This window comes from Loxodonta africana, chromosome 22, assembly GCF_030014295.1.
Source record: "Loxodonta africana isolate mLoxAfr1 chromosome 22, mLoxAfr1.hap2, whole genome shotgun sequence".
In the NCBI taxonomy this organism is placed as follows: domain Eukaryota; kingdom Metazoa; phylum Chordata; class Mammalia; order Proboscidea; family Elephantidae; genus Loxodonta; species Loxodonta africana.
The window spans coordinates 49,748,925-49,821,013 of NC_087363.1; positions in this window are offsets into that span (position 1 = coordinate 49,748,925).

A 72,089-nucleotide genomic window follows, 5' to 3' on the forward strand; every position below is an offset into this window, starting at 1 on the left:
TTGCTGCCATCGAGTCTGTCGGACTCAAGCAACCCTATGTACAACAAAATGAAACACTGCCCAGTCCTGCCCCATCCTCATAACTGTTGTTACGCTTGAACCCATTGTTGCAGTCCATCTCGTTGAGGGTCTTCTCTTTTACTGAGCCTGTACTTTACCAAGCATGATGTCCTTCTCCAGGGACTGGTCCCTCCTGATAACATGTCCAAAGTATGTGAGACAAAGTCTCACCATTCTTGCTTCTAAGGAGCATTCTGGCTGTAGTTCTTCCAAGTTCTTTCATTTGGCAGTCCATGGTATATTCAATATTCTTCACCAACACCACAATTCAAAGGCTTCCATTCTTTGGTCTTCCTTGTTTATTGTCCAGCTTTTGCATACATATAACTGGATAACATAAGGCCTGCATATTTAGTCTACACACTATTATTCTTAGTCGTTCCCTTAAAGTGAGTATCTTTTCTTTCTCTATTCTTTTTCTCCCCATAAACTAACCTACTCATGTACGTATATTTATATGTGTGTGCATTCTAGCTGTAATATTTTTCAAAAATCGTCATTATTACAAGTATTACTTCCACAGTTATTATTTGCATATGCTCTAAGACCTCAGATTCAAGCATCCCCTTTCTATTCTGTTGGCTTTTTTTTCCCCTCAGCTCACCATCATCACATCTATTAAGTTGGTCTTTATTTTTCTAACCAGCAGGCCCAAGTTTAAAGCAAGTGAATGCTTAAGCTGAAGCATACAAAATAAATTGATAGAAAGGCTGAAACTCTATCTCGTCAACTGACCAACATTGAAATGTCCCATAATTATGTTGCTGTTACTTCTTACAAGATGCTTTGTAATCCTCTCATCAAATTGTGCATTTAAACTATTATCCATGAACAAAACTATAGCTTAGATTGATATTTCCATTCCATGTAATGCACATAATTGAAACTGTAGGCCAGCAGCCATGAATTACGTTGCATCCCGTTGAACTGACAGTACAGTTCATGATGGGGTATGGCAGAGACACTTTGATAGCACCTTGTCAAGATTTCTTTCCTGGTTCTTCTCTCCTGTGAGGCGAGAGACCAGCTAAGGCTGATGTTTCCCAAGAAGACTGGTGCGATAGCATGGTGTCTTATTTACTGAGAAAAGTCACAGGCAGTATGACGTATTTGCCAGAGTGGAATACAGCAGAAACTTCCTGAATTCTCCATCAGTAGCGCCCAAGGTAACACGAGGAAATAAATAAAACTATCCATAGCCAATCAGGACAAAACAGACCATAAACTATTTCTTACTGGAAAATAGATAAGTTTATGTCTATAAAATTCTACTTCATGTTCCAGAAAGAAAGATTTTGTATAATAGAGAAGAAAAGGTATTCGTGATAGCACAGTACCTAGCTCACGGTGGGAGATATACATAATAACATAGGAATAATAATAAATGCTAGCCGTTACTTGATCTGATATTGAGATGTCTTTTTTTCTCTATCATCCACAGAACCAGCACAGCGTTTACGGAATTCAGTGTATTCTCTGCAAAAGGGGAGGGACTCTGGTATTTTGTCAAGATGACAATGCAACAATGGGATGGAGAATTCCACTTCCAGTTATTAATTATCCAGCATATTTCACGTAACTAATCAACTTTGCATGGAATGGTAAGATAAAGAAATTTTGATTTGCTTTGTCTTTACGAAGCCAGGAGCATTGGCATGATTAGGCAGGTTATTAATTAGTTTTAATGCTATAAATACCCTGGGCACAATTTTGAGGTTTGTACCACCTGTAATTATACTCATAGAATTCTGGAGGCAAGAGGAATCTTAAAGGTAACTTAGTATGACAAATTTGTTTTGCAAAAAATAATCAAAGCCCAGAAAAGTCAAGTGACTTTTCCAAGGTCACACAGGCAGGTAGTGCATCCACTTCGGGATCCCAATGCTTTCTTTCATTCTGTAGACAATTAATCAGTACTTTACACCTAGAGGCAAAAAGTTTGCCCTGACGGCTCTTGTCTTTAGCCTCCTTTTGGGTTGTATCCCATGCCTTCCAGCTAGTATCGTCTTGAGAGGTAAGCCGAGAAAGGCTCATAATAGTGATTGCAGTACTCTTTCAGATTCCACAAATATCATATTTCATCATCAGCATAGTCCTATGATCGCCATATTGCAGGTGACAAAGCTTAAGCTATAGGATCTGGGATCTTGAATTCTTGTAGTAATCAAGGAAGACTTCACAGAACAGGTGGCATTTGAGATGGAGTTTGAAAGATAAGAATTTTACCCACTGGACTAGAATAAAACGGGGAGACATTCCGGGTAGAGGGACCAGCATGAGCAAAAACAAACGGTGTACAGGAGTGTTCATTAACGAACTCTTTCTCATGCCTTGATTTAATGTATTAAATACTGCCTGGGAGGTACCGAGTGATAAAAGTACTTTGTTTGGTTGCGGAATTTGAAGAGCTTATCAAATGGTCAAATGGTTAATAAGCAAGAATTGTGTACATTTTGCGGTTACAACTTTAACTAATAGGCAGAAGGGGAATTTGAATTTTATCTTCCAGTGTCCATAAAACAGCTTAGTGGTGCAGTAATTATTAGCATAATCATTAAAAAACAGTTCAGTTAAGTTTAAGAAAACCCAAACACATGAATACATGGTGTCTTCATCAAAGCGGCTCCAGTCCAGATAAAGCAAACATCTTAAATTGACTTTGATGGTTTGAAATAAAATCCTTGGAGCACCAATTACAGCAGTCTCTGAGAAGTAATTATTATCAGCCTCCACTGCTTTTCACCATGAGTTCTAATTTAATTACATCTTCTCTATTTAAAGCGTAGTGGTATACTGTAAGGTATGGCAATAAGAAAAAGGAGTCTGTTTTTTTAAAAAACTTTTTTATACTGGAGGTAATTAGTCTTGATCAGAACGGCTTCCAAGAGGGACACAGGATTATGAACTTGTTAATTTCAAGTGGTCATTGCAGCAAAGAAATTTTAATCTTCGGACTTGGGGAATTATGATTCCTGGCTGAAATAGATCTGAGTGGAAAAAGACAGAGCTTTATCACCTTCAGCATCCATGCTGCCGGGGCTGCTCAGCGCCTTACAGCCAGCATTTTCAGCCAGGTTCCCTTATTCCAAGCTAAATCAAGTTTACAGATTTGTTCAATCAATTGTGAATATTTAACAATTGTACTTGGCTTCAACTCCTATTGATGACACAGCTATTTGCACCACTTGTGAGTTGTCTTCACATCTATAATGCTGAGGAACAGAAGTGGATGTGTGTTTTCCTGGCAGACAATCAAACCATATTGACTTTTTACAGAAAAGCCTTTTCCTGTCATTTGCACAGCTCATCGCTTATCTGGCAGCGCTAAAATTCCTCTTGTTTCTAAATTCTCCATCTCCCTGGATGTTGGGGAAGAATCATTGCATTTTCGGGATGCACAGAGCCTTGTCGGTCATTGTAGTTGTTGTTAGTTGCTATCTTGTTCGTTCTGACTCATATCATCCCCATGTATGCAGAGTAGAACTGTACTCCATAGAGCTTTCAAAGCTGTGACCTTTCAGAAGCAGTTTGCCAGACCTGTCTTCCAAGGCTTCTCTGGGTGAGTTTGAACTGCCAAACTTTCAGCTAGTAGTAGAGCACTTAACAGTTTCACTACCCAGGGATTCCTCTTCGGTCATGGACCTACGATTTATTTTAGAGACAAGGAAATTGAGGGTGCAGCCATTAAGTGGATTCCTCAAGGTCATCAAGATACCAGTCAGAGTAAGACAAGACTCCAGGTCTCCTACTCTGCAATTCCACTGAGGCAGGGAATGTCCTATGGCAATGGAGACCAAATGATTCTGAAATCAGCATTTGATGTTGAACTGTGGAATGAAGGTCAGTCTCCACCCCTACCCCACTTCTATTTTTTTTTTTTTTTCACTTTGGTTAGTCATCACTTCTCAGAATCTTTATAACAGTGTTTCAAATGTGTTGCTTGAAAATTTCCATAAGAAAAAGTTTTAATTACACATTCCTGGATCCTATGCCAGACCAATGGTCAGAATACATAACAAACACTAAAGTTTAAGAATATTTCACTGCTCCCATAGCTCTCAATCTGGGTGGAAGTATTTAAGGACAATATAAAAATTACAAGGAATCTTTTCTAAACCACACATACCTAGCCTAGCAGTTACCTCTCATCACCAACCATCGTGATATACTTAAGGGAAAGAGGAGTGGCAAATGTAATCAAAAAGATTCCCCCCTCATGGTTCAGAAAATAATATTTGAATCATTATTCCCTGTCCTTGAGCATAGAGTATGTGACCCAGCTGGAGCTGGACTCATGAGGACTCACAAGCATGCGTCATCTGGGCCCTGAGGTATAAAGACAATAGCTAGGATAATCTTGGAAAATACCTTTAAGGGAACCTTTCACATAAACCATTCAAACAGAACACAAGAGACTTTCCACTCTTATCTTCTTCTATGAGCATTTAGTGGATAGAAAACTTGTCAGACCAGTGAAGACCCTCCTCACTGTCGCTACTGAAACCTGTGCTGTGACCCTAATACTTCACAACATGTTTCACCTTTTGAAAACTAGTGACTGAGAGCTTCATATAACACCATGATACTCTAAATAACTTTTTTTTGCCTGTCTTCTCCTTTCTGCACACTTTTGTTCATGACTCTGTTTTGTTTCATCTGGCCACCTTATGACCCCAACGTAAGGATTAGAGCCCAGATGTCCAGCACGTATCTCTTTAGCCTCATGAGGAAATTTCTGAAATGTATCTCTTTAGTCTGATAAGGAGGAGGTTCTTGTAATTTTCTTGTAATGTATAACTCATCTGGCCATCTGTGGGCTACATGCCTAAAGACTCTGTGTAAATAATGATATATAAGCTTTAATGTGAAACTGTCTTTTGGGACTCCACGAAAACAGCCAATGTTGCTGTTGGACTTCTTGTTGGTGTCACTTCCTAATAAATTTTCTCTCTTTCTGAGTTGGAGTATGTTTCGTTAGCTCAACTGCTGCGGGGCATGGACACTAATCAAGCAACATGTGCTATGATTATTAAGAAAGACCATTCAAAATGTAGGATCACAGTTTCTAGCCAACCTGTGAAAAAGTGAAGGGCTCAGTGGTTTTACCCATTTGTAATGTTAGTATATATTGATGGTTCTATAACATTCCTTGGACTCAAGCAGACATGGCTCTGGCAGCATGGTTGTCTGTTTCCAACTTTTGCTTCTTTGAATATATGCTGAATAAAACTTTCATTGTGCTGTTAAAAAAAAAAAAAAATTCCTCGCTCCCCATATGAGAACCATGGCTCTATCAGTAAAGATTCATCAGATTATAAGACAAGGTCATGGAAGCTCCATAGACACAACCAAACTCCCTGAGAGACCGAATTGCTGGGCTGAGGGCTGTGGGGAACCGTGGTCTTGCAGAACATCTAGTTCATTGGCATAACATAGTTTATAAAGAAAATGTGCTACTTTCTACTTTGGTGAGAAGCGTCTGGGGTCTTAAAATTCTGTGAGCGGCCATCTAAGATACAATGTTTATCTCACCATTTTGAGAGCAAGGGAGAATGAAGAAAACTAAAGATACAAGGGAAAGATTAGTCCAAAGGACTAACAGACCACATCTACCACGGCTTCCACCAGACTGAGTCCAGTACAACTAGATGGTACCCTGCTACCACCTCTGACTGCTCTGACAGGGGTCACAATAGAGGGTCCCAGACAGAGCTGTAGAAAAATGTAAAACAAAGTTCTAACTCATAAAAAAAGATCAGACTTATTGGTCTGACAGAGAAAAGAAACCCTGAGAGTATGGCCACCAGACACCCTTTTAGCTCAGCAATGAAGTCACTCCCGAAGTTCACCCTTCAGCCAAAGGTTAGACAGGCTTATAAAATAAAACAAGACTAAAGGGGCACATCAGCCCAGGGGCAGGAGGGAACAGGAAAGCTGGTAAAAGGGAACCCAAGGTCAAGAAGTGAGAGTGTTGACATGTCGTGGGGTTGTTAACCAGTGTCATAAAATAATATGTGTACTATTTAATGAGAAACTAGTTTGTTCTATAAACCTTCATCTAAAGTACAATAAAAAAAAGATTCATCAGATTAAATATTCCACATGTAGAATAAATGGGTTCTATGTACCTATTTCTAGGGGAGCCTTGGTGGCACTGTGGTTAAGGGCAATGGCTGCTAACCAAAAGTTTGGCAGTTTGAATCCACTAGCTGCTCCTTGGAAACCCTATGGGGCAGTTCTACTCTGTTCTGTAGGGTCACTATAAGTTGGAATTGACGCAACTGCAATGGGGATATATTTATTTCTAGCTGCAGATATAATAGGACAATTAAAAACAAAGATAAAAGAACAAAAGCAATGTTCATTAAGGTCAGGGGAAAAGGACTGTACAGAAAACCGAAGTTAGTAAAAGTTGCTAAACAAAGCACATAGTTCATTTCTGTGATCCAATACAATACACAGCAGTGCTTTCATAATCTAATAGCAGTACGAAGTGTCAGATTTTTTCTAAGCATGAAATTCTGAGCAAATTTAATGAGGTGACATTGATGAGCTCTGTTTTTGTAGCAATGTCTGTCCTCATAGTTTTTAGAAAGGAGTAGAAAGATGATGGGCTACTCTACATGGGTTGAAGGCATAGGCCAAGGCAGTAGGATCATGGCCCCTGCATATCCCTTGTTCTCATTTCCTTGTGCATCACTGGGAAGCGAGAGCAGCAAAGGCAGAAAAGGACATTTTGGAGGGGTGATACGGCATACCTAGAGTTTGCCTCCATCATGCCATTAAGGTTTCTCCAGGGCAAGCAGTTGCCAGGCACAGGGAATTTGGCAGCCACCACATTAGTCTCAAAGCTAATGACTCCTATAAGGATCCAGTCAGGACAGCTTTGCATTAGATGCAGTGCAATTCACCCACGCCACAATCCCACAAACATGGTCTTAAAGACACAAGCATCCCACCAGTTGTGCGTACGCTTGAGAGAATGCTGAGAGGATTCAAGTTTTAGTTTACTGCGGGAGCTTTCTGCAGCACCCCTTAAATTACCATCTCAAATGTGTCAGCGTAAAAACTGAGCTGCTATTTCCTTCAGCTGAAAATTGGAGGACTTGTGTGGGGTTCTGTCAAAATATTTATGACAACATTTCCTGAGGCTTTAAAAAAAAAAAAAAAGGACTTATCTCTAGGTCAGTAACTCTCCAGAGAGCCATAAAGCTATATACACGTATGTATACATACATACTTTTTTTTTTTAAGTGAAGGAGAAAAATTGTTAAAAACAAAACCACCATACTTGGCCCACAGGTTTTATCTACCTCCTTTTATATGGTGTAATGGAACTGTAGGAGGCCCTGTGTAGCATAAATGGTTAAGCACTTGGCTACTAACCAAAAGGTTGGTGGTTTGAATCCACCCAGAGGAGCCTTGGAAGAAAGGCCTGGCAATCTAATAGTTTTACTCTGACACACACGTGGTCATCACGAGTTGAAGTCAACTCAACGACAATCGGTTTGGGTTTTTTGTTGTTGTTAATGAAATTTTAAAATAGAGTAAGGTTGTTATACTTCCCAAAGGAAGAGGCTATCAAAAGTAATGCAAATAGTCCATTTTAGCCATGTTTTATAGAACAACAAGTAGATTAGGACTTAAATAATTTTACCCTTTCCATAGTGAGGTTTTTGTGTGTTTTTAAATTTTGTTTTTAAACCTTGGGCCTGTCACACCAACAGGTAATACTAGACAGATTCTCCCACAGGGAGGAGGTGGCCTCAGAAGTAGTGTTGTTTGAGCTGCCATGTGCTCTGGAAAAAAGAGATGTCACTCCCTGGCCGGGGGGATTTCACTCTGGACCGTGACTCATATTGCTAATTTCTTGTGTGCTTGATTCTCAGGCCATGCCTGAAATAATCCAATTCAAGGGGAAACTCCTGAGAGATTATTTCTCTTTTTCGAAAATTTGACACTCACATTAAAAGAATGAAGCTAGAAGTATCCATGCCTTTTCTTTCTTTACTTTTTAATCGATCTTAACAAAGACTTTCCTTCTCTGCTGTTTCCATCTCAGCCGGGGAAGACTGAGATCATAGGTCAGTCTCTACTTGTAACACTGAAGATTTTGCCTGTTTCAGAGCTTCTGTTCCACAGGTCTTCTGAGCTTCCATATACTAAAGACTCCTCTTTTCTTGGGTCCTACATCCCTGTTCCCTTCAACCATTTATTCTGTGAAGTGATTTCGGGTCCTTTTGTGGAGAAATGAGTGCTCACCTATGTTCTTCTCCCCTATGGTGCCCAGATCTGAGGACAATATTCTTGGCTTTGACCAGCTCCTAATATTGTCTACTTCCCCACCATTGTTCCAGCTATGAGCTCTGTACTCTTGAATAACTCACATCACCTCTCTGAGACCTCTGAGGGGAGGAGTCTGATGATCATTATCTATCCTCTGTCTTTCTCTCACTTTCCTCACACTGTGTTAAGTCATCCATGTTGTTGTTGTTGTTGGGTGCTGTTGAGTGGATTTTGACTCATAGCAACCCCCTGTGACAGAATGGAACTTCCCCATAAGATTTTCTAGGCTATAATCTTTACAGAAGCAGATTGCCAGGTCTTTCTCCCACAGAGCCGCTGGGTGGGTTTGAACTGCCAGCCTTTCAGTTAGCAGCTGAGTGCTTAACCATTGTGCCACCAGGGCTCCTTCAAAGGTATATAAATGGGAGTAAAATGTGTCCCCAAATCACACAAGAGTGTGCAGATCCTCAATGAGGTTAAAAGTTCCCATATGCTCCATAAAATCCTCCTGATGGGACCAAATCTAGAATAATTGTAGACTTGAGCCTCCCCTGGCTCCAGGAATGGTGACAAGTGGAGAGGGTAGAGCCTCCATCTAAGCACACTCCCCCACTTTCTTCACCTTACCTGACTAATAGGCCTGAAAATCCAAATGCCTACAATCATTGTGAAGTGTAAGTAAGTTCTACCTTATCCCTTCCTGAGAGCGGGTTAGGGAGAGAGAGAAAGGACAATGGAACAAGAAGAGGGCGTCCATGAGGGAGCACAAAATTAGAAGTGAGGCTCGCCCAAAAATAAACTTCATCTTTCCATCTGCCTTATGCCAGATGACCTAGTTCAACTCGTTCTTGTTAGCTGCCATTGAATAACTCTGATTCATGCTGATCTTATATATAACAGAACAAAACGATGCCCAGCCCTACACCATCTTCATGATCATTGGTATGTCTTAGTGCATTGGTGTGGCCATGTGTCAATCCATCTCTCTGGGGTTTCCCTTGTTTTTGCTGGCCTTCCACTTTACCAAACATGATGTCCTTCTCTATTGACTAGTCTTTCATGATGACGTCTGGCACTATATCAGACAATATTCTATTGTGATCCACAGAGTTTTCATTGGCTAATTTTTGAAAGCGTGTCACCAGATCTTTTTTCCTAGTTTGTCTTAGTCTGGAAGTTCCATTGAAACCTGCCTACCATGGATAGCTTACTGGCATTTGAAATACTGGTGGCATAACTTCCAGCATCATAACAACACAAAAGCCACCACAATAGGACAATTTGACAGGCAGGTGGTGGTAGTTCAAATGGGAGGCAGAAAAACTAATTGGTCCAAAGAAGTAATTGTGATAATCTCACTATACATTTTACTAAGGATTTCCAAGTTACAATGTTTAATCTTTGAAAGAATCAAACTAGTAGTCTTTTTTTTTAATTTTCAGTTTATATTAATTAGATATTTATATTAGTTCATGTGATTATTTAGATTTGATAAGATATAATTTTGGTAATTGAGTTCCGTATGTATTTTTAACTTTATTATCTGAAAGGCCAAAGTATGTAACAGACCCAGTAGTTTCCAAATTTTGTTTTAATTGATAAAGTTCTAGTTTTTCTTTTAATTATAGAAATATTGATATTTGCCAGTTCAACATTTTTTCACATGTACAACTCAGTGAAACCAATCACATCAGTTGTGTTGTGCGACCATCTTTTAAGAAGAGGCTTGGAGCCATTCACACATGTTGTTCTGTATATATTGAAAGATACACTGATCAACCCAATCTTACTTGAAAATATTAAGTTGATATCAGGATGGGAAATAATGAAATTCATTGAGTTTAGAGAAATGGGAAAAATGCTGAAACTCTCAGAAGAGAAGAGAAAATAGTATAAAAGGGATGACCTGTGAGCACCTTTCTAGCTGCCAGCATCCTAGGTCAATATTTTGCAATCCGGTGTCCCACAGAAAACTATTCCATAGGCTGTTAATAGGTATGCTGAGAAAACAAGTGTTCCAGGGTCAAACATGCTTGGGAAGCCAATAAAGTAAAACTTCTTTGTTGGAGAACTTCTTAGGGACATTAACATGCATAATAAATCTCCTAAGGGAGGATAGTAGGTATAGTTTGGGGGCATTGGTGGTTCGGTTGTAGAATTCTTGCCGTCCTGTGTTTGATTCCTGGCCAATGCACCTCATGTGCAGCCACCACCCATCTGTCAGTGGAGGGTTGGGTGTTGCTATGACGCTGAATAGGTTTCAGCAGAGCTTCCAGACTAAGATGGACCAGGAAGAAGGGCCTGGTGATCTACTTCTGCAAATCAGCCAGTGAAAACCCTATGAATCACAATGAAATGTTGGGGATAGAGCAAGACCAAGCAGTGTTTGGTTCTATTGTGCATAGGGTTGATGGTAGCCAACAACAACAATAGCATGGTATAGTTGAAGCGTTTTTGAAGTTTTTAAAGACCACCTCTTTGCTTCTTTTCACATCAGGAATCCAGGATCTGTGGATTTATAGCTGATCCTACTTCCAGATGGCTCACAAATTATCTCAAAGCACTAATCCTGAGTCCTTGCACCCTTGCTTCTCTCTGCTCTGAGGGCCTACAAGTGAAACCTGTAAATAGTGCAGGAAGAAAATAGCCAGTCACAGCTCCATTGGCTAAATCAATGCTCATATCCATTCCTATTAAAATGCAGCCTCAATCCGATTTAAGTACTTTGTGATCTCAACGAATCTTCTATTTTCAAAACAAAAAGAACAATTTGTGCTCTCGATGAGCCAGTGATATTTGGATTTGAAGCAATCATCACTGAAGCAGTCATTATGGTGAAAGAGTATTTCCACTGATTTCTAATCATTAGGTGTCTGAATTCTTCTTCCCTCTAGCTCTTCCGCATACACAGAGCAGAATGCTCAAACACAATGTTTATTAAAAGTAAATACCACAGGTTTATTAGATACATGCAGATATGATTTCCAAGGCTCCCGTGCTTTTATTCTTGGCTTCAGCAACTTGCCCAAAGTCACTCAGAGCCAGTTCTCAAAAAAATCCTGGAACTCCAAGTCTTTTGTGCCAGTGAAGGCACCATGATGATAAAATGGGTTGTTAATTGGGCAGGTGGAAAGGGAGTGATTGAGAGTTCATCATACTTTCTAGCGAGGTTGGTTGATGATCATCAATAGAGTGTTACTGAGCAAAATTGTTTCAGGCAAATCAAATGGAACAATCCTTTAAACAAGAAGAAATAGTTTGCAGGTGCAAATAAGCATGAAATAGAATTCTCTTAATGAGTTTCCATTACTAGCTAAATACATAATCAAATCAATTAGGCCCCACTCACGGCAGGGAGAAATCAATTATTCATCATAAATCTGGGGATGTGTATTGACCATCTTGGTATGTGTCTAACCTGGTATATAACGAATGAATGAATGTTTCAATTGCAACAAGAGCATGTTACCATTAGCACATAAGGCTTTCTGAGATAACAAAAAATCAGAAACAGCTGAAAAGTTTTCAAGAATTTTTTAATAAAATAAATATATCAGGGTAAAATTTAAATTAATCCTTTTTAAGAAATAGTGTTGGAATAATTGGACATCCATGTTCAAAAAAAAAAAAAAAACCTGAACTCATACTTTGTACCTATAAAATCTAACACAAAATGGATCACAGAGCCAAATGTAAAATCTAAAATTATAAAATTTGTAGGAAAAAACATAGAAAGAAAAACTTTGTGACTTTGAGTTAAGCAAAAGATTTCTTAGCCCACAAAAAGTATGACTCATACAGGGGGAAAAAAGTGATAAATTGGGTTTCATCAAAATTAAAACCTTCTCTTCAAAAGACATCATTAAGAAAATGAAAATACAGTCCATAGACTGGGAGAAAATATTTGCAAAATACATATCTGATAAAGGACTGGAATCCAGAATATATAAAGAACTCTCAAATTTTATAACAATACAACAAACAACTCAATTTGAAAAATGGGCAAAAGATTTGAACAAACACTTCACCAAAAAAGGCATATAATGGCAAAGAAACACATGAAGAGATGCCCAGCATTATTAGTCATTAAAAAGTCATTAGGGAAATACAAATTAAAACCAGAATGAGCTACTACTATACAACCATTAGAATGACTTATTTTTTTAAATGACAATATTATGTGCCCACCAGGATGTGGACTGGGGTAGGCATGGTAATGATCCCCCCAAAATGTCTACGTTCTAATCCCCAGAGCCTATGACTATGTTATGTTACCTCGCAAGGGAGAAATAAGGTTGCATATGGAATTAAGGTTGCTAATCAGCTTACTTTAAAGTAAGGAGAGTCTCCTGACTTATCAGAGTAGCCATCGTAGTCACAGGGTCCTTTAACTGCAGAAGAAGTAGGCCAGAATCAGTGTCAGAATGATTCGATGTGAGAAAGACTAGCAGCCATTGCTGGCTTTGAAGATGGATGCTTAGAAGCCTCTAGAAATAGGAAAAGGCAAGAAAACTCATTCTTCCATAGAACCTCCAGAAAGGAATGCAGTTCTGCCTTGATTTTAGCCCAGTGAGACTCATTTTGGACTTCTGACTTCCAGACAGATAATAAATGTATTACTTTAAGCCCCTAAATTTGTGGTACTTTGTTACAGCAGCCATAGAAAATGAATACAGGGACTAACTCTCCTAAATGTCTGATAGTGCAATGGTCCAGCTACTGTGGGAAACAAAATTTAGCAGTTTCTTATAAAGTGAAAGATGAATCTACAATATGACCCAGCAATCTCATTCCTAGATACTTAACCTAGATAAATAAAAATATATAACCACACAAATGCTTATTGTGACATTCTTCACAAATTTGTCAACTGGTGAATAGACAAATTAAGGTATATTCACACAATGGAATACTATTTAGCAATAAAAAGGACTCAACTACTGATACATGCAACAACATGGCTGGATTGTAAATGAATTATGCTAAGTAATTCAAAGCGAGAAGAAACAGCTGCAAACATCCATTAAGAATCGGAACCTGGAATGTACGAAGTGTGAATCTAGGAAATTTGGAAATCGTCAAAAATAAAATGGTACACATAAACATCGATATCCTAGGCATTAGTGAGCTGAAATGGACTGGTATTGGCCATTTTGAATTGGATAAACATATAGTCTACTATGCTGGGAATGACAACTTGAAGAGGAGTGGTGTCGCATTCATCATCAAAAAGAACGTTTCAAGATCTATCCCGAAGTACAACGCTGTCAGTGATAGGATAATATCCATACACCTACAAAGAAGACCAGTTAATATGACAATTGTTCAAATTTATACACCAACCACTAGGGCCAAAGATGAAGAAATAAAAGATTTTTATCAGCTGCTACAGTCTGAAATTGATCGAACATGCAATCAAGATACATTGATAATTACTGGTGATTGGAATGCCAAAGTTTGAAACAAAGAAGAAGGATCAGTAGTTGGAAAATATGGCCTTGATGATAGAAACAATGCCAGAAATCGAATGATAGAATTTTGCAAGACCAACGACTTCTTCACTGCAAATACTTTCTTTCACCAACTTAAATGGTGACTATACACATGGACCTCACCAGATGGAACACACAGAAATCAAATTGACTACATCTGTGGAAACAATGGAAAAGCTCAATATCATCAGTCAGAACAAGGCCAGGGGCTGACTGTAGAACAGACCATCAATTGCTCATACGCAAGTTCAAGCTGAAACTGAAGAAAATCAGAGCAAGTCCACGAAAGCCAAAACATGAACTTAAGTATATGCCACCTGAATTTAGAGGCCATCTGAAGAATAGATTTGACGCATTGAACACTAGTGACCGAAGACCAGATGTGTTGTGGAATGACATCAAGGACATCATCCATGAAGAAATCAAGAGGTCATTGAAAAGACAGGAAAGAAAGAAAAGACCAAGATGGATGTCAGAGAAGACTCTGAAGTTTGCTCTCAGATGTCGAGCAGCTAAAGCAAAAGGAAGAATTGATGAAGTAAAAGAACTGAACAGAAGATTTCAAAGGATGGGTCGAGAAGACAAAGTAAAGTATAATAATGACATGTGCAAAGAGCTGGAGATGGAAAACCAAAAGGGAAGAACACGCTCAGTGTTTCTCAAGCTGAAAGAAAAAATTCAAGCCTGTAGTTGCAATAGTGAAGGATTCTATGGGGAAAATAGTAAACGATGCAGGAAGCATCAAAAGAAGATGGAAGGAATACACAGAGTCATTATACCAAAAAGAATTAGTTGATGTTCAACCATTTCAAGAGGTGACATGTGATCAGGAACCAATGGTACTGAAGGAAGAAGTCCAAGCTGCTCTGAAGGCATTGGTGAAAAACAAGGCTCCAGGAATTGATGGAATATCAACTGAGATGTTTCAACAAACAGATGCAGCACTGGAGCTGCTCACTTGTCTATGCCAAGAAATATGGAAGACAGCTTCCTGGCCAACTGACTGGAAGAAATCCATATTTATGCCTGTTCCCAAGAAAGGTGATCCAACCAAATGCGGAAATTATAGAACAATATCATTAATATCATACACAAGCAAAATTTTGCTGAAGATCATTGAAAAACGGCTGCAGCAGTATATCAACAGGGAACTGCCAGAAATTCAGGCTGGTTTCAGAAGAGGACATGGAACCAGGGATATCATTGCTGATGTCAGATGGATCCTAGCTGAAAGCAGAGAATACCAGAAGGATGTTTACCTGTGTTTTATTGACTATGCAAAGGCATTCGACTGTGTGGATCATAACAAATTATGGATGACATTGCAAAGAATGGGAATTCCAGAACACTTAATTGTGCTCACGAGGAACTTTTACCTAGATCAAGAGGGAGTTGTTCAGACAGAACAAGGGGATAACAATTGGTTTAAAGTCAGGAAAGCTGTGCATCAGGGTTGTATTCTTTCACCATACCTATTCAATCTGTATGCTGAGCAAATAATCCAAGAAGCTGGACTATATGAAGAAGAACAGGGCATCAGGATTGAAGGAAGACTCATTAACAACCTATGTTATACAGATGACACAACCTTCCCTGCTGAAAGTGAAGAGGACTTGAAGCACTTACTAATGAAGGTCAAAGACCACAGCCTTCAATATGGATTGCACCTCGATATAAAGAAAACAAAAATCCTCACAACTGGACCAATGAGCAACATCATGATAAACAGAGAAAAGATTGAAGTTGTCAAGGATTTCGTTTTACTTGGATCCACAATCAATAGCCATGGAAGCAGCAGTCAAGAAATCAAAAGACGCATTGCACTGGGTAAATCTGCTGCAAAAGACCTCTTTAAAGTGTCGAAGAGCAAAGATGTCACCTTCAAGACTAAGGTGTGCCTGACCAAAGCCATGATATTTTCAATCGCATTGTGTGCATGTGAAAGCTGGACAATGAATAAGGAAGACTGAAGAAGAACTGATGCCTTTGAATTGTGGTGTTGGCGAAGAATATTGAATATACCATGGACTGCCAAAAGAACGAACAAATCTTTCTTGGACGAAGTACAACCAGAATGCCTCTTGGAAGCAAGAACTGCGAGACTGTGTCTTACATACTTTGGGCATGTTGTCAGGAGGGATCAGTCCCTGGAGAAGGACATCACACTTGGCAAAGTACAAGGTCAGCGGAAAAGAGGAAGACCCTCAATGAGGTGGATTGACACAGTGGCTGCAACAATGAACTCAAGCATAGCAACGATCGTAAGGATGGCTCAGGACCAGGCAGTGTTTCGTTCTGTTGTACATAGGGCCGCTATGAGTCGGAACAGACTTGATGGCACCTAACAACAAGTAAAGAAGCCAGATTCAAAAGTCCATACACTGTGTGATTCCACTTATATGACTTTCTAGAAAAGGTAAAATTATAGAGACAGAAAACATATCAGTGGTAGCCAGGGGGCTGGAGGAGAGAGTAGTGACTGACTGCAAAGAGGCATGAAGGAACTTTGGGGTGATACAACTATTCTGTACCTCAATTGTGGTGGTAGTTACATGTCTCAATGTGTTTGTCAAAATTCAGCTGTAGCCCTGAAGGGTGAATTTTAAAAACCAAAACCAAACCTGTTGGCATTGAGCCAACTCCAGCTCATAGCAATCCTACAGGACAGAGTACAATTGTCCCCATAGGGTTTCCAAGGCTGTAATCTTTACAAGAGTAGACTGCCACATCTTTCTCCCAAGGCTGCATTTTACTATATGCAAATTATACCTCACTAAACCTTACTTTTAAAAATAAGTAAATACATATACACATCCACGAATAAAATTCACAAGAAAGTACTGCTTGGAAGGCAAGCTGCATTTGAAGTCAAGGAATTAGAAATATTCCATCTACTGCTGACTCCTTTCTTCTGTTTAACAAGAGTCACTTTTTAGGAATATGTAATTTTAGAGTTGGAAGGAATTTTGAAAATTATCTAGTCCTTTGATTTTTCCAACCTTTTTTGAATTTCAGCATCCTTTCCCCAAACACAGTATGACTACGTAGACACCGCATGTCAGACAGTGTTGCAAGCACTTGGCATAACCTCTCTTAACCCTCACAACATCCCTGTGAGGTGAGTACCGCTAATAATAATGGTGATGATGATACTAATATGTTGTTAATAATTTTATAAGTATGGAAACTGAGGCTTTGTAACATGTCACAGCTGGCCAGTGAATGGAATGGACATTCAAACTCTGTCAATTTGAAAGTAGAACCCATTCTTATAAATAATCATCATATTACACTCCTTCTTTTCTGTGAAATTCCTACATAAAATCCATACAGAACAAATACATATGGGCCTGCTCTGGTTGCTGAATGCTTACTTATGTGTATGCTCTGGAGGTGGGAGCCTGGGCCCTATTGGTAGTTACACAAAAACCCCACACAGCATATAACTTTAACACTACTGAGCTGGTCCAATGATTCAGTTATGTAAGGAAGAATTCGAAGCCCAGAAAGGTCAAGTGACTTGCTGTAGGTCACACAACTGATTAGAGACTGAGGCAGGTCTCCTGACCCCTCATTGATGAAGGGTTCCCACCTCAACCCAATACCAACTCTCAATACAAAGCCCATTTTTAATTCAAATATCCCCTTACCCTGTCCAAGACAAAGTCTGATAGAAAAATTAACCTATTAATTTAGCTTTCCCCTCTTTGTGCTATATGTTACCATTTTAAAAATAAAGATCATTATACTTAAAGAAGGAATGTTGATCCCAAAGGTATGGGTTGTAGAAGGGTCAATAAAGGCCATAGTCACCCCCAAATACTTCTCTGGCCTCTGATATTTCCAAAATCTGGGCTTTTTCCAGCCCATGTTGACCTCTTTTTTAAAAATGGCGTTTGTTACATGTCCTGCAAGCCCAATAATCTAAATCAGATTTTATAAGGAAAAAATGAACTTAAACTGTATTTCATAAACAATACTTGCCTGCGTTTCCCACTTTATTCTCAAAGAGTCCCATATGCATGCCCTTTCACTGATAAGTACACAATGAGCCAAGCTAGAAACAAAGACCTGGCTAATTTTCTTCCAAGGAAATCCTGGGAAAATGCTACAGCAATTGATAAAGTAATGCAGACCAACTAAAAGTTCAATATAGTAAGGTGCTAAAAAAGAGGTATGTAAATCTCACTAAACATATTCTTACATTAGACAAGAGCCAATGGATTTCTACATCCTCTCATTACAGAGAACAGGGTTAAGGATTGGGGACTTTAAGAAGCTTTCGATACATCTTACCCCTGCAAAAGCAGCACTGATTTAAAAAAAAAAAAAGAACAATAAATGACATCCTTTAACATAGTCAAGTTGTGTGCACTTGACTATATGGGGAAGCTGTGGGGAGATTGGAACCCTCACCCACTACTGGTGGGATTGTTAATTGAACAACCACTATGGAAAACAGTATGTCACTTCCTCAAAAGGCTAGAAATAAAAATACTGTATGATCCAGCCATCCCACTCCTAGGTATATGTTCTAAAAATCTAATAGCAGTGACATGAATAGATAGGCACACCTATGCTCATTGCAGCACTATTCACAATAGCAAAAAGATGGAAAAAACCTAAGTGCCCATCTATGGATAAATGGATAAACGAAATGTGGTACATACACACAATGGAATACTATGCAGCCATAAAGAATAATGATGGGTCCTCAAAACATCTGATAACATGGATGAATCTGGAGGGCATTATACGGAGTGAAATAATCAACCACAAAGGATAAATATTGTACCATCACGCTTTTTTAAGAAGACAAGAATAGATGTATATACAGAGACCAACGCCTTTTGGTGGTTACCATGGATAAGAGGATGGGGGGAAGCACTGTTGAGATTGTAGACACTTGTTATTTTTGGTGATAGGAAAGGTAGCATCGAATGTGGGTGAAGTGCACACAACTTGACCGTGTTAAAGGATGTCACTAAGAAGTGCACAAGAGAAAAGGATGTCTTTGGTAAAGGATATGACAAATATGATCTTTCAACAACACTAACAACATGAAAAATATGTGTGTGGTTACACGAATATGTATATAGGCACCTAAGTATATGAATATGAATATGTGGGTATGTATGTGTACACAGAAGAATCTTTCGACACATGTACATACAGTTATGTGTGTGCATGCATATATATCCATATATATAATAAGCCACATGGAGACACAGGTGCAGATACTTCTTAGACATAACTAAATACCCCGTGAGATTGGTTTTCTGGGTTTGAAGATTTAAGACCATAGTCTCATGGGATAACTCAGGTAATTGGCACAATATAGTTCATAAAGTATAGGTTCTACATCCCAATGTGGTGAGTAGTGTCTGGGGCATTAAAAGCCTACAAGTGGTCATCTAGGATACAACTATTGTTCTCTACTCATCTGGGACAAAAGAAAAAGAAGGAAACCAAAGACTCAGTGAAGAAAGTAGTCTACAGCACTAATCCAAAACAAAACAAAAAAAAAAAAACCTGTTGCCATAGATTCTGTCTCATAGCAACTCTATAGGACAGAGTAGAACTGCCCCATAGGGTTTCCAAGGAGCTGCTGGTGGATTCAAACTGCCAACCTTTTGGTTAGCTGCCAAGCTCTTAACCACTGTGCCACCAGGACTCCCTAGTCGACACAAACTATGGTCTCATCTACCCTGAGACCAGAAGAACTACAGGGTGCCCAGCTACTACTACCTATCATTCTGATCAGGACCACAATACATAGATCCTGATAGAACAGAAGACAAATGTGGAACAGTATTCTAATTCTTAAAAAGTCTAGACTTACTGGACTGGTTGGGACTAGAGGACCCCCCGAGACTATTGCCTGAGATACGCTTTAAGCCTTAAACCAAATTTATCCCCTTATGTCACCTTTTAGCTCAACAATAGATTGGCTTATAAAATAAAGAATGCCATCCGTGAATAATGAGTTACTTTAAGAAAAATAATCTATAGAAGACCAAATGGTAAAAATTACTGTAAAGATGAGAAGGTAAGGGGGCAGGGAAACTAGAGTATTGGAAATGGTACAACCAGAATGAAATGAATGAAAATAATGACACATTGTGAAAAATACAACCAACATCACTGAATAATTTGTGTATGAATTGTTAAATTGGAACCTAATTTGCTGTATAAACTTTCACCTTAAACACAATAAAATAATAATTAAAAAAAAGAAAAGGAATAGAAGGTGGCTGCAATGTGGTCTCAGTTCATTAAAATAAGTCTAATAATATTACTTTCACTGATACCCCATAGATGTTCTGGGATATAGTCCAGGTTGGTATGTCTTTTGTTAAGCACTCACAGTATAATCATATATGCTTGCTTCCTTTATTCAATAAATAGTTTATTGAGTACCTACTATGTGTGAGATACTGTGCTCAATGTTAAATCCATTATCTCATCAAAATCTGTAACATTTCTGGCTGGTAGATATTGTGATTCTTATTTTTGTCCTTTTTTAAAAAAATCTTCATTGTGCTTTAAGTAAAAGTTTACAAATCAAGTCTGTCTCTCATACAAAAATTTATATACACGTTGCTGTATACTCCTAGTTGCTCTCCCGCTAATGAGACAGCACACTCCTTCTCTCCACCCTGTATTTCCATGTCCATTCAGCCAGCTTCTGTCCCCCTCTGCCTTCTAATCTCCCCTCTGGACAAGAGCTGCCCACGTAGTCTCATGTGTCTACTTGAGCCAAGAAGCTCACTCCTCACCACTATCATTTTCTGTCTTATAGTCCAGTCCAATCCCCGTCTGAAGAGTTGGCTTTGGAAATGGTTCCTGTCTTGGGCTAACAGAAGACCTGGGGACCATGACCTCCGGGATCCTTCTAGTCTCAGTCAGACCATTAAGTCTGGTCTTTTTACAAGAATTTAAAGTCTGCCTCCCACTGCTCTCCTGCTCCCTCAAGGAATCTCTGTTGTGTTCCCTGTCAGGGCAGACATCAATTGTACCCAGGCACCATCTAGTTCTTCTGGTCTCAAGATGATGTAGCCTCTGGTTTGTGGGGCCTTTTCTGTCTCTTGGGCTCATAACGACCTTGTGTCTTTGGTGTTCTTCATTCTTCTTTGCTCCTGGTGGGTTGAGATCAATTGATGCATCTTAGATGGCCGCTTGCTAGCGTTTAATACCCCAGACGCCACTCTTCAAAGTGGGATGCAGAATGTTTTCTTAATGCCAATTGACCTAGATGTCCTCTGAAACCATAGTCCCTAAACCCCTGCCCTTGCTACTCTGGCCTTTGAAGCGTTCTGTTTATTCAGAAAACTTCTTTGCTTTCGGTTTAGCCTAGTTATGCTGGCCTCTCCTGTACTGTGTGTTGTCTTTCCCTTCACCTAAAATAGTTCTTGTCTACTATCTAAGTAGTGAATACCCCTCTCCCTCCCATTCTCCCCACTCTTGTAACCGTCAAAGAACATTTTCTTCTCTGTTTGAACTATTTCTTGAGTTCTTAAAATAGTGGTCTCACACAATATTTGTCCTTTTGCAACTGACTAATTTCACTCAGCATAATGCCTTCCAGGTTCCTCCATGTTATGAAATGTTTCACAGATTCATCACTGTTCTTTATCGATATGTTGTATTCCATTGTATGAATATACAATAATTTATTTATCCATTCATCCGTTGATGGGCACCTTGGTTGCTTCCATCTTTTTCCTATTGTAAACAATGCTACAATGAACATGGGTGTGCATATATCTGTTCATGTAAAGGCTCTTATTTCTCTAGGATATATTCCAAGGAGTGGGATTGCTGGATCATATGGTAGTTCTATTTCTAGCTTTTTAAGGAAGTGCCAAATCGATTTCCAAAGTGGTTGTACCATTTTACATGCCCACTAGCAGTGTATAAGTGTTTCAGTCTCTCCACAACCTTTCCAACGTTTATTATTTTGTGTTTTTTGGATTAATGCCAGTGAAATCTCATTTTAGTTTTGATTTGCATTTCTCTAATGGCTTTTTTTTTTTTTTTAATGCTAATGATCGTGAGCATTTCCTCATGTATCTGTTAGCTACCTGGACATCTTCTTTAGTGAAGTCACTGTTCATATCCTTTGCTCATTTTTTAATTGGGTTGTCTTTTTGTGGTTGAGTTTTTGCAGTATCAGGTAGATTTTAGAGATCAGAAGCGATCGGAAATGTCACAGCTAAAAACTTTTTCCCAGTCTGTAGGTAATCTTTTTACTCTTTTGGTGAAGTCTTTGGATGAGCCTAGGTGTTTGATTTTTAGGAGCTCCCAGTTATCCAGTTTCTCTTCTGGTGTTTATGCATTGTTAGTAATGTTTTGTATACTGTTTATGTCGTGTATACAACATAGTCTCGTCCCTATTATTCCTTCCATGATATTTATTGTTATAGATTTTATATTTAGGTCTTTGATCCATTTTGAGTTCATTTTTGTGCATGGTGTGAGATATGAGTCTTGTTTCATTTTTTTGCACATGGACATCGAGTTATGCCAGCGCCATTTGTTAAAGAGATTGTCTTTTCCCCCATTTAACTGACTTTGGGCCTTTGTCAAGTATCAGCTGCTCATATGTGGATGGATTTATGTCTGGATTCTCAATTCTGATCCATTGGTCCATGTATCTGTTGCTGTACCAGTACCAGGCTGTTTTGACTACTGTGGTGGTATAATATTTTCTAAAATCAGGTAGTGTGGGCCTACTGTAAATGGTATTGATTTGGTGATTTCCTCTTCAATGTTCTTTTTGTTGGTGTAGAGGAATCCAACTGATTTTTGTATGTTTATCTTGTATCCCAATACTCTGCTGAACTCTTCTATTAGTTTCAGTAGTTTTCTGGGGGATTCTTTAGGGCTTTCTGTGATAAGATCTTGTCATCTGCAAATAGAGATACTTTTACTTCTTCCTTGCTAATCTGGATCGCCTTTATTTCTTTATCTAGCCTAATTGCTCTGTGTAGGACCTCCAGCACAATGTGGAATAAGAGTGGCGATAAAGGCAGCCTTGTCTAGTTCCCGTTCTCAGGGGGAATGCTTTCGGACTCTCTTCATTTAGGATGACATTGGCTGTTGGCTTTGTATAAATGCCCTTTATTATGTTGAGGAATTTTCCTTGTTCCTATTTTGCTGAGAGTTTTTATCATGAATGAGTGTTGACTTTTTCACATGTCTTTTCTGTATCAATTGATAAGATCATATGGCTCTTGTCTTTTGTTTTATTTATATGATGGATTACATTAATTGTTTTTCTAATGTTGAACCATCCCTGCATACCTGGTATGAATCCCACTTGGTCATGGTGATTTTTTTTTTTTTTTTGGATATGTTGTTGAATTCTATTGGCTAGAATTTTGTTGAGAATTTTTGTATCTGAGTTCATGAGGGGTATAGGTCTGTAATTTTCTTTTGTGTGGTGTCTTTACCTGGTTTTGGTATCAAGGATATCCTGGCTTCATAGAATGAGTTTGGGAGTATTCTGTCCTTTTCTAAGCTCTGAAATACCTTTAGTAGTAGTGGTGTTAACTCTTCTCTGAAAGCTTGGTAGAACTCTGCAGTGAAGCTGTCCAGGCCAGAGCTTTTTTTTTGTTTGGAGTTTTTTAATTACCTTTTCAATCTCTTCTTTTATTATGGGTTTATTTAGTTGTTCTACCTCTGTTTGTGTTAGTTTAGGTAGGTAGTGTGTTTCTGGAAATTCATCCATCTCTTCTAGGTTTTCAAATTCGTTACAGTACAATTTTTTGTAGTAATCTGATATGATTCTTTTCATTTCAATTGGGTCTGTTGTAATATCGCCCATCTCATTTCTTATTTGGGTTATTTGCTTCCTCTCCTGTTTTTATTTTGTCAGTTTGGCCAATGGTTTATCAATTTTGTTAATTTTTTCAAAGAACCAGCTTTTGGTCTTGTTAACTGTTTTGTTGTCCTTTTTTTTTTTTTAAGATGCTGAAGAGGTTAAATAAGTAGGTCACATGTTCACTAAGTAGTAGAATCAGAATTTAAACACAGGGCTGCCTGATTCGACATCGAAGGCTTCTTTCTGTAGATCTATCTTCAGAGGAGGTAACAATGTCAACATAGCACAATTGGACTTAGATGACCAAGAATATCTCCTTTGTCACCAAAACCTGAAACTTTCTACTCCTTAGAGCTGTCTGCTATGTATATTTGGGCTGGGTTAAAATGTAAAAGATTCATTAGTACCCAAAGAATATTAGAATCATAAAGAATCTTAGGAGTCATCTGGTCCAGCTCTTTAATTTTATGCATGCATTCTTTATTCCACACGTGTTTACTGAGAACCTGTTGTATGCTGCACAGTGTCAAGGATACCTAAATCTCCCTGCCTTCAAGGAGATTACAGTGCAGTGGTGGAGAAGGGCAAGAATATAGATGATTAGAGTCCTGGCAATGTGCAAGATTGGAGGGGGGCAGGGTGAGGATTAATGGAGCACAATGAATGGGAATTCCACGTAGATTTGTGGGATGGAGGAAAAAGTGATGTCTTTGTTGAGCCCTGGGAAAATAAAAAAAGAAATAGGAGATCGTAACTCAGAAGAGTTGTAATTAAGTCATGGGGAAGGAGAATGGAAAGGGAGGCATGGGACGGACCTGAGTATAGAAGCTGTACTGTTTGAATATCACCTCTCCCTCTTCCGAGTTCAATGGAGTTAAAAAGAGTATGGTGACATTAGACTTGTGCAGCCAGAACTCCAGGCCAGTGCATGAGAATGAGTTTCGCTAGCATCAAGGACCAAGTGAGAAGAATAAACATATACAAGGCAATACTTGGAGTGTGCTACTGTGACTTGTATAGTGCAGCCTATAATTGCTATGGGAATTCAAGGGAATAAATAGACAAATGGGCAAGGACATGTAGTTGGCTGTGATGACTATCATTTTAGGCTGCCCAATACATTTAGCCCTGTTATGTTCTGGTAGTAACAGAACCTACGTCCTTGGAACAGGGATGAATACTTGGCCCCTGCATGATGGCCAGTATTCCAATTTCCTGGACACAGCTATTGTCCCAAGTAAAATCAACTAGAGCATTTCTTTGGGAGCTGGAAAAGAGACAGTTTCTTCCCATTGACATTGTTCTACTTAGAGGAAGTAAATCTGTGTGGCCAATAGGCATTTTCCTTGTCTTGTAGAGGGAACTTATCAGCAGAATGAGTGCAACCAGAGACCAGCAGAAGTGGGATATGAAGTCTTGGGAGCGCCGATGTCTTCACCCAGTCCACGAGACTTAGGTTCCTGCAGATCTTCCTTCAGTTTCCTGAGACATCCAATGTCCCACCCAGCTGAGCAAGCCAATACATCCCATTTTGGTTGATTGGTTGGTTTTAAACCAGTTTGAGGTGGGTAACTGGTAATTACAAAAGAGCCCTGACATGAACCTGACATAAATTTAAAAAATTCACAAAAGAAGAAATCCAAATGAAAGTTCATCTACCACCCTAATAATTAAAGAAACAAAAGTAGAACAGTAATAATGTTAGTCTCCTATCAGATTAAAAAAGAGCAAGAACAAAAGGAGTCACAATGGCCAGTGCTGGTAAGGGCATAGGAAATGAGTTCTCACATACTTTTGGTGGGGGTGTACTCTGGAAAGCCAACCAATTGTATATATCAAGATGTGATATGTACATTCCTATTAATCTAAGCAATTTCTCCTCTAATACTTAGTTTTAAGGAAATAATTGTATAAACTTACAAAGATGTATGTACAAGAATAGTTATTGCCAGCTTGTTAAAACAACAACATGGGATTGATTTTTTTAAAGGCTGATATGGCGATAGAATGGAATAACATTCAGTGTTACAATGGTTACAACAGATCCTTAAGTACTGACACTAAAAAAAACCAAACCAGTTGTCGTCGAGTTGAATCCGACTCATAGCGACCCTAGGGGACAGAGTAGAACTGCCTCATAGGGTTTCCAAGGAGTGGCTGGTGAATTTGAACTGTTGACCTTTTGATTAGCAGTCAAGCTACTAACCACTGCGCCACCAGGGCTGTATGTATTGACATAGAAAAATGTATTTCATACTTACAATACATGTGTTTATTCATAAAAGAATCTGGAAGGTATAGTCATCTCATGGGGACTCAGAATAACAAAGAAAATTGTACTTCTGCTGAATTGTTTAAATATTTCACCAAATTTTTCTATTATTCAAATTTTAAAATATGTTACTTTTTTTTTTTTTAACAGAGAAGAATGTGGGAAAATGATAAGACTGGCATGGCTTTGGGAATCTTTGCATCATAGAGGAAGTACACTTGATTGGCCTTGGTGAAACCTTCCTTGAATGAAGAATAGCTACAAATTAATGAACAAGATACGGTAGCAGCCAGTCAATTTTTTATATGGTCTAAAAAATAGAAGCTAACCTGGAGCTGGGTTAAATCTGTATACTTTTTCCTATTTCTATAAGACCACCACTACTAGGAATAGACACATATACCAGGCCCCTACTACTGGAAGAGAACCTGGACCAAGTTGAAGTTGTTTGAAAGCCAAGGATTTGAATCATAATCAGTTAGATTATGGAAAACAAGGCAGCTCATGGCATTTTTTGTTTACTGAATTCAGTGATATGGGCTCCATCCTAGAGATTTCTAGAAAGCGGGCATTATTTACTGGGCTTCCAAAGAATGGCCCCAAGTTTTAAAATGAACCATTTGAAATTGTAACCACTGAACCCCTTTGATATCCAGAAATAGCAAGTGTATACGGTTTGTCTTAATACACCTTGTCTCATGCAGAAATGCATAACTACTGAATGAGAAGTGGGATATATTCAGCCTGGCTGGTTGTGTGGCCTCCCAAACATGGATGATGTAAAAAGTTGTGGCTGTACAATTTAAACCACGTACATTTGCTATCGGGATTTCAAAATCGTTAGTACAAACTCAATTACCACTTTTACTCCAGCCACAATTCTGCCCGCCACTTCCCCTGACCACCCATCTCTATCCCAGCTCCTTTTCCTCGTTTACTGGAAGAAGCTCTTAGCGTATCTTGTCATTTTTACTTCAAAGAGCTATTAAACACAGAGGCATAGCATAAAACTCATACTCTCTGAAGCTAAAGCACGCTTTGTCAAAAATGCGAGAGCGAAGCTAAATCAAACAATGACTTGTAGTTTTTAGGTGACCCAAGTTATAAACTACAAGGCTGCAAAGATAATTACAAATAATGTAAAAAAAAAAAAAAAGTAGATTCAACATAGATTATATGAAAAGGATAACAAGATTTATCAACTGGACTGATTCTTCAGCAGGTTGTAAGTCGGGTATGTTTGGAAGGCACCAAAGGAGATAACTAGATACAATATTCAGCTCAATGTGCAGCAAAAGCAATCTGTTTGAAGCAAATCAGTTTCCTGGACTCTAATGCAGGGAATGTGGAGGGTTTTATTAAATATAAAACTAAATTTTGACTTATGGCCATTGTTGATCAACTAGATATAAACGGACATTATCTTATCGTTATTGTTTTACTTCCTTGCTTTAGATGCTTTATTAAACAAACAAAAAATAGACCAAAAGAAAAAGTCAGCTCCAGTATCAGAATTATTTTTGCCTTTTCTCATAATCATGTCACTCTATACTCATTTATCTCCTGTGTTGGTGTCACAGAGAGCTCACTGCAAATATAGAACCTTATGTTACAGTGCAGATCAGACACCGGGGGAAGGCATTTTCTAATATTGACCTTTTTGTATAAATGAGCCAAGTTATTAACATTTGAAAACATCTTTCCACGGCAGATGATGCTAGAAGCAATAGCATGTGTCCAGAGAAAGTAGCGTCAGGGTATTTTTTTCTCAGGAGGTGGTTTCTAGGAAAGGTAAGGTGCATTGCAGCAGTAATGGATGAGCAGAGAGAACAGGTATGAATGTGACCCCAGAGAAGCTGTCTGTCCTTCCCAAATACCGGGGTGCACAGAACTCAGTTGCCTAGTTGTGAGAGATGCTCGTGCGACCTGAGCGTGACAAGGAAGCTTCCGCCTTTCAGACAATTCTCATTTCTGTTGCTTTGCCAAGGAAACCCAACCCAGAGGGTTTCGGCAAGGAGACAGGAAGGTAGAGTACAAATGGAAGTAGTGTAAGGCAGAACCCTGGAGAGGGACCTGTTGCCGTGGAGTGGATTCCAACTCATAGCGACCCTATAGTACAGAGTAGAACTGCCCCACAGGATTGCCAAGGAGTGCCTAGTGGATTCGAACTGCCAACCTTTTGGTTAGCAGCCATAGCCTTTAACCACTAGCCACCTGGAGAGGGAAGTGACATTTAAGAGGAGAAAAAACAGCAGCTAAAAAGAACCTAAGACACAATCAAAACACCCGTTGCCATAGAGTTGACCGCCAACTCACTGCGACCCCATGCATGTCAGAGAAGAACTGTGCTCCATAGTGTTCTCAAGGCTGTGATCTTTCGGAAGCAGGTCATCAAGGCCTTTCTTGGAGGTGCCTCTGGGTAGACTCGAACCACCAACCTTTAGGTTACTAATAGTTGAGTGAAAAACATTTGCGCCACCTAGTGACCTACTTTGAATCAACTATACTCCTGTCTTCCACTACCGGAGGGATAGAGCTTCTTCCTTCCCGGAGGCAGGGAATGAGAAAAGTTTGGGGCAGACAGGTGAAGATTTGTGTTTTATCTTGACTGTTTGCTAATATTCTTAGCACTGAGTGTAAATGGAGTTCCTAGCCTCCAGCCCCAGCTCAGGGACCCTAATATGTCCCAGTGTGCCCCAAGCTCCAAAGCACGTATTCACAAAGGCAGTGGAGCGGCTGCCTGGGTTGAACTGCCGACCTTTCCATTAGCAGCCAAGGGCTTAACCACTGCACCACTGAAAAATATTAGCAAATATCTACATACCAAAAAACCCATTGCCATCGAGACAATTCCAACTCATAGCAACCCCCAGGATAGAGTAGAACTGCCCCACAGGGTTTCCAAGGAGCGGTTGGTGGATTCAAACTGCTGACGTTTTGGTTAGCAGCCGAGCTTTTAAATACTATGCCAGCAGGGTTCCCAAATTTTTTTTTTTTTTTATAGTGAGTAGTAAATTCCAGGTACTGTTCTAAGCTTTTACTTATATTAATGCATTTAATACACACAACACATTTAGGGATAGAATTTCTATTATTAGCCCCATTTTACAAATGAAGAAGCCGAAACACAGAGAAGGTAAAGAATTTGACTGGTCATATAGCTTGTAAATGATGGAACCAGGATTTGGATCCAGGCAGTCTGGCTTAGTCCAACTAAGTTTGGTAAATATTTTGGACCTTTGAACTACATTCAACATTACATATTTCTGCCTGCATATTTTTTATTCCTAATTCATTGTGTGAGAATGATAAATACTCCAGGGGGCAGGCAGTTTCTGTAGTAATGTTTTTTTCTCCTTTGTCCTACAGTGATTATCTTGTACCCTGTTTGATTTTGTTGTAGATCAACCTCAGATAGTGGCCTCTTTGTTCATTTGGTATTTGATAAGCATTTACTCAGTGCCTGCCTCATGCCAGGCCCTGCTTTAGGTGTTGGGGTCGTTGTGGAGAACTACATGGTCTACTTCAGTGCTTGCAGCTTCCCCCTGAACCTGGATGGTAGACAATTATCTTGCCCTGAGCAGATGCTGGAAATCAACCTGGAGAGCTGAGAGGAAACCTGTCCCCTGAATCTGTCCTAAGGATTCTCTGAAGGGTCAGTGAGGTACGTTGAGCATCTTCTGGTCTTGGGAGGAGATGGCACAGGCATTTAAAGCATGTATAGTCATCCATACCTTTCCTTATTTTAAAACATGGGTGTGAGCAAGAAATTCAGCAAGTCACAAGGATGAGCCAGATGTAAATAAACACTCAGGTAATGTCATGGCTTGGGTTGTGTCCCCCCAAAATATATGTCAATTTGGCTAGCCCATGATTTCCAGTACTATGTGGTTGTCCTCCATTTTGTGATCTGATGTAATTTTCCTATATGTTGTAAATCCTAATCTCTGCTGTGATTAATGAAGCAAGATTAGGTTATGGTAAAGATGATTAGGGTGGGTCGCAACACCGTTACTCAGGTCACAACCCTGATCCCATGTAAAGGGAGTTTCCCTGAGGTGTGGCCTGCATCACCTTTTATCTTACAAGAGAGAAAAGGATAGAGAAGCAAGCAGAGGGGGACCTCCTACCACCAAGAAAGAAATGCCAGGGGCGGAGCTTTTCCTTTGGACCTGTGCTTCCTGCATTGAGAAGCTCCTAGGCCAGGCGGCGATTGATGACAAGGACCTTCCCCTAGAGCCAACAGAGACAGAAAGGCTTCCCCAGGAGCTGGCGCCCTGAATTCAGACTTCTAGCTTCCTAAACTGTGAGACAATAAATGTCTGCTTATTAAAGCCATCCACTTGTCATATTTCTGTTATAGCAGTACTAGATAATTAAGAGAGGTAGAGATTAAGCAGCTTTGTATTGCTTCTCCCTCCTAGGCTCTCAGTAGAACAAAGAAAATCTCCATCTTCTTAAATGGAAACTTCCTAAAACCAAGCAGTTTCCAGTTTTGGTTTCCCTTTTCCTAAATGCTTCCCAATACTATTTTGAAAGGTTCAAATTTTAATGGCTAAGAATTTTGTGTATTCTAGTATGATGAAAAGTTAATGGTAATTCTTTTTCATTTCAGTATAACATCAGGGTTCTAAGTACTTTCACATGTGATCCAGTTCAGCCTTCACAGAAACCCTGTCGGAAGATAGGACAGAAATGCTGCCTCACTTTATAGATGAAGACACGCATATGGTGAGTTGGGCCTTTCACCTTTAGTTTATAGTTGTCCCCACGTGAAATGAGTGCAGTAGGTAACACTAAGAAACGTAAGATGGTGTTCCGGTTTCTTCTGAACGGCAGTTCTGGGATCTCTAATTTAGAAAGATAAAAATCACTATGGTCCATAGAATATCTCTCAAAACTGAATGATTTTCAGGCTGGATAAGTCTTGACATTTCTTGAATAAAGTAAGGTTATTGAAAATGACCTAGAACGTTGTATGGAAAGATTTAAGCGCCGTGCATAATTTTAGCCCTTTATAACCTACTATAATACAATGAGGGAGACTTATAATTTTTACTGCACTTATTTTACGGACCACAGGCCTGATGGAAGAAACTAAGCTACTTGGAAAAAACTGCTCCAACCTGATGTAATTTATTGGCGGATGGTTAAATCTTAGCTACACGTGAATATAAAATGTGCCCTTTTGCCTGAGAAGGTGTGAATACATATTCTAAATGGTGTGTTTTATAAATGATGCTTTATCATTACTTTATTTCTGCTAAAACTTTTCTAAATCAAGTTTTAACAGAACTTGTAGAGCTTAGTTTCTGAGTGTGTATGGTTATATCCACATACAGCCCCACACATAGAAATAAAACATACATGTGTTATATGTGGTTAAAAGCATGAATTTCATTGTTAGACCACTTTCCTATAGCAATCATAAGCTATGTGACTTTACACAAGTTATATTATCTCTCTTACACTTACCTTCATTTTCCAGAAACAGGAAATTAATAATCTGACCTGTCTGATGGGCTTGTTTGGGAGATTAAATGATGCAATGATTGGAAAATGATAGGTATAATAGTCTGCCCAGAGGTAGCACTCAGTACTTATTACCTATTATTATTATTTTAAATATTTATTGAAGGATAATTCACATAAAATACAACTTAGCAATTTTCAGTGGACACTGTGATGATTCTTTTTTCCTGTCCCTCCCTCCCCCCATCCCCTGCTGTTATGGATTACATTGTGTCCTCCCAAAATACATGTTGAAATCCCAACACCTGTACCTGTGGATGTAATCCTGTTTGGAAATAAGGTTTTTGTTGTTGTGTTAATTAGGTTATTCCCAGTAGTGAGAGTTCTAAATCTAATCACTTCCGAGTTGTAAAAAGAGCAGAATGGAACAGAGACACACACAGGGAGAAGAGGAAGACAGACGATGGAGACGCGTGCCTCTATAAGGATTACCTGCAGCTACTAGAAGCTGAAATAGACAAGGAAAGACTTCTCCTAGAGCCACGCCCTAGATTCAGGCTTCTAGCCTCCTGACCTGTGAGAAAATAAATTTGTTCTTTAAAGTCACCCGTTTGTGGTATTTGTGTTACAGCAGCACTAACTAAGATACCATTTTCCCAGGTTGGCTCACAAAGCTTTTGAAAAAGTTTGTTAAAAATGTGCCAACTCTGAAAAACGAGGTTTCTTAGTGCTGCTGTAACACAAACAGCACAAATGGGTAGCTTTAAAGAACAGAAATTTATTTCTGGCCCATATTTAAAAAACTTTTCAAAAGTTTGGTGTGCCAGCTATCTGCCAAGCGTGCTAACTACATCAGTTATTTCACTTAATCCTTATGACAACTTCAAGGGAAAGTACAGTTATTATCACAGTTACTAGGTCACGAGGTGGGGTTATCCTGCTCTGAAGTCCATTCTGGCAATGCCTGCTCAACACACAAAACATTGGCAAACACTCTTTTGGTCAAAATGCCATGAGACAATTTCGTTTGTCTGTCCTCCAGAGAATGTCCTTAGCATGATACCTAATTGTTCCCATACAGAACCAGAAAAATCCACAGGTAAACAGCATCCTTCAGAGAGCGGGATTCTCTCAGTGGTTGCTTGAAGATTATTTTAAAAGTACACGAAATTAAATAGCAATGAATAACATAGTAAAATTATTCCCTGACCTTGTTTACCCCCCATCTTTTGAATACCACAAGGAGACTATCTTAGCCTGGTGTCAACATGTCTTTTAACACTTCTAACACGTTTTAACCCTTCAATTTTATAAATAGATCAGACCTCAGATTATGATGAGGTTTATGCAGGCAATATTACCTAACTAGAATTTAAGAACTGTTTTCGCTTTCAGTATCTGTATTCTTAATTTTTTGTTGTTAGGCGCTGTCAAGTCGGTTCCAACTCATAGCAACCCCATGCACAACAGAATGAAAAAATGCCAGGTCCTGCACCTCCTCACAGTTGTTGCTATGTTTGAGGCACCGTGTCAATCCATTTAGTCGAGGATCTTTCTTTTTTTCAGTAACTCTCTACTTTACGGAGCCTGACGTTCTGCTTCAGGGACTGCTCCCTCCTGACAACATGCCCAAATTATGGGAGACCAGTCTCACCATCCTTGCTTTTAAGGAGCTTTCTGGCTGTACTTCTTCTAAGACCGATTTGTTCATTCTTCTGGCAGTCCATGGTATATTCAATATTCTTCACCAGCACCGTAATTCATCAGTTCTTCCGTCTTCCTTATTCATTGTCCACCTCTCAAACGCATATGAGGCGATTGAAAATACCATGGTTTGGATTAGGTACACCTTAGTCTCAGAGTGATATCTTTGCTTTTTAACACTTTAAAGGGATCTTTTGCAGCAGATTTGCCCAATGCAATGTGTCTTTTGATTTCTTGACTGCTGCTTCCATGGGTGTTGATTGTGGATTTAAGTAAAATGAAACCCTTGGCAACTTCAATCTTTACTCCATTTATCATGATGTTGCTTATTGGTCCAGTTGTGAGGATTTTTGTTTTCTTTATGTTGAGGTTTAAATCAATACTGAAGGCTGTGGTCTTTGATCTTCACCAGTAAGTGCTTTGAGTCCTCTGTCTTCAGGTTTTTCTGATTTTAAACCATGCAGTATCCCCTTTTTCGGTTTGAACAACAACTCAATCTATATACAGCTTCTGCACGAGCACAATTAAGTGTTCTGGAATTCCCATTCTTCACAATGTTACCCATAATTTGTTATGATCCACACAGTCCAATGCCTCTGTATAGTCAATAAAACACAGGTAAGCATCTTTTTGATATTCTCTGCTTTCAGCCAAGATCCATCTGACATCAGCAGTGATATCTCTCGTTCCATGTCCTCTTCTGAATCTGGCTTGAATTTCTGGCAGTTCTGTAGATATACTGCTGCAGCTGTTTTTGAACTCTTCAGCAAAATTTTACTTAGAACAATATCGTTAATACCACATTCAAGTATTTTTAATTGCCTTCTAGTTAATGCTTAGCTTCCATTTCAGGGACTAGTATACAGGTTTCCTTTTAAAATGGATGTATTTCCATTAAAAAAGACAAATAGCTTTTTTTAATTGTTGTAAAAATATATATAACATGCCATTTGCCAATTCAACATTTTTCACGCGTGCAATTTAGTGACACTAACTATATTAATCATGTTATGCAACCATCACCAATATCCGTTGTCAAATTTTCCATCACTGTGAACAGAAACTCAATGTTTCCTAAAAAATTACTCCCCCCCCCCCACTCTTTGGTAACCACTAATAAACTTTGGTCTCTGTACATTTGCCTATTCTAGATATTTCATATAAGTAAGATCACACAAAGGACACCTGGTGGCATAGTGGTTAAGTGCTCAGCTGCTAACCAAAAAGTCAGCTGTCTGAACCCACCAGCTGCTCCTCAGGAGAAAGATGTGGCAGCCTGCTTCTGTAAGGATTACAGCCTTGGAAACCCTGTGGGGCAGTTCTACTCTGTCCTATAGGGTTGCTATGAGTTGAAATTGACTTGATGGTAGTGGGTAAGATCATAAAATATTTGTCCTTTAAAAAAGGCAAATAGTTTAAAAGACAATTATTAGGTAAATAATAATACCAAAGCAAAAACCAAACCCACTGCCATCAAGTCGATTCCAACTCGTAGCGACCCCATAGGGTTTCCGAGGCTGTAAATCTCTACAGAAGCAGACTGCCACATCTTTCTTCAGCAGAGTTGCTGGTGGCTTCGAAACGCTGTCCTTTTGGGTAGCAGTTGATGTTTTAACCACTGTGCCACCAGGATTCCTAATAATAGTACAGGTGGTATAAAAATTATCAAAATTCTTATAAGTGGTATACAATGAGTGGATACAGAAAAAATTGTAAACATGGCACTGCAATGACCAAAAATTGGGAAACTCTCCAGTAAAATACAAGAGAGGAACTCTTTCTTGTAAAAGCTACTGTAAAAGGGAGAATGCCAGTCCCCAGGTAAGTACCGCTGTCACAGTGATTCTCAACCCCCAAAGACATTTAGCAATGTCTGGAGACCTTTTCAGTTGGCACAACTGAGGGAAGAGAGGGCAGTGCTACTGTCACGTAATGGGTAGAGGCCAGGGATGCTGCTACGTATCCTACAGTGCACATAGGACAGCTCTCCCAACAAAGAATTATCCAACCTGTAATGCCAACAGTGCTGAGGTGGAGAAACCCTGCTCTGTGCTGACTGTAAGTGTGAGAGGCAATTTAGCAGCTAACGCTTGTCTTGTCTGAAGGGCCAGCTCCCTATTTGATAAAGTTCATATAGCACATTATAATTGGCAATTCTCATTGGGCAATTTGACCTTTGGTTGCAATTTCCTGCTTGCATTAGACAAATGATTCGATTATAAAGTGTCTATTTTAACTTTTAACTCAGAGGGTGTCCCAGCAGTGAGCTACAGTCATGCAATGGAGTTTGATAGTTTTTTCTCAGATGTTTGGATCATCTTGTTGCAAATTTCCCTGCAATTTTAACCCCTGACCTTATTTTACCTTTTTTGCTTGTAACCTATATTTTACTTTTAAAACTCATTCTAAAATGACATGCCATTTACCATATGCAATTAAAGATTTTTTTTTCTAAAATGTGTGATATCAGGATTCTAAGTGCCAATTCTTATTGCTGGTGAACACGTTGGGACCTGGTATGAGATGTACCCAACCTTTCAGGTCCATACCTGAAAATTGCATTTTTAGACTAATTACATGAGCTCATTTTCTTGTTTCTTTCTCCTCAATATAGATTTCAGAAAGTAAACATTAGTTTACTGAAGATGTCTATTACTATGGAGATGGAAAAATCAGAGTTTTACCAAAATGATATTTTCCTATATGTGGTAAGAAATACTTATATCATTCACTAAAATGGAAAAGAATCAGGTAAGGCTATAAATTTATTTTTAAAGGAATTGCAGGATATCTATTCATTATACTTTAGGATTACTTGTGTTTTAATGTATTTGCCTATTTACACTGGGGTAGAACAAAGAGTGGTCCCTGGGTGGTACAAACTGAAAGGTTGGAGGTTCGAGTCCACCCAGAGGCACCTTACAAGAAAAGTTGGGCAATGTACTTCTGAAAAATAACCCTGTGGAGCACAGTTGTACTTTGACACACATGGCGTCTCCATGAGTCATAAAACAAAGTCTTGGAAGTATAAAAATACTTATTAATAACTGACCACTTACAACATTAGCCCCTATCCACAGACTCTGAGTCTACGTTGGCTGGCATCTCATTGCTTGAGCATTTGTCAGTTCTATGTTTCAACAATGCAAAACAATTGGAAAAGGAAATTTGAGGTCCTACAAATCTTGCCCCTGAAATTCAGAAGCCCATGAAAGAGAGGGAAAACTGCTCTAATTGAACACAAAACTATTGACAAGTAGGGATTCAGTGGAGTCAGGCAGTTAACAATTAAGAGAATATCAACAAGAATGATTACAAGATACATGCTTTAAAAGAGAAAGATTTAAATAACAAAGATGAAGAGAGGCTCTTGGGAAAATTGATGACGTCTTCAAACACTTTGGCAGAAGTGACCTTCTTGATTATCACACTGTGAAAGTCAAGTATGAAATAAAGGATGTTGTATCATTCCATCATTCAAATTAATCAGAAAAAAAATTATAACCTCCCCCAAACAATCAACATTTGATTCATGCCGGGCTCATTTTAACATTTTATGCATAGTTATACTTATAACTTGAATATTGTTAAATTTGGAACAAAATGTAATTTTGGTAGCATTTTTCAAGATAAAGTTCCAATCAAAGTTTTTCACCATTTGCTAGGAAGTTTTGGTTCCTGTTTTAACTGCATATATTTTATGTGGTTGTCTCAGTCTCCTAGTGCTGCTGTAACAGAAATACCACAAGTAGATGGCTTTAAAGAACACATATTTATTTCCTCACAGCTCAGGAGTCTAGAGGTCCAAATTCAGAGTATGGATCTAATGGGAGGTCCTTCTTTGTCTATTTCAGCTTCTAGTAGCCAGCAATCTTTGGTTCCTTGGAGATTTTCATCTACCTTCCCTCTTATAAAAATGGCGTGGTGGAGGCATCTGACCTCCTCCAACTTCAAGACGGGGAAGGAGAATCAAGATTAACAGCCCAAAGCTGATTCCTGTGAGGTGGAGGTCAGACATACCTCCTCTCACCAGCCCTTTTTATCAATTCTGACACGATCTGTCTCTCCCAGGGTGCACTCTACTTGTTGAGTTTGATAATTTTTTGCAATGGCCACACAGAACTCACAGACAATACTCACAAATATGGAGTTTATTAAGGAAGTAACTGGTTACAATTCAGGCTCAGGAAAACTCATGATATGGTTCTTTGATCGAGACAGCCAGGTCTCTCCATGGTCCGTGGCCCCTTGCTCCCTAGGCCTCTTGGCCAGGCCTCTGCCCTGCTTGGGCCAAGTGTTACAAAGCTCTTTTAGCTCTGCCAGTAAGTGCCCAGAAATACCCCACCCTGTTAGCAAGCCTTGTCCCAAAGGCACTCAGCTCTAGCTTCATGGGTCAGCAAACCTAGCTCCACCAAGTGCCCAGAGGCACCCTGCTCTGCCAGCAAGCCTCCTGCCCTAAAGCACTTAGCTTTCTTGCTCTGCAGGCCGCGAACCCCACCACACTGTCCCCTGCTGATCTCCTGGTTCTGCTGCCATTTCTCTGCTGCTGCTGCTTCTTTCCTTCGCTGGCATTGTAGCTCTCTCTGTCTTCTGTGTTATAGCTCTTTCTCTCTCTCTCTATCTCTCTCTCAGTGTCTCCTTTTAAGCCCAGCAGGATGGCAAAATTGACCAATCCCCTCATGAGGGTTCCATACACCTCATTTGCATCACCCCACCCAGTCATTTGGTGAGAGTTAGAAGACTATGGCTAGAAGAGCTGAATTAAGTAATTAACTGTACTTCCTTGTCTCAGTGTCTATGCTGCTTTTTGTACCTCTGAAGGTTTAGGATACACCCTACACTGATACAGCCTCATTAACATAACAAAGCAAACTGTTCTCAAGTAGGATTACATCCACAGGTATTAGGGTTAGGACTCCAGCACATATTTGGTGGGGGGCGGGAGGGAGAAAGGGTATCTTCTTCCAGAACCAATTATCTTTAGATGACAATCACCTCTTATAATAAAATCGAATAAAATAGAGTTGAAAGAACATTCAGAAGCCATCAAATTCACCACTGTGGTGAAATAAATTCCTTCATGTGGCCTTTTGCCTTGGTTCTTTGGAAAAGCAGCTTGAGAGATTTTTTCCCTAAACCCTGAGGAGTTACCTTTGCTCTATTTTTCTACCCCAGAGGGTTTGATACTTTTGTCCAGGTTGATTAACATTTCCTGGGTAAGCTGCAAACAACTTGAGGTTTGACACTTTTTGTCTGGCCCTGGGCTGCAGCCTGCCCTGTGATTGGTATATTTTATGCGCACTGTAGGGATTGGTTGATATACTTATGCAAATGAAATGGCTATATCATACTTATGCAAATGAAGTGTCCGTGGCCTACTGAAAGGGACAAGCCTTGAATTGACCATGAGTTTGCTTATATATGCACCTAACCCCACAGAGGTTGGCAGACAGAAACAGAAAGAAGAAAGATGCATTAAGGAGAAAAGACAAGAAGGCAGGAAGAGAGAAGATGCAGAGAGGAGAGGAGAGGAGGAATCTCCTAAAACAGCTGTAGCACAGGTCAAGGGCTGTAACACTGAAGACAGTAAGAGACCTAGAACGGGCCCTGTAGCAGAGTCGATGATGATGACGGGGAGGCTGAAGACAGAGAGGGCTGTCCTGAGGAGGCTGAGAGGAGGCCTGCATGGCTGAGAGGGGACATGCACAGCAGAGAGAAGGGCCTGCTTGCTTAGGTCGAGAGGAGCTGACAGAGCTGTCCTGAACTGAAGAAGGGAAGGATGCGCTCTCTCCTCTTCAAGGGAGGCTTCCAGACTGCCCATGCTTCCAATCCCGAGTTGTAGCCTGTTGATCTTGATCCCATGTCTTTCCCTGTCACTTCCTTAACAAAACACTTAACTGTAAGTGTGGTCTGTGAGCTCTGTGTGGCCATTGCAATGGATTATCAAATCCGGAAGAGAAGTAGAGTGCCATGGGGAGGACGGCTGGTGTCAGAATTGGTGAAGAGATTGGAGAGTGGAGGTATGTCTGTCCTCCACCTCACAGGAATCAGCTTTTGGCTGATCCTGGTCATTATTCCCGCTGAAGTTAGATGGGTTCAGATGCCACTACTACCGTTGCACAACCACCCTTTCCAAATAAAGATTTTAAGGCTGAATAAGACTTTTACCACCCTAAGGTTACAAATGAGCTATACAAAACCCAGACAAGAAAGGAAACTCCTAAAAACTGTTTGATTAGTACTTCTGAATTTGAAATTGTTTGTTCATATAAGAGCAATAAGTATTCCTGTTTTGGCCCACATTTCTACCAATCTCCTTCATGTTTTCATTGAACGTGTGAGTGAATAGCAATTACAAATTCCATATCTGCCACTTCCCTGGATTAGGCATTCTCTGCCCACCCTGCAAGTCTGTTCCAGTTCAGCGTTTATTTTTATTTTCTCCTTCACTCACTTTAATCTGTAGTGGATCACTATGCAATTAATTCAAATTACCAACATATCATTATAATAATTTTTTAAAGTTCCCTGAGGTGAATATTGTCCTGATTCAACAAGAAAACCATGTGAAAGCATCTGTTTTCCTCAGGCTGTGTGAATGATGGGGTTATCCTGTTCTTACAGAGTTTTTCCCCTTACTTCCAGCCCACTCAGCCTCCAACTTCCCCGTTTACCCCAGGTTTCTCAAACTGATGATCCATGGGCCAGAAATAGCCTACCGAAGTATTTTCCCCTAAACTTACATGATTTAGTTTTAAATTTGAATTAGCATCCAGCTTCAAAAAATTGGATTGTTTACATACGTATTATATTTTGAGGGTTGCCATAACATAGTACTACAAAGTGGGTGGCTTTAAACAACAGAAATTTATTATCTCATTGTTCTGGAGGCTAATAGTCTGAATTCAGGGTATCAGCAGGATCACGTTCTTTCCAAAGGCTCTGCCTTCATGTCTCTCCCAGCTTCTGGTAGCCCCAGTCTTTCCTTGGTGTGTAAATGCATCTTCACATAGCAGTCCTTCCTCTCTATGCCTCTCTGTATCTCTTCTTCTCTTTTATAAGGACATCACTCAGATTGGATTAGGACCCAGCCTTCTCCAGTATGACCTCATGTTAACTGATAACACCTTTAAAGAACCTATTTTCAAAACAAGGTCACATTTATAGGTACCAGTGGTTAGGATTTTAGTATATCTTTTGGGGGGACACAATTCAACTGACTGTCATGTTGTTAGTTGCTGCCGAGTCAGCTTCATTGTGATCCATGGAGTATTCATTGACTAATTTTCTTTAAAGTGTTAAAAAGCAAAGATGTCACTTTAAGGACTAAGGAGCACCTGACCCAAGCCATGGCATTTTCAATCACCTCATATGCATGTGAAATCTGGACAGTGAATAAGGAAGACTGAAGAAGAATTTGATGTCTTTGAATTATGGTGTTGGTAAAGAATATTGAATATCCCATGGACTGCCAGAAGAACGAACAAATCCGCCTTGGAGGAAGTACAGCCAGAATGCCCATTAGAAGCAAGGATGGCAGGACATTGTTTCACGTACTTTGGACATGTTATCAAGAGGAATCAGTCCCTGGAGAAGGATAGCGTGCTTGGTAAAATAGACAGTCAGTGAAAAAAAGGAATACCCTCAATGAGATGGACTGACACAGTGGCTGCAACATTGGACACAAACATAGCAACGATTGTGAGGATGGCGCAGAACCGGGCAGTTTTTCTTTCTGTTGTACGCAGGGTCACTATGAGTTGGAATCAACTCAACGGCCCATAACAACAACAACAGTTTTCGGAAGTAGATCACCAGTTCTTCCTTCCTTGTTCATCTTAGCCTGGAAGCTCCACTGAAGCCTGTTCAGCGTTATGTCAACACAGAAGTCCCCACTGACGGATGGGTAGTGACTGCACATGAGGTACATTGGCCTGGAATCAAACCCAGGTCTCCCACATGGGAGGCAGGAATTCTACCGCTAAGTCCAGATGTCTGTCTTCTCTTGAAAATGGTGGAAGACCTTGCAATACTGCTTTGCCATGTGCAGCAATCAGCTAAGGCTTAGTGACAATTGCCCCCTCTCATACAGAGCACCCACTTTGCAGTTTGCCTCAGTGCCATTAAGCCCTGCTGTGAGGATAAATATCAGTAGCTCTTTTGTATAGTCTTTTTCTTACAGAGGAGCTAAGGTGAAATATTTCTTGTATCCAGGTTCCTAGAGAAAGTGGGAAAACAAAAAAGACAAAGAGGGCTGCATGTTTCAAAGAAAAGAGAGGGGGCCTTCTTACACTCACTTATTTCACCTAAGCCTCCTGTAAGCACATAAATTTGCAGTCCCTAATTTAGCTGATTGCTCCACTATCAGTTAGTGCTCTTGTTGTGGAGATGAAGGTCTGAACTGGTACATGAATTAATGCAAAGGAAAGTGTATGTATGCTTCAAGGACCAACACTGTGTGTAGCGGATATTCCGCCCATGTTTGGAAGTGCACACTACAAATCTTAAAACCGTGAGGCTTTCTTACTGACTACTGGGCAGTTATAGACTATTTTCTCCTTAAGTATTTAATTATCAGATTGCTCATTCCCAGTCCTACGCCCTTTAACCCAGAAAAGTTTGGGTTCTGCTAGAAATTTGCATGAATAGAGGACAAGGCAGCCCAAGTATCTCTCTTGTATTTAGCCCTTGAGAATTATCATGTGCTATGTTTTATGCAATGGATCTCTGGTGTGTGGCCTTTCTAGCCACATTCTTGTAACTCCCACCTAAGTGATTGAGCAGGTCTATATGCTAAGGGAATTGTGGCCCACCAAAGGGATTGGTCATTTTTGCCATCCCTCTGAATTTGAAATGAGGTGCCCAGAGGCAGGAGAAAGAGGATCCTACCCTGCCAAGGAAGAACAGCCAGGCACGGAGAGCATGTCCTTTGGACCTGGGATGCCTGCACTGAGAAGCTCCTGGAACCAGGAGACAGAGAGAGAGAGAGCTGTAACAATGAAGGCAATGAGAAGCAGCTGCAGAGACCCAGCAGCACAGGCCAGGCAGCAGGAGACGGTGTGGTGGGCTTCCCAGCCCAAGGAAAGAGAAAGCTGAGTGACTTTGGGTAGAGGTCAAGGGCCAGGGAGAGGCGTGCCTGCAAGCACAGCTAGAAAGAGGTTGCCCTGATGGAAGAACTAGATCTCGAGTGTTCCCGAGCCTGAATTAGAACTGCCACTTCCCTAATAAACCCCATAACCGTGAGTATTGTCTATGAGTTCTGTGTGGCCACTGCAATGAATTATTGAGCCCAGCAGAGAAGTAGAGAGTGCCCTGGAAGGGATGGTTGGTGTCAGGAGTGGTAAAGATGGCAGAAAGAATAGGCTGTTAATCTTGATTTTCTTTTCCAGTTGTGAAGTTAGAGGAGGTCAGACACTGCTCCCAAGCTGTTTTTACATCATAGATACCACCACTGTTGAGTCGATTCTGACTCATAACGACCCTATAGGACACAGTAGAATTGCCCCATATGATTTCCAAGGCTGTCTTTACAGAAGCAGACTGCCACATCTTTGTCCTGCTGAGCCACTGGTGGGTTCGGATCGCCAACCTTTCCGTTAGCAGCCAAGCACATTAACCACTGCGCAGCCAGGGCTCCTTTATCTTGGATACATTTAGTTATTTTTTACTTCCTCCCCTCTTCATTTTATATGCTCACCATGAGGAGGTATTACACTATCTTAAACTGAGTTAAGCTTAAATGGAAATGTTTGCCTGCTTCATCTTGTTAAGAGCAGACTAATGCCCTTTTTCTCTTCCCAAATAAAGAAATCTCTGAAACGTGTAAAACCATGAATAGTAGGTTCCAATTCCCAACAGGTAAAAGAGCTGTTTACTTAACATTCTGCTTTAGGAGCTACACTGAGGACCTCAAAGGTCAAGTCCCTCATCAAACTCTAGTGGGATATTTTAAAATATAGCCAATATAGCGACAATGACCATACCAAGCATGTTAAAAGCTCTTTGACATGTTTATATCTGACCTTCATCTATTAACCTCAATGAAAGGTAATGAAATTCGCACTCAAGAGAGATGATATTATCTACTTCAGAATAAACCTGTTTCATGAATAAGTAATAAGTAAATTTTTAAAGAAAATGAAATTCTAGGGACACTCTGGTGGCGTAGTGGTTAAGAGTTATGTCTGCTAACCAAAAGGTTGGCAGTTCAAATCCACCGGGAGCTCCTTGGAAACCCTATAGGGCAGTTCTACCCTGTCCTTTAGGGTCACTATGAGTCAGAATCAACTCCGCAGCAATGGGTTTGGTTTCGTTTTTTTGTTTTGTTTAGTAGGAAAATATTTAAAATTGCAATTTGGGAACGTGTTTGCCAAATAACTATGAAAATGATGATTAGCCCACAATTTCTGAGCCAGAATGTTTCTTCATTACTAAATAATGCAGGCGAAAGGAAACAAACCACAGCCACAGAAATCTGCAATGACCAGCATCAGTTACATATGCATTTCTAGAACCTTAACTAGTCCCATTAAAGCACCCTAGTCACAATTTCAAATAGTAATAAAGACACTTGGAGAGAGAGATGGAATAGAAATAAATAAAATGGCTATAACAAAAATATCTATCTTGAGTAATCTATAGGATCATGAAAGGAGTAGGAGAAGGTTAACTGTGGTGAGGCCATTTAATTAGTGTATGTTTGCCCACATACGCTGGGTGGTGCAAATGTTTAGTGCTAACCAAAAGGTTGGCGGTTTCAGCCCACCTAGAAGCGTCTCGGAAGAAAGGCCTGGCAACCCACTTCCAAAAAAATCATAGGTTTTCGATGAAACCCTATGGTGTACAGCTTTACTCTAACACACATATAGGGTCACAATGGGTCAGAGTTGACTCTAAAGCCACTGGCTGTGAAGACAGAGAGATTACATGAGAAAGGTTATTAATGCCTTGATTAACAATTGAAAGGCCCCACTCCAACCAGTACTTGTTAAGGAAATTTGAAATTCCTCCTGGCATTCTAGATCCTCTACCACCCGGTCTTTATTTCTCTGTTTTAAAGTGATATGTACTAGTCCCCTCAGGAGGTAGTAATTCCTAGTGGTTAAGAGTGTGGGTTTAATTTTTAATTTTACTACTAACTAGCTGTAGGACTTTGGATAAGGTTACTTATTTTCTCTAAGCCTCAATTTCTCCATCTGTAAAGGGAAATTATTCATAATATGCTTAAATGAGGATTAATTCTGTTTCTGACATTCAGTAGGCATACCAGACACACTAGCTAGCATGAAGTTAAACTTAACTTCTCTCTATTCATTGTCAGTGTGTCGTACTGTGGTGGCTTGCATTTTGCTATGATGCTGGAAGCTACCCCACCAGTATTTCAAATACCAGCAGGGTCACCCATGGTGAGAAGTTTTCAGCAAAGCTTCTAGACCAATACAGACTAGTAAGAAAGGCCTGGTGATCTGCTTCTGAAAATCAGCCAATGAAAACTCTAAGGATTACAATGGAATACTGTCCAATATAGTGTTGGAAGATGAGCTCCCTAGGTTGGAAGGCACTGCACAAAGGCTGCAACAACAGACGCAAGCATACCAAGGATCATGAAGATGGTGCAGGACCAGGCAACATTTCATCCTGTTGTACAAGAGGTTGCCATGAGTCAGAGCTGACCTGATGACTACTAACAAAAACATTGAATTCCCTGGTAGTGTCCCACCTCCAAGCTTTTGTATATTTTAGTCATTTCTGCTCCAAGGCTCTTCCCCTCTTCCCACCCCATCTCTTCTAGTCCAAATCCATCCTTCAAGTATTTCTCCATATAGCTTCTCCTTGACTCCCACCTCCTCTGAATGTAGCAGTTACCTCTCCCACCTCCTCTTCTTTGCCCCAGAAGACACACTCTGAGCAACTGACCATAAGCTCCATGAAGACAGGAAGCATGCCCAAGTCATTGAGTTAGAGTCACAGAGCCAACCACAGCAACCAACAAATATTAGACACTGATACCCTGGTGGCCTAGTGGTTAAGAGCTAAGGTTGCTAACCAAAAGGCTAGCAGTTTGAATCCACCAGACACTGCTTGGAAACCCTATGGGGCAATTCTACTCTGTCCTATAGGGTCACTATGAGTTGGAATCGACTCGATGGCAACAAGTTTGGTTTTGGTTTTTTGGTATAAGGAATAAGCGATGAGAGAGGAAGAAAGAGAGAAAGACGAATGGTAGGAAGAGGAACAGGAGTCAGAAAAAGAGGTAATGGAAGGTGAGAACACAAACATATCCAAAAGAGGCCATGCAGAGAAGGCCGGGGAAGGGGCAACTGAGGATGAAAGAATGAAATGCAGGTAGGTGGCGTGGGGTATGTTTTTCCCTCCACCGTGGCTGCTGCCAGGCAGAAAATGGCTCCTACAGCTCTTCAGTGGGACCTCTGCTAGAATAAAACAGCTCTGTGTAAACAATACCCTTGTGTGGTCATCAAAGAATGTGCAATAGGCTCTCTGTGAGGGGGTAGATAATAGACCCTCTGATGAGATGGCAGCTTGCCCCCTTGCTATTTCTGTGCACTGCTCTAATGAGATTTCAGAATATGTTAAAACTAGGACCACTGAAATTACAGGGCCAGAGGGGACAAATCAGGGAGGGATAAGTCTTTCTGAGGCATGTGGATTTTAATATAAGGACCCTCCCCTCCCCCCAACAGCCTGCAGTCAGCCTCTGCCTCAGCTTCTGTGGGAATAATTCTCACAGTGTTATTTGCTCACTATTCTGCTTCTTCCCTCACCTACCCTCCAGAGCTCCTGCGGCCACGTGATATCTCTAAAAGGTAGATTGGGGATTTCTGTCTATTTTCAGCCATCTGTTAGAATTTAATAATCCTCTTCCAGGGTGTCTCTGCCTGATATTTTCATCACTTGACGTCTAAGCCAGTGCTGCAAAGTTCCTGATAAGGAAGGCTGATGCTGGGCATTGCTGGGGACACAAGGTTTCCACCCCTGATTCTCCTCCCTAGAACCCTGCTGTTCCGAGCTCAGGCTGGCCTTATAGACCACAGACAGCTGCTTGTGGTATGTGGCTTCAGGGGACTTTAGGAAGGGGCTTGCTCCTAAACACTCCCAGACCAGCCTTTGTTTTCTGAAGGCCATGGCTGAAGGTGAGACTCAGCATATAAATACCGTGAGATAATACAATTTGATCTTCTACTATGTGAATCCACTCGAGGGCACTGGGTTGCTATGTGCCAGGCCTTGAAATATACATTTTACAGACCTTCTGTTGTTTAAGTTAACCCATATCAATTTTATTCATTCACTATTCATTTATTCAATAGCTATTGACTAAGCATCGACTGAGGGCACTGATGGTTCAGTGGTGGAATTCTCACCTTCCATGTTAGAGACCCGGGTTTGATTTCCTGCCAATGCTCCTCACACGCAGCTACCACTTGTCTGTCAGGGGCGGCATGCATGCTGCTACGATGATGAACAGAATTCAGTGGAACTTCCAGACTAAGACGGATTAGGAAGAAAGGACTGTCGATATACTTCTGAAAGCCAGCCAATGAAAACACTACGGATCACAACAGTTCAATCCATAACCAATCACGGGGATGACACAGGACCGGGAAACATTTCATTCTGTTGTGCATGGGGCCGTTATAAGTTGAGGGCCAACTCGACAGCAGCTAATAACAATAACAATAAAAGTCTACTATATTCCAATGTGTGGAGATAAAGTGGTGAACAAAAGAAAGTCCCTACTCCCCTAACACTTACAGAAATAGACAAATTAATACATAATATGTCAGGTGGATACAAGTGCTCTCACAAAGTAAGCAAATCAAGGTTAGGAAATAGAGAATGAGAATGGGCGAGAGTGGACTATTAGATTATATATGGGGTCAGGGAAGGCCTCTCTGATAAGGTCAGTCTTGAGCGAAGCCTGGAAGGAAGGAAGTAAACAGTCTTGGGAAGGTTTTCAAGCCCAGGGGCCAGAAGTGCCAACTTCCTGAGGCAGGAGTGCGTCAGGTATTTCTCAGGAATAACAGGAAGACTGGTGTAGCTGGAGTGGAATGAGGAAGAGGAAGTGACGGGTACACTCAGGAAGGAAGATAATAGACTGAACATGTGGGTCTGGTCAGGGTTAGGATTTGAATTCCCTGAGAGACATGGGAGTCTGTCAGGGATAGATTAACCAGTAAGCAAGGTAGTAAGCACGTGCTTAGGGCATCAACACAACAAGGGCACTGGTTGTCCAAAGCAAAGACCCATAGATGCCAAGCAGGCAGGACACAAGGAAAAGTGAGTGCCACAGGGGAAGGAAACAGGCAGGGCACTAAATGAAATTGATACCAGCTTAAAAAAATTTTTTTTTTTTTCCACTAGTGCGTGAGAATATGTCGGCTGGAAATAAAGTTCAGACAGGGTCATGAGGGCACCCACATGCAAGGCTTTTTAAGCTATGAGGCTCCTACCACTTCAACACCTTCGTTGACATCTGTCTCCTGTGGTCACCTCCCATGTAACTGAAACTCCTCATCTCAGTGGGTCTTTTGGAGTATACTATTCCTTTCTAATAAACAAGAGGTGGAGGTGGGCTGTCCAGTCTAACTCTTGCTACATTCACCCAATATGCAACTGGATCCAACATGAGCAGTTACTGGGCAAGGATAGGTTATATTAATAGATAACAGGTCTCCGATCCATTTTGAGAGAACCATCTTGTATGTACATCTACGTTAGCCGATCCAAGAACTTCAGGAGGTCCAGCAATGTTCGTTGCCAGGATACAAACACAGGGGTATGCTCTTGTGCTGGTCCTGGTAAACAACCAGTGGGAATTCCAGTCCCAGACGACACACGGGAGTGCGGGAACTCGAATAAGTCAACCACAGCAATGAATTAAATCAAGTTACTTTTTAACTGTGTAGCACTTACATAGACAGTTATGTCCTAAGTTTTGTAAACAATAGTATTTATAACTTTCAAATATGTTTTGCATACCCACAGATGCCATCTAGCATACATTTAATGCTAACATGAATAATAATATAAAACTAACATAGACATCCAAAAAATACTGTAAATATTAATATTTCTCTAACAAAAAGTTTTGATTTATGTAGCAAGTGAGTTTCTTTTTTTATTGTCTGTGGCATGGGACACAGTGCTTGATGTTACTCTGTGTATGCTAATAAATGAGGTTTTAAACACATTAAAAGGACGCAAAATTCGGTTTTTATTTGAATTTTGATATAACACAATATATTTGAATAACACATTATTCAATATGTTTTTGTTTTGCAACAATGAGTGTGTTTCTAAATTCTTCTTCCCAGATGCAACAAAGGGTGTTTATCAGAACATTACGTTAATATTTTATCAGAATATTTATGTATCTCCATGTAAGGAAATTAAACAGTTCCTCTAAGAAATTAATTAAGTGAATATTTAGATAATAAAAACTATATAAATGCATTTTATTTTCAATTTCCCTTCAGACTGACTTTCTTTTAAGAAACTGATATTGTTAAGACTCACAAAACAAACTTGCCCATCCAGAAGTGGTGCTATTGTTACATAATTATGTATATATCTCTGAATATGGGAGTTGAACAATTCCACAAGAAATAAAATGTACATGTTATAAATTTTGTACATGATAACAATCATATTTTCCTTTTCATCTTGGACCGATTGGTTATAACCTCACATTCAGTTCTCTCTTGTTGACCACAGAAGAATGTATCAGAGGCACTATAATCATGTGATTCATGACGTATCTGGTACTGTTCTGCACAATGCAAACCAAAATGCATCTTCAGATTAAGCATACCCTTGTATTTGTATCATGCCCCCACCAGGTGTCAGCAATAGTTCAATGAACTGTGAAGACACAGCATCAAAGGATGGAAAGTGATTGCACAAGTTTCTAAAGTATTATCTCAAGATGAAAACACTCATGGAGTTCTGCGAAAAGCCCACCAACAAACACTGTACAACAAACAAATGAAATTATTTCTGACTGCCTTGTTAGTACAATGGACTTTCTCAGACCAGACCTGAAGAACAAAATTACATGTTCCAAATAAATTTTTTTTATTTACTAATTTTCAAATATAAATTTTTGTGTTAATGTCCAAATTCAAATGTAAATTTTGTTTTATAAATTTTACTTGTTTTATATTTGACTGTGTGGATCATAACAAATTATGGATAACATTGCGAAGAATAGGAATTCCAGAACACATCATTGTGCTCATGAGGAACCTGTACATAGATCAAGAGGCAGTCGTTTGGACAGAAAAAGGGGATACTGAGTGGTTTAAAATCAGGAAAGGTGTGTGTCAGGGTTGTATCCTTTCACCATACCTATTCAATCTGTATGCTGAGCAGTAATCCGAGAAGCTGGACCCTATGGAAAATAAAGTGGCATGAGGATTGGAGGAAGACTCATTGATAGCCTGCGTTATGCAGATGACACAACCTTGCTTGCTGAAAGTGAAGAGGACTTGAAGCACTTATTGATGAAGATCAAAGACCACAGCCTTCACTATGGATTACATCTCAACATAAAGAAAACAAAAATCCTCACAACTGGACCAATAAGCTACATCATGATAAACAGAGAAAAGATTGAAGCTGTCAAGGATTTCATTTTACTTGGATCCACAATCAACAGCCACGGAGGCAGCAGTCAAGAAATCAAAAGATGCATTGCATTGGGCCAATCTACTGCAAAGGGCCTCTTTAAAGTGTTGAAAAGCAAAGATGTCACCTTGAAGATTAAGGTGCACCTGACCCAAGCCATGGTATTTTCAATCGCATCATTTGCATGTGAAAGCTGGACAATGAATAAGAAAGACCGAAGAAGAACTGATGCCTTTGAATTCTAGTGTTGGTGAAGACTATTGAATATACCATGGACTGCCAAAAGAATGAACAAATTTGTCTTGGAAGAAGTGCGGCCAGAATGCTCCTTAGAGGCAAGGATGGCCTAACTGTGTCTTACATACTTTGGACATGTTGTCAGGAGGGATCACTCCCTGGTGAAGGATATCTTGCTTGGTAAAGTACAGGGTCAGCGGAAAAGAAGAAGACCCTCAATGAGAAGGATTGACACAGTGGCTGCAACAATGAGCTCAAGCATAACAACGATTGTAAGAATGGTGCAGGACCAGGCAGTGTTTCATTCTGTGGTACGCAGAGTTGCTATGAGTTGGAACTGACTCAATGGCACTTAACAACAACAACAACTTGTTTTATAAATTTTATTTATTTTCAATTATTCAAATTTATTTGTTTAGGGTAGAACCAAATTTAAAAACTAACATAATTTTATATCCAGGTAAAATGAAAGGGCAACAACCAAGTGGAGCTCTGAAATGAAAGCTCACAGAAGATAAACAGAAAAGGATTTGTGAATCACTAACAATTCCAAAATTAACTTCCTTTTTAAAATGTAATGAATCAGAAGAGACTTCCATTGAACGCTGATTTAATGGGTGCAAATCATTGTACTAATACCACTCGTGCTGGAATTACTAATAAAAAAAAAAAAAAACCCATTGCCATCAAGCCGATTCTGAATCATAGCAACCCTATAGGACAGAGTAGAACTGCCCCATAGAGTTTCCAAGGAGCATCTAGTGGATTTGAACTGCTGACCTTTTGGTTAGCAGCTACAGCAGTCAACCACTACACCACCACGGTTTCCAGAAACTAATAGCAGTATGAATATAACAAAATTTGTTCCAAATTCTGCATCCATTCCTTGCTGTAGTAAAAAAATTAATAATGGTGTAGGAAGTGAAACTGTTTTAGAATCTGAAATTGTCACATCTGCAGACTCCATAAACAACAGAAATACAGATCCTGCTTTGTGGAATAATTTGTCTTCTAATGATGTAAATTACTGGATCAAAAGAGGGCCAAGTGATTGTCAACATAATAGTGGACCATTTGAAAATTTCTGAATGGTAAATAAACAAGGCTCTGTAGCCAGAATATATTTCTAGGGTGTAAAGCTAATGGTGAATATTACAAGACGGAGTGGCTACTGTATTCTCCATCAATTGGCTCTGTATATTGTTTTGTTTGCAAACTATTCAGTCCTAAATCATTTAATTCTCGATTTGCTATGGATAGATTTATCAATTGGTGCAACTCGAATGTGATTGATAAACATGAAAACAGTTCAATTCACAGAGCTTGTAATATTTAAACTGGAGGCATGGTTTTGGCTTAACTCATGAACTGGAAACAAATTAATGAAGAGCATCATTATTGAAGTGCCATTTTGCAACCCATTGTCGCTGTCATTATAACAGTCACTGAACATGGACTATCTTGTTGAGGAAGAAATGAAGTGTTTGAGTTCCCACAAAGTGGAAAATTTTGGAATTTACTTGAACTTGTTGTTCAGTTATATCCATTTTTAGCAGGTCTCATCTCAAAATATAGTAACACAGGAAAGGGCAGCCCATCATATATGTCTAAAACAATGTGTGAATAATCAATAAACTTAATAAGTGATAAAGTTCGATCAACTATTTTCAATGAATTAAGAATAGCTTAGTATTTCAATTTGTTTGTAGACGAATTCCACTCCTAATCTTTCTCATACAGCTCAGCTAAGTATTGTTTTAAGATACTGTTATGGATTGAATTATGTCCCCCAAAAATGTATCAACTTGGTTAGGCCATGATTCCCAGTATTGTGTGGTTGTCCTCCATCTTGTGATTGTAATTTTATGTTAAGGGGATTAGGGTGGTGTTGTAACACCACCCTTACTCAGGTCACCTCCCTGATCCAATGTAAAGGGAGTTTCCCTAGGGTGTGGCCTGTACCACTTTTTATCTCTTAAGAGGTAAAAGGAAAGCAAAGCAAGCAGAGAGTTGGGAACCTCATACCACCAAGAAAGCAGTGTCGAGAGCAGAGCACGTCCTTTGGACCCAGGGTCCCTGCACAAGAGAAGCTCCTAGTTCAGGTGAAATTTGGTGAGCAGGCTGACAGAAAGAGAAAGCCTTCCCCTGGAGCTGACACCTTGAATTTGGACTTTTAGCCTGCTTTGCTGTGAAGAAATAAATTTCTCTTTGTTAAAACCATCCACTTGTGGTGTTTCTGTTATAGCAGTACTAGATAAATAAGACAGATACACATCTCCATCAAGTGGAAAACCTGTCGAGCAATGTATTACATTTACCAGCTTAAAAAGTCGCACCTGTGAAGAAATTGCAAATCAAGTACTTCGCTATTTATACGAAGTTTGCAAGACTGAGACTTCTAAGTGCAGAGGCTAGTCCTATGACAATGCTGCCTATATGACAGGACATTATGAAGGCATGCAACAGAAAATTTTAGAGCATAAAGAATATGCCATTTTCATACTAAGTACTGCACATTCACTTAATCTTGGAGGACGTAGTGCAGTAGATTATTGTCCAGAAACAGTTGATTTTTTTCTAATGTTCAGTTATCCTACACATTTTTTGCCACCCCTACTCACCAATGGGAGTTCTTAAAATATATTTAGGTGGAGGAGGAGCCAAGATGGCGGAATAGACAGATGCTTCTGTCGAGCCCTCTTTACAGCAAAGACCCAAAAAAACAAGTGAAACGAGTATACTTGTGACAAGCTGGGAGCCCTGAGCATCAAAGGCAAGCTTAGACAACTAACTAAAGGGCAGGGGAGGAAGAGGCCGTTCGGAAGTGGAGAGGAGTTACCAGAACTGAATCACGGGGAGCCCTCAGGCACCATTCCTGGAGTAGTGGTAGCGGCAGCGTCAGCGGCGGTGGCAGAGGCGGGCTAGTCCTAGCGTTCAGACACAGTTTCCTCAGGGAGAAGCAGCCAGCCACACAGCCTACTCATACCTCCAGAACCTGAGCAGAAGAGCGCTCTCAGCAAAAGCTAAGTACTTGCGTATATATTACCATGCCCCCCCCCGCCCCCAAGCCAGCTTCAGTGGCTGAATCCCTGGGCCTGAGATAGACCCTGGTGAACACCTAGAGCCATCCTCCTGGCCTTGGGGAAGGAAAAAAAATGCAAATGAGAAAAAGAAACTGTCAACACACAAAAAGATAATTTGCTAGCTCCATTAAACAGGGGAGCTCAGGACAGAAGCAGATCCTGTCCAGGCATAAACTGTCCATGGACTTGAGCACCTTTTCCTTCTGCATGGACCTGTGTGGGCCTATTTCCGGAGAATAGGCCCTTGTTGGCAAACTCCAACCATTTCAGCTGTGCAGTGGAGAGGTAGGTGTTTGATGTTTGACATTGCTTTGCCTATTAAACAAGGTCCTCACCTACCCACATCAGGGACCTAAGGACTGGTAGCTCCACTCAGGTTACCCAGCCACCTGTGACAGGGGTCCAAAGATAACTGGTACCTCCCAGTTTTTACAACCAAAAATTTTGAGTGCCCGTGGTCCCTCTGCAGAACCCACCCACCAGCACACTCTAGGTAACAGAGATGCGTTTTCCTCAGAGACACTTGGGGGTCAGTTCTCAGCCCCCTGCCTTGTTCAGAGTGTGACGCTCTGCTGCAATCAGATACCGGAATATACGCCAATCACGCCTGCCCCACTAAGACTATAGGACACAGCCTGTACCACACACTTGATATCAGCTACTTGGACACCTGAGCTGAATTCATACAAGAAAACCAAATGGACTCCTAGACTGATATACCTGATAGCACCGCGAGCTAGCTGAGGACAGGACACCAGAGCTCCAAAGCAGAATATAATCAAGCTAGCTCACTCAAGCAACCCATAGGGGTATACCAAAACAAAACAAAGCAAGCAGCTACAACACAGTAAGCAAGCATAAACTAATACAATAACTTATAGGTGGCTCGGAGACAACAGTTAATATCAACTCACGTAAAGAAACAGACCATGATCACCTCAACAGGCTCTCAAAACAAAGAATCCAGGGATCTTCTAGATGAAAGTGCATTTCTGGAATTACCAGATGCAGAATATAAAAGTTTAATATACAGAACCCTTCAAGACATCAGGAAGGAATACGCAGAACAAGCCAAGGAGCACACAGATAAAGCAACTGAAGAAATTAGAAAGATTATTCAGGAACATAATGAAAAGTTTAATAAGCTGGAAAAATACATACACAGACAGCAATCAGAAATTCAGAAGATTAACAATAAAATTACAGAATTAGACAACTAAATAGAAAGTCGGAGGAGCAGAATTGAGCAAGTAGAAGCTAGAATTTCTGAACTCGAAGATAAATCACTTGGCACTAATATATTTGAAGAAAAATCAGATGAAAGAATTTACAAAAATGAAGAAACCTTAAGAATCATGTGGGACTCTATCAAGAGAAATAACATACAAGTGATTGGAGCACCAGAACAGGGAGGGGTAACAGAAAACACAGAGAAAATTGTTGAAGATTTGTTGGCAGAAAACTTCCCTGATATTGTGAAAGATGAGAAGGTATCTATCCAAGATGCTCATCGAACTCCACATAAGGTAGATCTTAAAAGAAAGTCACCAAGACATATTATAATCAAGCTTGCCAAAACCAAAGATAAGGAGGCAATTATAAGAGCAGTGAGGGATAAACGAAAAGTCACCTACAAAGGAGAGGCAATAAGAATAATCTTGGACTACTCGGCAGAAACCATGCAGGCAAGAAGGCAATGGGATGACATATTTAAAAAATTGATGGAAAAAAATCGCCTACCAAGAATCACATACCCAGCAAAACTGTCTCTTAAATATGAAGGTGAAATTAAGACATTTCCAGATAAACACAAGTTGGGGGAATTCGTGAAAACCAAACCAAAACTACGAGAAATACTAAAGGGAGTTCTTTGGTTAGCAAATCAATAATATCAGGTATGAACTCTAGACTGGAACACTGGGCAGAGCAACCAGAAGTCAACCCAGACAGGGAAATCCAAAAAAACAAAGCGAGATTATATTAAAAAAAAAAAGCCCAACACAGGGTAACAGCAATGTTATTATATAAAAGAAGACAACATTAAAATAATAAAGAGGGACTAAGAAATGTAATCATACACCTTCCATATGGAGAGGAAGATAAAGCGATACAAAGGAATAAAAGTTAGTTTTAAATTTAGAAAAATAGGGGTAGATAATAAGGTAACCACAAAGGAGACAAACTATCCTACTCATCAAAATAAAATACAAGGGAAAAATACAGACTCAGCAGAAACAAAATCAACAACAACAAATATAAGGAAAGGACAATATATAAAGAAAATCTACTCAGCACATAAAATCAAGTGGGAAAAATGAACTGTCAACACACAAAAAAAGGCATCAAAATGATAGCACTAAATTCATACCTGTCCATAATTACCCTGAATGTAAATGGACTAAATGCACCAATAAAGAGACAGAAAGCGGCAGAATGGATTAAAAAACAAGATCCGTCTATATGCTGCCTACAAGAGACATACCTTAGACTTAGAGACACAAACAAACTAAAACTCAAAGGATGGGAAAAAATATATCAAGCAAACAACAATCAAAAAAGAGCAGGAGTGGCAATATTAATTTCTGAAAAAATAGACTTTAAACTTAAATCCATCAGAAAAGATAAGGAAAGACAATATATAATGATTAAAGGGACAATACACCAAGAAGATATAACCATAGTAAATATTGATGCACCCAATGACAGGGCTGCAAGATACAGAAAACAAACTCTATAAGCATTGAAAAGTGAGATAAACGGCTCCACAATAATAGTACGAGACTTCAACACACCTCTTTCGGTGAAGGACAGGACATCCAGAAAGAAGCTCAATAAAGACACAGAAGATCTAAATGCCGCAATCAACCAACTTAACCTCATAAACATATACAGAACACTCTTTCTTTTCTAGTGCACATAGAACATTCTCTAGAGTAGACCACATATTAGGTCATAAAGCAAGCCTTAGCAGAATCCAAAACATTGAGATATTACAAAGCATCCTCTCTGACCATAAGGCCATAAAAGTAGAAATCAATAACAGGAAAAGCAGGGGAAAAAAATCAAACACTTGAAAACTGAACAATACCCTGCTCAAAAAAGACTGGATTATAGAAGATATTAAGGGTGGAATAAAGAAATTCAGAGAATCCAATGAGAATGAAAACACTTCCTATCAGAACCTTTGGGACACAGCAAAAGTGGTGCTCAGAGGCCAATTTATATCGATAAATGCACACATCCAAAAAGAAGAAAGGGCCAAAGTCAAAGAATTATCCATACAACTTGAACAAATAGAAAGAGAGCAACAAAAGAAACCCACAGGCGCCAGAAGAACACAAATAATAAAAATTAGAGCTGAACTAAATGAAATAGAACACAGAAAAACAATTGAAAGAATTAATAAGACCAAAAGCTGGTTTTTTGAAAAACTCAACAAAATTGATAAGCCACTCGCCAAACTGACAAAACAAAAACAGGAGCAATCTATACATTTAATGCAATTCTGATCCAAATCCCAAGGACATTCTTTAAGGAGATGGAGAAATAAATCACCAATTTCATATGGAAGGGAAAGAGGCCCCGGATAAATAAGGCATTACTGAAAAAGAAGAACAAAGTGGGAGGCCTTACTTTACCTGAGTTTAGAACCTATTATACTGCCACAGTAGTCAAAACAGCCTGGTACTGGTACAACAAGAGATACATGGACCAAGGGAACAGAATTGAGAATCCAGACATAAATCCATCCACATATGAGCAGTTGATATTTGACAAAGGCCCCAAAACAGTTAAATGGGGGAAAAGACAGTCTTTTTAACAAATGGAGCTGTCATAACTGGATATCCACCTGCAAAAAAATGAAACAAGACCCCTACCTCACTCCACTCACAAAAACTAACTCAAAATGGATCAAAGACCTAAATACAAAATCTAAAATTATAAAGATCATGGAAGAAAACATAGGGACAACGTTAGGAGCCCTAATACATGGCATAAACAGTATACAAAACATTACTAAGAATGCAGAAGGAAAACTAGATAACTGGGAGCTCCTACAAATCAAACACCTATGCTCATCCAAAGACTTCACCAAAAGAGTAAAAAGACTACCTACAGACTGGGAAAAAGTTTTTAGGTATGACATTTCTGATCAGCGCCTGATCTCTAAAATCTACATGGTGCAAAAACTCAACTGCAAAAAGACAAATAACCCAATTAAAAAAATGGGCAAAAGATACGAATAGACAGTTCACTAAAGAAGACATTCAGGTAGCTAACAGATATATGAGGAAATGTTCACGATCATTAGCCATTAGAGAAATGCAGGTCAAAACGACAATAAGATTCCATCTCAATCCAACAAGGCTGGCATTAATCCAAAAAACACAAAATAATAAATGTTGGAGAGGCTGTGGAGAGATTGGAACACTTCTACACTGCTGGTGGGAATGTCAAATGGTACAACCACTTTGGAAATCGATTTGGCACTTCCTTAAAAAGCTAGAAATGGAACTACCATATGACCCAGTAATCCCACTCCTTGGAATATATCCTAGAGAAATAACAGCCTTTACATGAACAGATATATGCACAACCATGTTTATTGCAGCATTGTTTACAATAGCAAAAAGATGGAAGCAACCAAGGTGCCTATCAATGGATGAATGGATAAATAAAGTATGGTATATTCACACAAAGGAATACTACGCATTGATAAAGAACAGTGAGGAATCTGTAAAACATTTCGTAACATGGAGGAACCTGGAAGGTATTACGCTGAGTGAAATTAGTCAGTTGCAAAAGGACAAATATTGTATAAGACCACTATTATAAGAATTTGAGAGATAGTTTAAACTGAGAAGGAAACATTCTTTTGTGGTTATGAGAGGGGGGAGAGATGGAGGGTGGGAAAGGGCATTCACTAATTAGATAGTAAATAACATCTACTTTAGGTGAAGGGAAAGACAGCACACAATACAGGGGAGGTCAGCACAATTGGACTAAACCAAAAGCAAAGAAGTTTCTTGAATAAACTGAATGCTTCAAAGGCCAGCGTAGCAGGGGCAGGGGTCTGGGGACCATGGTTTCAGGGGACATCTAAGTCAATTGGCATAATAAAATCTATTAACAAAACATTCTGCATCCCACTTTGAAGAGTGGTGTCTGGGGTCTTAAACGCTAGCAAGCAGCCATCTAAGATGCATCAATTGGTCTCAACTCACCTGGAGCAAAGGAGAATGAAGAACACCGAGGACACTAGGCGATTAGGAGACCAAGAGACACAAAGGGCCACATGAATCAGAGACTACATCATCCTGAGACCATAAGAACTAGATGGTGCCCGGCTATGACTGATGACTGCCCTGACAGGGAACACAACAGAGAACCCCTGAGGGAGCAGGAGAGCAGTAGGATGCCAACCCCAAATTCTCATAAAAAGACCAGACTTAATGGTCTGACTGAGACTAGAAGGACCCCAGTGGTCATGGCCCCCAGACCTTCTGTCGGCCCAGGACAGGAACCATTCTCAAAGCCAACTCTTCAGGCATGGATTGGACTGGACAATGGGTTGGAGAGGGATGCTGGTGAGGAGTGAGCTTCTTGGATCAGGTGGACACTTGAGACTACGTTGGCATCTCCTGCCTGGAGGGGAGATGAGAGGGTGGAGGGGATTAGAAGCTGGCGAAAAGGACACGAAAAGAGAGAGTGGAGGGAGAGAGCAGACTGTCTCATTAGGGGGAGAGTAATTGGGAGTGTGTAGCAAGGTGTATATGGGTTTTTGTGTGAGAGACTGACTTGATTTGTAAACTTTCATTTAAAGCACAATAAAAATTATAATATATATATATTTAGGCAATGATCGAGTATTAAAATGTCTTTCTAATACACATTGGGAAGTGCATACTTTAGCAACAAGTGCAATCCTGGAATCGTACACTCAGATTCTAGATGCCTTAGAAAATATTGCTGAAGACCATACACAAAAAGGAGACACCAAAAGAGAAGCTGAAAACATCGCCAACAAAATGCAAACACTAGAGTGTGTATTTATGTTGGTTATATGGAATAATGCATTGCAGGATTTTCATCGATGAGTCAAGCTCTCTAAGGTTCAGAAGTAAACTTAAAGACATGCACAGATCTCTACCGGTCATTAATGGGTATTTACATATTTTAAGAGAAGATTCTGAAAACACAACAAAACAAATACTGCCAAATACTGATTATCACCATCACAGTTCACCGTCACAGAAATATTAGAAAGAAACAACTAAATGAGCGCGAGAGATCAATTTTGTGTAAACACAAGCTACACCATCATTGACACGCTTGAATTTTGTATGAAAAGAAGGGCGAAAGTGTATGAAGTTCTTTCAAATAGATTTTCCTTCTTAAACAATGTGGATATACCTAATGAAGACATCTGAGAAATTAGTGCAGGCTTATCTTGATGACTTAAATACAAACCTTTATGGAGAAGTGTGACAATTTCATTCTTACATGAGAATTAAGTTTATAGATTTAGGAAAGACAAATTGTATTCATGTAGGCATGTATGATTCCATAATAGAAGATAAAATTGAATGCGTATTTCCCAATATTGAAATTGTTTTATGCATATTCCTAACTTTAATGATCACAAACTGCACAATAGAAAGCTCATTTTCACCCCTAAAGAAACTCAGAAACCCTCAGCATACAATAATGATTCAAGAAAGACTTGATTCAGTATCCCTGTTATGTATGAAAGTAGATATTATTTGGCAGCTTAATTGTGATGAAATCATTGAAGAATTTATAAGAGCAAAGAATAGAAAGAAATGTTTTTAATTATAACACGTTAGAGAGGAAATATCCATCTAAAAATAAAATATAGTAATTTGTTTTAATGTTTGTTTTCTGGTCATTAAATTTTCTTTTATGACATCTTTTCATTTGTTCATTTATAATTATAGCACTTATTATGAAATAAGCATCAAAATTGAGGTATGAGCCATTTAAAGCAAAATTGGTAAAAGTCAATTTTTCATTGAGGGGGGGACCAACAGAATCTCACACTGATTGTTGAAACAACTAAGTTCACTAGCTCATTTTCTTTGTTGTAAAATATGTGGAATATTCTTTTTGTGGAAAATGTCATATATAGTAAAAATCTTAGTACCCCAAATCCACTAAAATTTTTATAGTCCAGTTCATCTCGTTCTGCTAAAGTGGCATATGCCACTTTTGCATTCAATCACTAATATAGTCACATTTAAAAAGAAGTTAGATCATGGACAGCTAAGACACACACGTACAGATTATCAGTGTTTAGGGCCCTCGTATGCCTTAATCTGGCCCTGGAAGCTGTGAAGAGCTTTGAAGAGGGGAATGACAAAATGTGAGTTGTGTTTCACAATGATCTCTCCCGCTGTTGCATGAAAGATAAACCACAGGAGGGAAAGGTGCAAGCAGGTAAAAGCAAGACATGATGACATGGACCCTGGTCAAGTGGGAAGCAGTGGTTGAATTCTCAACATAGTTGCTAATGGGTTCAATATGGAGTGTGTGTGAGAAAGAAGAATGACTCCGGGATTTTTGGCCTGAGGAACTCAATAAATAGAGCTGCGATTTTCTGAAATGGCAAAGGCTGAGAAAGAAGAAGGTGAACTTAAACCTATGAGGATAGAGTAAATTGGACATTATTGTCGCATTTTACAGATGAGGAAACTGAAACATAGAATTTATATAAGTTGTCCAAGATCATATTACTAGAAAAAGATGTAGATTTGACCCTTAACTCTATTTGATTCTATCAACCTTGCTAATTCTGCAAAACAAATATAAATTATAAAATATGTAGTAATACATATTGTATAATAGATTATATTGTTTAGAATGCTCTTGGAGTCCCTGGGTGGTGCAAATGGTCAGAATGCTTGTTTGCTAACCAAAAGGTTGTAGGTTCAAGTCCACCCAGATGCACCTTTGAAGAAAGGCCTGGCGACCTACTTCCTAAATATCAGCCATTGAAAACCCTGTGAATCACAGTTCTCTTCAGACACACATGGGGTCTCCATGAGTCAGAGTCAACTCAATGGCAACTGGTTTTGCCTAGGCTATACAACCCCCACAACTTCCATGGTTCAGTACATCAAACCTTATTTCTAATCACACAAAGACTGGTGCATGTGAGCAGGGCCTCTCCTCCATCAAATGACTCAGGGATCTAGGATCCCTTCATTTTTATGACACTGCATCTAAATATCTGGCCTCCAATGTCCCCAAGACAAGTAAAGAAAGCTAGAGGTATATGAAGAATGTTTTTGAGGGCCATACCCAGAAGTTACACACACCCTTTCCACCCACATCCCATCGAGTAATTCAGCCCCACCTAACAGCAAGGGAGGCTGAAAAGCAGTTTTCCTGGGTGCACAGGAAGAGGAAAATGAAATTGAACTTTGTGATTCTCTGGTGCTATCTGAAGTCCCCGAGCGGTGCAAACAATTCACATGCTTGGCTGCTAAAGAAAAGGTTGCAAGTTCAAGTCCACCCAGAGGCACCTCTAAAGAAAGACCTGGTGATCTACTTCTGAAAAATCATGCATTAAAAACCCTGTGGGGCACAGTTCTACTCTGACACACTTGGGATCACCATAAGTCAAAACGGACTCGATGGCAACTGGTTTACTATATGATATGCTGTCTTTGCCATAAGAATTATGCTTGGTCCAGCCTAAGCCATGTGGTCACCTCTGTGTTCAAAGTTTTGGGTTTATTACCAAAAGAAGATGGGAAAAATGAGTAATTCTGAGTAATAGTTACCACTGTCCGCTCCATGAGATAGGTTTTCAGTGGGCCACAAAGGATGGCACGGTGACCTAGGAATCAGGAGACGTGAGCTCTGGTCCTATTTCTATAATTTATAGAGAATAATTTACAAACTCTCACACTCTGTCAAAGTGGACTTGACCCTTACCTGTATTTGACTCAGTCAACCCCACTAATACCATAAGGATAAAATATAGGTATAAACTGTCAAAATTAACTCTAAACTTTATTTGGGGATTATGGATCTCTTTGAAAGTCTTACAGAAGCTGTGGATCAGAAAAATGCATATACACAAGCAAGTTTTAGAGGGTTTAAGAAATTTTAAAGCTCACTGATTTCTGGGTCACAATTCTGGAGGATGATCTATCAGGTCCCTTCCAACTCTGACACTCTATGATGCAAATGGATGTATCTGAGGAAAAAAAAAATGGAGAGATGTTTGGCAGTGCAGAGGAGACATAACCTATGGGCTATGTGCTTTAAAACCTGCCCCTTGAGCTGTCATCTTCTCCTTTTCATCAGCAATAAAATTTACCCAGAGACATTTTTATCATGTCCTGTTGGAATAGATCAAAAATACATATATCAGGTGGATTTATTTTCATACATTTTCAATGAGTTGACAATCTCTTATTCTTAACTGAAATATAGCTTGGGCGACTTCATCTCTTTTGCAATACAGGCCACTTTGTGCATCTGAATGACAAATGGCTGATCTACAGGTTGGTAAATAAGGAAACAGCCATCAGCTGCGCCATGTTCTTGATCGTTAACATGAATCAGTTGTATGTGACGCATCATCTACCTGACTTATAGCAGAGAAAACAGCACTTCAGCTAGAATGCAGAGGACTGGAGTCCATCTTTTTTAGGCTGCTAACTTCTTTAGATATTTTGGCACTTACATTGTCTATTACTGGTTTGTCCATCAGGAAAACGGGTCTTAGTTCATTAGAGCATTAGTCTCAGGAATAACTCGTTGTACCCCACAGAGCTTGGTGGGGGGCAGGCTAACATCACTCTATCCCATAGTCGTAACCTGAGATTCATGTCTTAAAGTAACCACTTTGCAAATGTCCAAGGTGGATTTTGTGGAGGTGAGTATGAATGGGGCAGTTCTAAGCTGTCATTCCTGAAATTAAACAAAAGAAGTTCAAAGAGCATACCTAATTGTGGCATCTTCACAACTGAGGGCTTGTTCGTTCCCTCGTTCAGTAGATATCTACTTAGTGCCCATAGTGCACTGGGTAGTGTTCTGAGATGACAGAGGCATGATTCCTATACTCAAGAGTCATATTCAAATTGGGGAGATGACATGTATCATGGAGTCACCTGGCACACAGAGACTAGATTCTAAAGCCAGCACCAGAGACGAATAATGCCTATAGTCAGCATTCCCCTTGAGGTCATAAAGGAAGAAGTAGGTCATGTTAAAGACCAGAGTATCTTGCTCAATAAACCCAACAGAACCCATTTTGCCTATAGTTGGAAAAAAACATCCTTTCTTTGGTTGAGCAGTACATGAGGTAGTTGACTTGCTTGCAGTTTTCCTCCTTACCCAGGAAGAGGAAAATGAAATTTAATTTGGCGGCTCTCAATGTTGTCTCTGCCGTATGAACTACGTGGTCAACATTCACCATGTGAGCATCTCAATATGTTATATTACAACATGGCCCTAAAAGCAAGTCCATGGAAACTGGGACCCACTAAGAACAAAGCAGATTATTCTTATCTTTCATCTTGGGCTCATTCTGGGGCATATGCCCATTGAATGAAATGGCAGAGACAATAATCTACTCTACCTAAATTTTAAATAGAAAATTTATGTTTCTTCCTTTATCTTTTGCTAAATACATGTTTTTAAATGTTAAAGTCACTTTTCTTTTTATTTTACCCTATACAGCTAAATATATTTCAAGCTAGATTGTGAAAAATGCCCTAAGAGAGGGACGGTCAAGTGCTGTTGATCATTTAACACAAGGGAGTAGTTACTTCTAGATGAGAGAATTGAGATCAACTTCTTGGAGAAGGTAGAATTCAAACTGGACCTGAAGGAGGGTAAGATTTAAATATACAGAGATTGAGAAGGAGATATTCCAGCTAGAGGAAACTGTCAGAAAAGCCTGGAGATGGCCTATTTAACATTGTGTTAGAAGTCTTAGCTAGAGCAATAAGGCAAGAAGCAGACATAAAGGGCATCCAAATTGGTAATGAGGAAGTTAAACTCTCCCTATTTGCAAATGATATGACACTAAACTTAGAAAATCCAAAAGACTCCACCAGAAAACCACTGGAATAATTCAGCAGAGTAGCAGGATACAAGATCAACATACAAAAATCAGTTGGATTCCTATACACCGATAAAGAGGATAACGAAAAGGAAATCAGGAAAAAAAAATACCATTTATAATAACCCCTAAAAAAATAAAATACTTGGGAATAAATCTAACCAGGAATGTAAAAGACCTATATAAAGAAAACAACAAAACGCTACTGTAAGAAACCAAAAGAGATCTACATATTGAAAAACATACCATGCTCATGGATAGGTAGACTCAACATTGTGAAAATGACAATTCTACCCAAAGCAATTTACAAAGACAATGCAATACCAATCCAAATACCAGTAACATTCTTTAAAGAGATGGAAATACTTATTATTAACTTATATGGAAAGGAAAGAGGCCCTGGATAAGTAAAGCACTACTAAAGAAGAATAAAGTAGGAGAACTCGCACTACCTGACCTCAGAACCTACTATACAACTATGGTAGTCAAAACAGCGTGGTACTGCTACATGGCAGATACATTGATCAATGGAACAGAATTAAGAACCCAGATGTAAACACATCCACCTATGGTCACCTGATCTTCAACACGGGCCCAAAATCCATCAAATGGGGAAAAGATAGTCTTTTTAACAAACAGTGCTGGCAAAACTGGATGTCCATCTGCAAAAAAAGGAAACAGTACCCATACCTCACACCATATGCAAAACCTAACTAAAATGGATCGAAGACCTAAATATAAAGCCAAAAACTATGAAGTTCATAGAAGAAAAATAGGATCAACTCTAGAGGCCCTAATACACGGCATTAACAGGATATAAATTGCAAGCAACAACACACAAGCTCCAGAGGATAAGCTAGTTAACTGGGATCTTCTAAAAATTAAACACTTATGCTCGTCAAAAGACTTCACCAAGAGTCAAAAGAGAACCTCCATAGCGGGAAAAAATTGGGGGCTATTACAAATCAGACAAAGGTCTAATCTCTAAAATCTACAAGAAAATCCAATACCTCTACAACAAAAACACAAATAATCCAATTAAAACATGGGCAAAGGATATGAACAGACACTTCACCAAAGAAGACATTCAAGCCGCCAACATACACATGAGGAAATGCTCATGATCTCTCGCCATCAGAGGAATGCAAATCAAAACCACAATGAAATACCAACTCACCCCAGCATTACTGGCAAGAACCAATAAAACAGAAAATAATAAATGTTGGAGCGGCTGCGGGGAGATCAGAACTCTTATGTACCGCTGGTGGGAATGCAAAATGATGCAACCATTTTGGAAAATGATATGGCACTTCCTTAGACAGCTAGAAATAGAAACACCATATGATCCAGCAATCCCACTCCTAGGAATATATCCTAGAGAAATAAGAGTCATCACATGAGTAGATATATGTACACCCATGTTCGCTGCAGCATTGTTCACAATAGCAAAAAGACGGAAACAACCTAGATGCCCATCAACAGATGAATGGATAAACAAACTGTGGTACATACACACAATGGAGTATTACACAATGCTAAAGAACAATGAAGACTCTATGAAGCATCATATAACATGGATGCATCTGGAGGACATTATGCTGAGTGAAATAAGTCAATCACAAAAGGACAAATATTGTATGAGACCACTACTGTAAAAATTCAGGAAAAAGTTTACATACAAAAAGAAACAACCTTTGATGGTTACGAGGGAGGGAAGGGATGGGGATAGAAAAACACTTAACAGACAACAGATAAGTGGTAACTTTGGTGAAGGGTAAGACAGTACACTATATGGGGGAAGCTAGCACAGCCTGTACAAGGCAGGGCCATGGTACCTCCATAGACACACCCAAACTCCCTGAGGGACCAAATTGCTGGGTTGAGGGCTGAGGAGACCACAGTCTCAGGGAACATCTAGCTCAATTGGCATAACAGAGTTTATAAAGAAAATATTCTACATTCTACTTTGGTGAGTAGCGTCTGGGGTCTTAAAAGCCTGTGAGTGGCCATCTAGGACACTCCACTGGTCTCGCCCCTTCGGGAACAAGGAAGAATGAAGAAAACTAAAGACACAAGGGAATGATTAGTCCAAAGGACTAATGGACCACATCTACCATGGCTTCCACCAGACTGAGTCCAGTACAAAGAGATGGTGCCCAACTACCGCCACTGACTGCTCTGACAGGGATCACAATAGAGGGTCCTGGACAGAGCTGGAGAAAAATGTAGAAGAAAATTCTAACTCAAAAAGAAGACCAGACTTGCTGGCCTGACAGAAACTGGAGAAACCCTGAAAGTATGATCCCCAGACACCCTTTCAGCTCAATAATGAGGCCACTCCTGAGGTTCAGCCTTCAGTGAAAGATTGAACAGGCCCATGGAACAAAAGACTAAAGGGGCATACCAGCCCTGCAGCAGGGACTGGATAGTAGGAGAGAACAGGAAAGCTGTAATAGGGAACCCAGGGTTGAGAAGGGAGAGTACTGACACGTCGTGGGGTTGTTTACCAATGTTACACATCAATGTGTGTACTAACTAATGAGAAACTAGTTTGTTCTGGAAACCTTCATCTAAACTTCAATAAAAGAAAAAAAAAAAAGAAAGGCCTGGAGTTGGGCATGTGTTATAGGTATCCAAATATTATCACAGAGGGCATCCACAGGTAATGGGAGGAAATGATTTGTAGCAGATAATTGCAAGCCTTGAATGCCAAGCTCAGGATTTTAGACTTTCCTGAGGAGGATGTGGGGAGTCAGCAAAAACTTGTCAGGTGAGAGTAGCATGATCAGAGTAGTGGTGGCAGAGAGCTAAACGCATTAGAAGTGGCAAGTTTGGAGATCTGGAGGCCAATTAGGAGTCTATTTGTCAGAGGTGCAACAATCTGAATTAATCAAGATGCAGGAGGAAAGGACAAGAAGGAAGGAAAGCCACTCCATGGAGGCCGAATTCATGATTTTGGCAGTTAGCTTCACGTAGGGATGAGGAGAGAGTGAAGAATTAGAGATGACTCAGTTTTCCTGTGTGTTTGCTATCTCCTGAACAAGACTGATGTCCTTGAGGGGAAACTCTGTTTTCACCTTTATAACACCTGAGGTATCTAGCATAGTCCTTAGTACAAAGTAGAAGCTGAAAAAATGTTTGCTGAAATCTCATCTGCCCGCCCCCCGCCCACCCCGCCATTTTTTATTCCTGTTTTCAGAAACTCTACTGCAAAGAAGATAGAAGGCTGTTGTCCCCAGGATAAAGCAATCCAGGTCATTCTTATTTCTAGGTCACATTATTATAGATGTTCCTCTCATGTTTAGACAAAGAAATGGTGCTGGCCATTGACACTGGGCTGAAAAATTGGTTCACTCTGTATGTAGAAGCTAGGAGGACTACATTTTCTGTGTTTTAGTTGTTTATTATTTTTTTAGTGATTTGGACTAATAGCAACCTCAGAAATGATCCAGGAGTTCAACATTTTTCACACTATAATGCTCCTCACCACTATGGCTATCCTTCCAGGCTCCCTGCCCTGACAGTATTAGACAATTTTAGTTGACTAAAAGTTCTATAACTGTTAGCTTTCTCCTATATGGTTTTTGTGTTACGGCTATGAACACCTACATGAACGTTACATACCATTCTGCCCCCCACCATCTACTTCTGGTTGTGGCCCCTGGGGGCCCTAAAAATTTGGAAAGCGCTTGAAGGTTTTATTAGTACATGGCACTCATCATGCAAGGGAAATCAAGTCAAGTGAAATTCTAGCCCAATTGGGAAGAAAAACTTGTACAAATATTTTTAAGCTGAAATTTTATATTTGCAATAGCTCTCTCCAGTCACCGTAGCCATTTGCATAGAAAAAAGGGCAGGAAGGGAGAATCTGGCTAGCAGTCTTGTCTCTGCCTTTGGTTTTCCTACCTTTACATTAAAACCTGTTGACATCAAGTCAATACCAACTCACAATGACTCTGTAGGACAGAGTAGAACTGCCCCATAGGGTTTCCAAGGCCGTAAATCTTTACCGAATCAGATTGCCACATCCTTCTCCTATGGAGCTGCTACTGGGTTTGAGTCGTCAACCTTTCAGTTAGCAGCCAAGTGCTTAACCACTGCACCACCAGGGCCCCATAGATTTACATTTAAAAAAAGACCAGGTACGCATCCACATCGAATTTTATCTTAATGGTCTGGACTTCTGATTTGTGGTTTATTAGTATCGAACTGCCAACCTTTCGGGTAGCAGCAGCAGCTCTTAAACACTATACCACCAGGGTTTCAGCCCCAAATCCTTCTCCATCAGAGGCAACAAGAATAGTTGAGGTTCCTCACTGAAAAGGAATACCTGCAGCAATCTCTGCCTTTGTAGGAAAGCCCAAGATACAGCTCTATGTGAAGAATTCGAATGTTCCCATTCAGACTGTTTTAAAGACATAACTAAATTCATGCTTATAACACTGAATGGTTTGCATAATGCCTGGTACAGTCAGCTCACCACTAAGTCCTCCAAGCCTGGATGCCATGTCACATCATCTGGAAGAAAATGGCATTTCCAGGAGCTCTTTCAAGGAATTTAGTGCTCCAGAAGGAGCTGTATTTTTCAGGGGCTCCCAAACTTGCCCCTGAGGTACCATAAAAGATTAAGCTTGCCTCGTTCATGGAAAGTAAATTTTTTTAAATCCTAATTTACTTCAAATTTGTGTAATAAAGCATTCTGACTGGCCCCTCGTGGAAAGGAGAAACAAAGAGAATAGAAATCATGACACAGAAAATATTTTCTGAAATTCTTTGCTTTTCCCATCAAGATGCATTTCGACTATATGCAAATTAGGTGGTGCCATTGTACAGTAATTATGTTTTTTTTTTTTTAATGTTTCCACAACAGCTCTGCTTTTTCCAAACTTCAATATTTTAGCAGCATAATAGTCACTTTGGACGGGATGAGCACACACTATATTTAGAGAAGGAAGACTTCGGAAAATCAAATTCAGATAATGCAGAGAGAATATACTTTCCATGGCTAATTTGTTTCACAGAGCAAGGGAGAAAAATAAAGTGCCATCACCAGAGGAAAAAAGGATTTAAGATGTAAATGAATTAATTAAAAACATCCTCCCAGGAGACACGCCCCCTCCCCCCACTCCTACCTCCCGACCCAACCCAGAACTAAAACCATTCCCAAAGCCAACTCTTCAGACAAAGATTACACTGGACTGTAAAACATAAAATAACACTCATGAAGAGTGTGCTTTTTAGTTCAAGTAGATGCACAAGACTAAATGGGCTGCCCCTGTCTGGAGGCTGGATGAGAAGGCAGAAAGGGATAGGAGCTGGTTGAATGGACACAGGAAACCTCAGGTGGAAAGGGTGAGTGTGCTGTCACATTATAGGAATTGGGACTAGGGTCACATAGCAATACGTGTATACATTTTTGTATGAGAAATTATCTTGAGCTGTAAACTTTCACCTAAAGCACAATGAAAAAGAATAAAAACAAAAAGCAAATGAAAATCCTAACATGCAAACCTCTCTCATTCTAAGCCTTTATTTCAATACCCTTCACAGGGCCACTGGGTACTCAGGATGGATGGGTCTCAATGCAGCTGTGCATTCATCGAAGCGTGTTCTACAGGATAGGAGCTCTGCACAATGTTAAACGAGGCTATGTTTTTAAAAACTGTTCTTTGGTCAAATAAATTTGCAAAACGCACTGTATTAAACAAAGTTAACCAAGTTCCATTCCTATAGGACCTCTCCTAAATTTGCTAATATTCACGGGTTGTCTTCCAAAGCCAAATAAAAGATGCAGCATTCCCAGACTATTTGGGAATGGAACCCTCTTTTCATGGAGATCCTTCCAGGAGATCAACTTCTAAGAAACGCTCTTTGGGAACGGTGGTTATACCAATGCTTTATGCTGAAATTAGAGAACTGCAGCCCAAGGAAGTGAAGAAACTCTTCTAAGGCCATCCAGATAACTCAAGGTAGAACTAGAAATAAAATATCAGGTCCCCTGATTCTTGGTACAGCTCTCTGCTTCCTCTGGCACACTCATTACCTGCCCATTCAGTCAAGGCTTATCTGATATTGACAGATTTATAAATTCCTCCTTCTTAAAAGACTCCAGAATTTTTCTATAGGAAACAAAAAATCTGCTTTATTCAAGTTCTTGCTTTGCGTATCAAAAATGCATATCTATTTCCAGGTATTCATTTAAATACATACAAACTTTTACTCGGGGGTCTGACACATAATTGCCTGGGGCGGGGGCGGGGTGGGGGGGCACGGATGTCGTTTAAACAAAAGCCGTGAGCTGCTATCACTGACAGGCACAAGTCCTCTCGAGGAAGTAGTCACAGCTCAGCTCTTCTAGCCAACTCTTGCTATGTGGAAATGTGGGCCCATTTTTTCTAGTTCTGATTTTTTTTTTAAGCCAGAAATATAAATTTTTATGTAAAACTTCTCAATTTTAAATTTTGGTGAGTAGTTCAAATTAGAAAATAAAATAAATTGCTGGCTAACAAAATACATCTGCAAGCAGAATTCAGCCTGTAAAGCGCCCGTTTCTGGCCTCTGCTTTATGGGATTAGTCTTATTCTCTCCCTTGGTCTGTGAAGGTACAGGAGTAGGGAGAGACTAAGGGGCGGAGTCAGATACTCAGCAGGCCAGGGCTACTGCCACCCCCCAGCTTCCATATTCCATTACAACCAAATAAAGCAAAAGAAAGAGAGAAAGTCAAAGATGGAAAAGCAGAGAGGGAGAGAGCTCAGTTAAGATCCTGGGTGTCTCCCACTCCACTTTTACCTCATTTGATGCCTGAAGTAACTTATTATACTCAGCTTACTGACAGATATGCATCCTCCATGTGACTTGGTCCAGGAAGTCTCTGCTTTTTGGAGGTCTCAGAATACCTGAAGAAGGTGAGCTCCTTTTCTGTTCATGGTATCCTTGGTTAATTTGCAGAGTTAGGCACCGCCTTGCAAATCAGCTTCTCCCAGGGGTCTGGCCATGTGCACTGGGTCCTCATGAGCTCTCATCCCACACTTTGACTGGGAGAAATCCATTTCCTTGAAGGAAGTTGAGCAGCATAGATTGTTAAAGGTTTCCCCTAAGGCTTTTAGAATAGCCCAGCCTCTGGTCTAAAAGCTAACAAATGGAGCTGAGTAGAGGTCTGGATACAATTAGAAGGTCCTGAAAGCTAGGTGGTAGCAAACGGCTTTTGAAGTTTAGTAACCATTTTCTCATTCAGCTGGGCTCAATAGCATGCAAGCAGAAGACAACTTTCTTTTCCTCCATCACTTGTTCAAATTCACCCCTTGGATGAAATCTAGGTCCGATCTCACAACATTCAGGGAGCACTCTCAGATAGTTACAAAATCTCCCAGGGATGAAGTGAATGGTGTCCCCTCAAAAGATACGTTGAAGACCTAGCTCCTATACCTGTGGCTGTGACCCTGTTTGGAAATAGGTTCTTTGAAGATGTTATCAGTTAGGTTAACATGAGGTCATACTGGAGAAGGGCAAGTCTGAATCCTGCATAAGTGGTGTCCTTATAAAAGAGGTGGAGGTACACAGAACCAGGAAGACAGAGGAAGGACACCATGTGGCTTAGCAGCTGCAAGCCACGGAACACCTTGAAGAAAGGCATGAAGCAGATTCTCCCTCAAAGCTCCAAAGAAATCAATAGGACCTACACCTTGATTCCAAACTCCCAGCTTCCAGAACCATGAGACAGTATATTTCCGTACTTCGAAGCCACCTGGTTTGTGGTATTTTGTTACAGCAGCCACAGGAAATTGAGACACTCCCCCTCACCTCTGTCCCCAAAACAATTCTCGATTCAAGGAATTACGATCTCCATTCCAGTGCAAAAATAAAAACTCCAAATTCTTATCTGATAGTAGACCCTCCAGTCACCTGCTCA